Genomic DNA, 55,591 nt, shown 5'->3' on the forward strand with positions numbered 1-55,591 from the left:
ACACTTTGGAAAGATATAGGCTAGCTCACAAAATTGAGGTAAAGTTGGACCAGCTTTCATCAGCCTGATAACTTGAGTGTAAGCAAAAGAAATGGATTCTGGGTACATTAATTAGAAAAATATATATATACTGAAAGGATTAAAAGGATATACTAGAAAGAGGTTTGGAAGCAATGTGGCCAGGAATAATGCTCCAAATCATACTATAAAAAGTGGTAAAGTCGCCACTGCCGCTAGCATCTGGGCACACACACCAAAACTTGCATGGTAAATACCCTTCACTATGGACAATGCTGTGAATACCACTGCCATGACTGCCTCTGAAAACTAGATTGACTCATCAGTCACCATCCTCACAGAACCATTATTATGCTGCTCCTGGCTTCGTGTCACATTTCCAGTTCATAGCTTGAATGTATCTAATTAATGGATCCTTGTCATGTACACAGCTCTGGCAGCAAGGGATTATGGAAAAGCAAATATCTGGTATTTTCAGCTTCTTTGGGGGAATGTGGGCTTTGCTTCATAAGAAAGGGTACTAGTTAAAAATAAGAAAGTAGTTCGGGTACTGCATAGTCAAAAAGGACAAATTTAGGTAGGATGGTTGCAGGAAAAGTACTTGAACCAAAAAAGTTTTCTGTAACAGCATTTTAAAAGAATGCTTAATTTGTTCCTGCTATTGCAGTTGGAGATTAAGGAGGGAGGGCATGGGAGATTAAGGGGTATATAATAAGAATATATTCTCAAAACAAAGAATTCTGATCAATATATTATTTAATAATATTTTCTTATTTTGAATTAATATACCTCCATTTTCTCCAGACACAGGGAGCTGAGCCCTGCCAGGAAAAATCATACAACAGTACCTACTGGTCCCACAAGGCATCCAAGGCCCTTCTAATCACCATGCCCCGACACAGCCCAGTTATCCTGTGTTTCCCTGGTGATCTCTCTCTCATGTTCCCTATAGCCATTTCATACCTTCTCCAGTCTTTTCAACCTCTAATCCCAACACTTCTCCCTTCCTTCACTCTGATCTGAAGATCCTTTCCAACTTTGTAGAATAAATAGAAACTATCAGTAGAAAAATTCCTCGACTTCTCTCTACCATCTTTTCAGACTTTTCTCTCCATTTGTATTCCTTTTTTTTCCCCTCTACTCTTGAAATATAACAAGTCCAAATTTCTCACTCATTTTTTTAATGCAGGACAAATGGTTGTTTTGCCCCCACTATGCCACTAAAAAGTGCTCTTCCAATAACCTCCTGGTTGCTAAACCCACTGATATTTTTAGTTCTTTTCTTACTTAACCAAACAGCTAGATTTGGCCTAGTCAACAATTTACTAATTCTTGAAATATTGCCTTGCTGTATTAGTCAGGGCTATTTAGAGAAACAGAATCAACAAACATAGATAGATGATAGATAGATAGATAGATAGATAGATAGATAGATAGATAGATAGATAGACAGACAGACAATAAAGAATTGGCTCATGTGATTATAGTGGCTGACAAGACCCAAGACCTACGATCAACAGCTGGAGACCTGAGAGAGCCAATGATATAGCTCCAGTATGAAGGCCCAGAAAGAGCTAATGAAAGTCTAGAAACCCAGAAAGAGCTGATATTTCATTTGAGTCTGAAGACAAGAATAAAAATGTCCCAGATTAAGAAAGTCGAGCAGAAGGAAATTTCCTCTTTCACTAGAGGGTCAGACTTTTTTTTCTATTCATACCTTCAGCTGATTAGAGGAGGCCTGCCCACATTGGGGAGGGAAATCTGCTTTACTCAGTCGACTGGTTCAAATGTTAATCTCATCTAGAAACACCTGCACAGATATATCCAGAATAATGTTTGACCAAATGTCTGGGCACCTTGTGGCCATCGAGTTGACATAAAATTAACCATCATATTTGGCCTCTGAGATATACCACCACTTATTTCTCCTAATGCTTGTTCCTACTCTTTCTTGGTCTTTGCAGGCTATGCCCCTTGAATGTCAGCAAGTTTCAGGGTTCTGTCTTGGGTGATTGTCCCTTTAGCTTATTCTCTCTGAGGGATTTTACTTTCTCTTATGACACAATGAGTATCTGTACATGCACAACTCCCCCATTTGTATCCTCAGCCGAGATCTCACCTCTGAACTCTCAGCTCTATGTTGAGATGCCTCAAAATCCTTGTGCGTGACACCATGTCCTCTGTCCCAGAGTAGTAGTCACCTGATGACCTGGTGTAGGCAGCAATTTTATAAGATCGCTTGATGGGGAATTTCTTTTTGTCACATATGTCAACCACAATGCTTACTTGAGTATACTTCACACGTGGATTTTTCCACTACTGTGTGTGAGAAGTCTTGAATCAACAGCTCTTCTGCTCCAGCACTTATGCTTTCCCATTTAGTGAATATTTATCTCGACAACCAATTCGGCGTGTGTTGGAATGGATGTGTGTCTGATATCACGTGGCACGCTTAACATGTGACAATTTACCTTTGGGCATTGTGGAAGAGTAAATTCTCAAGTCCACCTAATGGCAGCTATCTAAAAGCAGCTATCTAAGACTACTTTAATGACTTGTGACCATTGCTGTGGAAGATGATGTCCAGAGAACTATGAGGAAAAATTAAAATTTGTGTGGACAGTGGAGGGCAGCATACCAATTAGCATGCATAGGGACTAAGTAGCCACTCCATGTCATTTTACTTTTGGCATTTTCAAACTCAGCAATCCCAAAATAGAATTCATGGTTGCCTACATCTTCCACAAAATGTTTTCTTCTTCCTAAGTTGTTTCAGTTAACACTATCAGTGAGATTATTGTCTTAGGCAGAAACCCGGCTGTCACCCCTTGACTCCAGGCTCTTCCTCATCCTCACATCCAACCAATCATGTCTTGCTCAATACACCTGCTAAATATCTGTGAAACCCTCCACTTCTCTCCACTCCCACTACCAGTGCCTTAATTCAGGTAATCTAACCTCTTGCATCAATTGCAATTGCTTAAGTGGTCTCCCTGTATCACCTTGTCCTCTCACGTCTAACCCACTTCCACACAGAACGATCTTCCCGAAATAGAGGAAGATGTCACTCCCCCCAATTATGACCTTCAATGGCTTTCCACTGTTCTACTATAAGACCCCAACTCCATAATAATAGGGCCTCATCGCTTCCTCAGCCTCATTTTCTCTACTTCCACCAATTTGTGTGGGCTTGGGCAAGCTACTTAATCTCTCATTGCCTATATTTTCTCATCTTTTAAAGGGATTTATAACAGGGACGGTACAAAAATTAATTCTTCTTCTAAAGTGCTGGTAACAATTATGAGATCAGGCCTCCAGCCCTATCTTGCGGACTTTGAGTCAAGGGACCTGGCAGCTCCTAGATCACAGTGCCTGGGAGGGACTATTTCCCCAATCAGAAGAATGCTACCCAGGACAACCTGTGCCTACGTTGGAAGATATCACAGCCAGGTCGCGTGGTAGGAACCTCGTATTCCAGGGGAGGGAGACCTAATATCCAGATTCATGTGGTTCAACGTGACATGTAGTTCACACAATCCAGCATTAAAGCTCCCTGGAGAAATGCCCTGTGCCCCAGCCACAGTGCCCGTTCCGACCTTCCATTAAAGGATTCTTGTAGGAAGACAGTTTGAGAAAAAAAGATGGAGCACACTGACAGATTGGCCATGCTGAGGACTAAGGCTCTGCTGCTGTTGGTTACATCCCTATCCTCCAGACCCTCTGCTAAGTACCTATCCACACTGATAGCATGAGAGCTCAGGTTACTGAAGAAGGAAATGGAAAATGCTGGGTGGCATGTCATCTGCCTTCTTCCCTGGGCCTCTGTGATTAGGTCTGGGCCCCAGCGGTTATGGGATTGATGGTCAGCAGGTATTTTGTTGAGAATTTGGGAATTCCAAAGGTGTTAGTGATTCCGAAGGTGATCAAGTGTGGCCTAGAGTTGTAGGGAGGGCTGTTCTGCCTCTGCAGTGACACCATTACCAGGAGTGACACCACTCCTGGGGACATTCTAGAGCACCAGGAAGGAGGTAGCACCGTTGGCCTGATTAGTGGCTTTCTCAGAACTGGGAAAACCTGGGGCAAGAAAGCCTCAGGAATCAATCATGTGGCAGGATGCCAGTGATGTTCCGGTATATGTTTAACTGGCTATGCAGGGGGGAAATCTCTGATTTGCCAATTTCTATGGTGTAAATATTCCCACCATGGCTGATTTCAAACTACCCAACATACCAACATAACCTCACTGAATGTAGAGTTGGGAAGAGATAAAATCAGCTCTTGGGAGTCAGTGTACCACTGGGAGAGGCCAGGTAAGGAGGTGAGGAACCAAGAAGAAAAGAACTGAGAAAGGGCCACGAAACTGGGGAGTCCTCTCATAGCTAGACATAAACTCACAGAGTCATATGTGAAAATCTGTCCAAACTCATCCATCCCCAGGTTAAGTTTGGTGTCAATAATCACTTCAGAAACACTTGGCTGTGCTTACCTGGGGTGAAGTAGTATCACCTGAGGCCCCCTCAGTGGTCTCCTGGGTGCGTGCCTGCATAGAACTATGGTGTTCTTATGTACTACTAAGGGGTTTTCAGGGCCTGTCTTCCATGCTAAGGACCCAAACTTGCCTCAGAGATGCCCTTGAAGGCCCTTGGTTAGAGCTGGGTAGGAGCCCAGGAGAGCTTGATTTCCAAAGAGCTGGTGCCTATATGCCAAGGGGGAGTAGAACTGGAAGCAAACTGAGAAGGCTCTGGCAACCCAGGTGGGCCAGGTATAGCCTACAAGCTGTCTGCCTGGGGTTTGGAAATGTGAGGACACACTGCTAAGCCCCTGCCACAGAATCTAATAAGACTTTTGTGGGAAGCTTTCGACTTTTTGACCCCTTATTAGAACGTAAGTTCGCAACACCTTGTTTTGTTCAGTGCCATACCCTAAACACCTAGAGCAGTGCCTAGTAAAAAAAAAAAAAAAAAAAAAATGGGTATCTAATAATGATTGTTGAATTGAATTTATTGGAAACATACAGAATTCAGAATTTGGCTGCTGTTTGAAAAAAAAAAGTCACACCAGATTAAATTATTCACAGACCCCCCAAAGGGAAGTGGGTCTGGAAACTAGATCTGAGGTGGAAATCTGGGTTAGGTTTTGATAAAGCAGCAGCAAGCAGGAAATATTACTTGGAGATTAAATTAATGAACTCAGAATACCCATAGTGGGTACTGTTTGGAGTGCTGCTGAAGGAATTACAGTATCTGAGTATTTATTGAGCAGCTACTATGGGTCCAGCCCTTTCCTAGGATCCATATGCTCTTCTAAACTGAATAATCAGCTGCACAAGACAGTTCATTATTTTCCATCAATACAAGGCCCCATCTTCTCCCCAGTAGCCCCTACATCTATTGCGTCCACTCCCATATATGGGAAAAGTAGGAAGAGTTGACCAGGTGGGAAGTTTTCTTTCTTTGAAAGAAGCTAACGTGTTCAGAAGAACAACCCAGTGGGCTACTGTAACCAACGACGGCATGCTGCTCAAGTCAGGCCCTGCACCTGTTAACAAGACTGCATTTCTGCGCAAGGAACAGCGATTCCAGGATTCTCCAAATTGTCTTAGGTTCTTCCTAGGTTAGGACTACAATGCAAGTTTCTTCTCTTAAACCTTGGGTGCCTCTGAACTCCCAGGTTATCCTTGGATAAGTGAGAAGATTCTCTTCAGTCAGGCTGCAAAAAGTCAACGAGCAGTTGGAGAGGGCTGCCCATCCCAGGCACTTCTGCAGCTGTGGTGACAGCCTGAATGATTGTTCACGGAGGAGGAAAAAGTGAGAGAGAAAGGCCGGAGATAGTGAGTGGATTCAGGTCTTTCTATAACAACAGCAGCTTCCAATCAGAGCAACAGAGGATGGGTATCCAGATTTCCAGCACACAAAGAGCAAAGTCCCCTACCCTGGGTACAGTCTGAAAGCTTGGATGAAGCATGCCTAGGGGCAAAGCGAGCGCTTTCTAGGTTAACATAATCAGATAGATATGGGACACCTGCCACTCACTCACTGCAAAGTGCCTCACAGAGCTAGCTGGCTGCATTCATCTGCTTAATAAAGCCAGAATCTGAAATAAACCCTCTGTACCCGATTTCTCAGAGCTCTGTTGTCGAGAACATGCCTTTAATTAGAGCCAGACTGCACGGTAGTGGGGCTCAGCTCTACTATGGTTTGGCGCTACAAGGCAGAAAAGTTACTCTGTATTTTTCTCAGTAAGCAAAATATAGATGTTTAATATCAGATATCTCACCAGGGAAAGAATATACTGTAGCTCAGAGAAATAATGCAAAAAAAAAAAAAAAAAGAGGGGGTTAACTTTTAGTTTGTGCCTTTAAAATAAAATAGAACGGTGAGGTTTTTGTTTGTGGGCAGTGCAGTAACTGGAATATTTAGGCCTCACAATAACATATCGGTATTTTAGCAGTGAAGAAACTAAGGTAGATAAGGGTAAAGGGGGTCAAATATGTGGTGATGAAAGGAGAAATGACTTTGGGTGGTAAACACACAAGGCAACATACAGATGATGTATTATTGAATTATACACTTGAGACCTATATAACTTTATTAACCAATGTCACCCCAATACATTTAATTTTAAAAGTTTAAAAAAAGAAACCGAGACTCAGAGAGATTGAATAACTTGCCTAATGTCACACAGTTACAAATGGCAGGGCTGGGATTCAAATTCAGCTAGTCGGACTTTTAAATGTTTTCTTTTTTGAAGTCTATATTTAAGAGCTCAGTTTCTTAACCTGTGTGGCACACTTGAGAGAAATGTGGTATTTTGCAGGGAGAGGTTGCAAGTCACTCTGTGTCCAGCAGCTGAGGGAGACGATAGTTAGTTTGTGAGATCAGTCTCTACAGATCACCTTCAGTCAAGATGTTTCTTCTTTGAGGATCTTTCCTCTAATGATGTATGTATAAGAGTGTTCACTGCAGCATTGTTTTATAAAAAGTGAGATGAATTGGTCCCCAATATATGTGTCCTGTAGCTTGTGTCAGTCATCATGGGACCTTGGGGAGTTGCTGCCACTACCACTGGGGGCAAGGAGAAGTAAGTGTGAGGACCTCAAAATGGGACAATATATTTGTAAGTATCCAAAAAAAAAAGAAAAAAGAAACAGTGTTAGACAAGAACCAGTTAACTACAAATACATAGCTGATGTTCTATGTTTTCTAGCACCCAAAATAACTTCTAAGGATTTCAGTGACAATGAAACATTTTACTGGAAATGAAGTTTATTTTCCCATGCCCATATCTTGTCAAAACATAAATGGCTGTTCATACAAAGTGGCGGCTGCACTGTCTTTTTCTTGGTTGGTTGGAAGCAGATCAATTTCAGCTTGGACCCTCTGCCTTGGGTTTATTGAAGTTTTGCACTGTAAGGTTTTGTGAAATTGGGAGCCTAATTGATTTCATTTTTATTTCAATGCAGATTGTTGGACCTTCAGATGGAAGTGGTTACATTATAGATTATTATGAAACCAGACTTATAAGACTATTACTAATGAAACATTTAAAAAAAACATTATCCATAAATATTTTTTAATAAAAGAACAGATTTGAGCCTCCTTGATTTTAATAAAGAACTCCCAGCATGTGCATTCCCAAATTTTCCTTTCTCTTTCTTCATGACTACTTTTTGGGTTCTATATAACTTTTTGTTGTTATTTTTGCTGTTTTAGTTAAAAGTATATATTCTGACATTTATTTAGTAGGACCTTCTTTGAGAGCTATATATTAAAAAAAAGAATAAAAGGTTTAAAGCAAACAAGGTCACAAACAGGCTGGAAAAACAAATTATGGTACAACGAACAGACTGGAAAAACAGATTATTGTACAGACATTCAATGGAATAATAGTCCACTGTAACGAAGAAAGAAGAAGTTCCTTATGTACCAACATGAAACTTCAGGGAAAGCAAGTTATAGAATAGTGTATAGTTTGTTACCATTTGTGCAAAAGAAGGGGAAAGACCACACACGTGCATCCCTGTATCCGCTTATATAGACAGAAGAGGCCTCTGGAAGGACACAGGGAATGGGTAACACTAACTGCCTCTGTGTGGGGAAGTGGTCACTGAGGACAAGGTTGACAGGATTTTCTCTTTGGGTCCTCCTGTACCTTTTGATTTCAAACCATGTGACCATATTACCTATTCGAAAAATGTTTATCTGTATTCTTCTAAAAGAATGAACTGAAGAGAAAACAAATAAAAATTTATAAATGTCGATGCAATCACATAAACAAAACACATGTATAGGAGAAACGGGATATTATTACATCAAGATGGTAATAATCTTTTCTCTATTTCTCCAGAATTTTTATAATGTGGTTATGAAAGATATTTTTAAAATGTTTAATTTACTTCTTCCTTTACCACACCAGTATTTCAACTGTTACTCATGGTGAGAAAGACGGAAATGAAGACTAGAGACTCCGGAATCCCAATTTCACAGTATATTCAACAAAAGAAAAAAAAGACCATCCCTAAAAAGTTGGCAAGTCAATAGTTTCCAATCTTTTATGAAAATACATGGGGTATAAATAAAGAATTACAAAGAATGGTTCTCCAGGTAGGCGGTAAAAAGGGAGAGGAAAATAAATACCTTTCCACCTGCTGGGAAATAGCTGACAGTTCACAATCCTACTAGAGACCTCCCCATTTCAAATGACAGCTCTTCAACTTCCCATATTGTCCCTCATTCTCATCACTGGTAACCTAAGATACCACAGGTTATCCTAAGCTTCTATCTCCCAAACATCAAACTAGTTTTCTTTCTGTTAAGGAGGCAGCAAAAGAGAGATGCCTTTAATTTAAAAAAAAAACAAAAACAAAAAAACCCCCAAAAAACCACACCCAAGTTCTCATAAAATCACTGCCTGTATTTTGACACTGGGTAAAATAAATTTGAAAACAATTTTAGAACTCCAGATGAAAGAAGGTAATTCACCCCATCCCGAAATTAGGTAAGCAGTGACCTACCTCTGGAGTAAACAACAACAACAACAACAACAACAACAACAACAACAAAACCACAACAGTCAGGGGCTTAACGGAGCCCATCTGCTATGGCCATGATCTTGGGCTTGGCTTCGCAGGCTGACATTCACTTGAGTCTATCATCTGATATAGTCACTTTCTTGGTTGCAATTTATGAGCTGCCAGTGTTTACTTGTGAGACTGTCTGGGAGCTGGAAGGGAAGAAAGATAAATACACTAAAGCCCAGCTGAGCAATTGATAGGTTTTACATTTTATTTCCAGGAAATGATATCTTGTTTTCACAAAGAGGTATGCCATCCTCTCAAATAGAGGCTGCTTTACCTTTCGGGGGCAGCCATAGGGGTACATCAACATCCAAGATGTCCAAAACAAATGCCAACAGAGGTGCTTCTGAGGTACCAAAACAATAACAAAAACAACAAATTTAAAAAGCAGAACAGAACTATATAACTATAATCAACATGTAGTGAAGCAGAGTCTATTAAGTACCCTGAAAGCAGGTGGTGCGGTGAGTTCCGGTGGTGCTTTAGATCATGGCGGCAGCAGCAGAGCTGGTCAACATGGAAGGCTCGTGACGGAGAACTTCCTAATTCAGTCTCTGTCCCACGTGGTTCTATCCCACGCTTTATCTCAGAGCAGTCCAAGACCAGTCCACGAAGAATCCTTCAGACCATCCTAAGCTCCCATTGCCTGGCAGTCTTTCAAATGCCCTTGGAGCATGGTCTTCAGGACAGTCTCTTTGCTTTGGAGAGAAAGAAAAGAGAAATAAAAGAGAAGCCTGCATGTCTCTTCTCTGGCCTCCCTACTGCCACCCTCAGTCTCTTCCCCACACAGTAGCCACAGTAAAGAGAAAGTAGCGGTCACATCAATCTGCTCAAAGCCCACTCCTCACTTCTCTCAGAGTAAGTGTTAAAGTCAAGGTCCTTCCAAAGCCCCAAGGTCCCACACAACCTGCCTCCCCCCAAACCTCCTGACCTCGCCTCCTACTCCTCTCCCTGTCGCTTACTCCACTCTAGCCACACTGGCCTCCTTGCTGTTCCTCCAACACCCCAAGCACGCTCCCCTCTTCCTATTCCCTCTCCATGGGACATTCTTTCTCCAGATGACAGCATGGTTACTGCCTTTAGAGCTTTCCTCAAATATTAACTTCTTGGTGACCCCTTCCTTGACTACCCTACCCAAAATCACCAATGCTCTTTCCATCACTCCCCGGTCCCATTCTTATTTTTCTCTATAGTTCTAATCACATCTAACTTATTAGATTTTCACTTCTTCTATTCCTCACACCTAGAACAGTGACTGGCACAAAGCTGGCCCTCAGAAACATCTGTTGAACAAAGGAGAAAATTACACAGCTACTGGCAGGGAGAGGTGGAAGTTCTTCCATTTTCAGAGAGGAAGTGGGTAGGAGGAGCTATTTACTGGCCTCCAGTCTTTTCCAATAGCTTCTCCTTCCTTGATCCTGGGAAAGCAGAGATCCTGGCTTACATACACTAAGGGCACAATAAAGCCCCCCAGGAAATTGTCCCCTTCCCTGAGACTGAGGTCTGGAATGCTTTAGTAGGAAGACTGAAAGGATTATAAAGGTTACTTCTCTCACTTCTGGGCTGCCTTTGAGGTGGGGGCCTTGGGGGTGGGCACAACTTCAGCTTTGGAAAGCTGAGAGAACCAAGTGAGGCTCCCTTTCTCTCTGCTAAAGGCCTTATCTAATAGCTCACAGAAAAACGCAGAAGCCTCAAGAAAAATTGTCTTGACTTCCCTCAAGTAAATTTCCTTGCCCACCTGCCCACATTATACTTTTCTCTATAAAACAGAGGACGTACCCTCTACTTATAAAGACTAATTCCTCCATCTGTGCTCTGCATCTCTCCTATCTTCGGCCTTCCTAAGACATGAGCTCTATTCACTATCTCAGCTTCCCAGCATCTCCTTCTGTACAGTTGTCGTCCAATCAGCAACTGAACATGCTCAAATTTCTTGTGTCTTTAAAAAACAACAAAAATCCTTTACCCCACTTCCTCCTCCAACTACAACTGTCTCTTAGTGCTGCTCCCTACCATCTTAATTGTAGCCAAATTTCTTGAAGAACATTCTTACTCTTCTCCACTCACTTCATACCAATTCCCCAATTCACTGCAAACTGGCTTCTGACCCCATTTGTCCCCCAAACTTATACTAAAGAAAGTCATCAATGTCCCACACACATGCTACATCAAAAGGGCAACTTTTTGTCCTTATCTTCTCAGCAGCATTTCTTACTGCTGACCCCTCATTTCGTAATCATTCATTACTGCGCATTTACTGAAGACCTATCAAACACTCTTCTAGGCCATGAGAATACCACACAGAGCAATATAAAACCTTGCCCTCAAATTTATAAATCAAGGGGCAAGAGCATAATAACGAATATAATTTCAATCTTGTCAGTGTTTGAAAGAAATAACAAGGAGCTGTCTAGACTGTAATGAGGGGGCTACTTCAAAGAAGGGTGTGGTCAAGAAGGCTCCAAGCACACCATTCTGATGTCTTCTGTTGCCTGTCCCACACTGCCCTCTTTTTCCTTCTCTCTTTGGCCACCCCTCATGCCGGGCATACTCCTCTTCTACTATCCATCCCTTCAATGTTGGTGTTTCTTGAGGATAGGGACTTGACCTTTGGCTCTTACCACCGACAGAGAGTATCCCCAAATCTAGTATCTTCTGGGCTCTAGTACAGGTCAAAGAAAGGCAGAGAAGTGGGCTCTGACCTACATTTTCAAATACCCATTAAACAGCTTCACTGATTCCTTCAGGTGCCCTCACCTTTAGTCTAAACAACTGCACCATCATCCACCCTGCTGCTCCTGACAGAAACCTGGGAGTGATATTCTACTCTGAGCTCCCTCATTCCTCACAGCAAAACAGTTCCACAAACCTGTAGATTCTACCCCTTGAACTACTGCTCAAGTCCATCCACTCTCTCCATCCCCACTGCTATTTCTCTAGCTCAGTCACTACCAGCCTTGACCAAGGTTACTACCTCTATTCTTGTTCCCATCACCATTTATCTTCACTGCAGCCACATTAGCCTGTCCAGAAAAATATAAACAGTCACATCTCCACTTAAAATTTTCAATAGTTTCACAACAGCCCCTAGGCTAAAGCTTTAACACAGTCTTGAAGACCCTTCATGATCTAGTCTTGCCTGCTTTTCCAGTCTCATTGCTCAACGCTCTCTCTAGCACTCTACAATCCAGCCACTCTGCCCTTGTTTCTGCCCTCAAAATCCCCTTGCTTTCTTGCTTTTGGCTCCTCTACCTATAATATGCACCCTCCTCCCTTTCACTTCCTTTCACTTCTCTGCCTTCTTTGACCTTTACTTACCACCTTTCATCTCTCTTATTGCAGCACTTTACTATAAGCAGCCTAGGCCCTGCATCTAGACCGGAAGTTCCATGAGGGCAGGGGCTGCATGTGCCCTGCTAACTTTTATTCCCAGCCCCTGGCTCTTAGTGGGTACTGAGAAGAAGGAAAGGCCTAGAGAAAGTTAGTAAAGAGGAGTTGTTTCTTTGGGGTTCATGGACCAAGGGTAAAAGAGGTCCAAGTTCTCCAGGGAGGGAAAACAGAAAATAATTTGAGCAGAAGCCCTAACCAGGAATAGGAACATGTCTGGTCTTATCAGATTTCTTAAGAATCATAGCAGCAGGCAGTTTAACAGGATACATATCTAGCTGATGAAGAGAAGCCTCAGTGGTTAGGTACCTAATTCTATGGTATTCTATGGGGGAGAAAAAAAGAGGCATAATCAGTGATACCCCAACCACTCTCCATGATTAGTTCACAGAAATCTAGAATACCAACTCATTTGAGCTTGCTCTAAAAATACTCTGTATACCTCTAGTGTTAAGTGTAGGAACCCAAGAAATTCTCAAGAAAAAGGTGATTTGGTTAATGATACTACTCTATATTTATCCAAGTGGTCTTCTATAATATCAAGTTCCTGGAAATATGTCTGAAAAGCAAATCATAAAGTTACACGTTAGTGGGAAGAGAGGATCCATTTTTTAGAGAGCCAAAATAACTGCTTTAAAATAAATGAATGGGACTACATCAAACTAAAAAGCTTCTGTTCAGCAAAAGGAACTGTCAACAAGGAAAAGAGACAACCATCTGAATGGGAAAATACATTTGCAAGCAATGCCTCTGATAAGGGCTGAATATCCAAAATATACAAAGAACTCATATGACTCAATAACAACAAAAAATAAACAATCCAATTAAAAAATGGGCGGAGACCTGAACAGACACTTCTCCCAAGAAAACACATTGGCCAACAAACAAATGCAAAGATGTTCAACATCGCTAGCTATTAGGGAAATGCAAATCAAATCCACAATGAGATACCATCTCACACCTGTTAGAATAGCTGTTATCAACAGGACATGTAATAACAAGTGTTGGAGAGGATGTGGAGAAAAAGGAACCCTCATACACTGCTGGTGGGACTGCAAATTGGTACAGCCACTATGGAAAACAGTATGGAGTTTCCTCAAAAAACGAAGAATTGATCTACCATATGATCCAGCAATTCTTCTACTGGGTATTTACCCCAAAGACTTGAAAACATATATCCAAAAAGCTATTTGCGCACCAATGTTCATAGCAGCATTATTCACAGTGGCCAGGACATGGAAGCAACCGAAGTGTCCTACGATAGATGACTGGATAAAGCAGCTGTGGGACATATATAAATGGAATATTACTCAGCCATAAGAGATGAAATATTGCCATTTGTGACAACATGGATGGACCCTGAGATAATCATGCTAAGTGACATAAGTCAGAAAGAAAAAATTGAAAACCACATGATATCACTTATATGTGGGATATAAACCTAAAAGCAACAAACAGGACAAACAGAGACTCGTGGACATGAACAGTAGGCTAATGGTTACTAAAAGGTAGGGAGAGAGTTGGGAGCGGGGAGGAGGATGGGGTAAAAGGGGTCAAATATGTGGTGACAGAAAGAAATCTAACTATTGGTGGTGAACACACAATGAAATATATACATGCCTTACTGTTGAATTGCACACCTGAAACTTACTGGATTTCATTAACCAATGTCACTATAATAATAAAAAATAAATAAATAACTGCTTTATCATTACCAAAAAAAAAAAAAAAAATAGCCAGGAAAAACTGCTGTGGAAAATAGCAACAAGTGATCTAAAGTACCTCCTACTGGACCCCCAGGATGGCCAGAGCTACTCACACTTACTTCTCTTGAAGCTCTAGCTTGTGCTCACGTTCCTCCTCCAGGCCCTTCTCTGCAGTCTGGTGGGCAAGCCTATGCCAGCAAATGCTGGTCTTTCTCCTCAGTATAACATGGTGGGGATGAAGGGCTCACCAGAGTTCCCAACTTGGTGGGCAGGTAATCAAAGGTCAGCCCTGGTCTCTTCACTCTGGCATGGCATGATTCCCTCAAACCCAGCCATCTATGCATTTGGGGTGCACTGAAGGGTCATTAATCACATCTAGAAAGGCCTATCTCCTAAAATGTAAATGCTTCTGCTGGTATCTGCAATGAGATGGTAGCTTTTGGTGAAGGAGAAAAGATACTCCACCACAGATCACTAGTCAGGAACATGTTTTGACCTCCAGATGGAAGGACCATTCAAAATCCCAAGGACTAGAGTCAACAAGAAATTCAAGGTTCTAGGACTTCCCAGGTGGCTACTCCACATATTCCAATTAGTATCTTAGAAGATGACTTCTAAGATCACAGTCCCTTCCTCCACTGGGTGAACAGTTCCTATGCTGTGATTCTGAGATGCCAATCAGGGTGACAAGGGAGACACAGATTAAGAGACAAGGAAAGGAAAAACAACTGGAGACAAAAGAAAAGAGAAGGAAAAAAGGAAGAGCAAAAAAATGGAGGGTGATTTTAGACTACTAAGAAAAAAGCTTCTAGTAAAAAGGTCTGCTAATTTTCTGTCCTATGATAATTTTGCAAAAGGGTAAATTTTTAAAAGTCAAAAATTTTAAAAAGTCCAGTGTTATACACTATTTGTATGCATGCATGTAGACACCTCCACCCATGCCACCCTTGCTGAGAGCCACTGTTCCTTAGATAAACGCTATCTTATGCCAGGCAGGCATGCTGACTTCATGCACATAACCCTCTTGATTCCCCAGGGGCAGGACTGGGTGGATTTAAAGTACTTACTAACAAGTATTCTCTCTAGATGAGGTTGACTTGCCAGACACTGTTATTGTTGACATTCTCCACATACTCCTTCACATCATTCTGTCTTTCAGCAAGGGACAATGGGCTTTACCAGGGAAGGCCTTCCAGGTGAACAGGCAGATACCCTCTTCAGAGACTGATAAGTTTCTCCTGTCCAGTGTCTGGATCACTCTCCTCCTAGCCTACAGGAAGCTGGCAAGAATCAAAGGCCATGTGGTCTGACCTGGGCAAATATTCCTAGAGACCCCTAACCTCTGGAAGGGCCTGTCTCAAGATTCAGGAGAGCTGTGGTTCATAAACCTTTCTCCCCACCTCAGCACACCTGAAGGTCATGGCACAGTCTCACTAGCAGCCTTGGTTCAATATTATAGTATTAAAGGATTTAACGAATACAGTTTTAAAAAGCCCCTGGATTGAAAATCACTGTTCTAAAGCAGTGGTCCTCAACCTTTTTGGTACCAGGGACTGGTGATCCTATGAGAATCTAATGCCTGATGATCTGAGGTGGAGTTGAGGTGGTGATGCTAGTGCTGGGGAGCAACTGCAAATACGGACGAAGCTTGCTTGCTTGCCCGCTGCTCATCTCCTGCTATGCAGCCCAGTTCCTAACAGGCCACAGACCAATACTTGTCAGTGGCGCAGGGGTTTGGGACCCCTGTTCTAAAGGACCAACAAGATTTTATTTCTAAGTAATTTGCTGTCTTCTTTTCTAAGCACAATCCAAAGAAACTGCTAGGTAAAGCTAAAAGTGAGAATATAAACACTCTTGTCAACCAACCAACATTTAATGAGAACAGAACAAACGGGGAAGGGGGAGCAGCTGACAAAACACTCTGCTCTAGTACCTTGCCAGCTCCTGAGGGAGAGCCTCTATAGGGGATAAATGTCTTCCCTTCAGAAAAATCTCATGTCAATATTGCAGAGAGTTACAATTACTCATGCGACAAGCACTTACTGGATGTTCCTTATCTGCCCCACCTCTAGAGCATCCTTTCTCCAACACAGGATCTGGCATCCTAACATTCTCCTCCTCTATATAATCAGGTCTCACAGAGTTTACAAGGGATCAATGGCTAATCAGTCATGAGGCATTACTCCTCCCACGATTTATGGAGCTTGAAGACAAACAACCAGCCAGGGAGACCTGGCGAGCGGCTGCTTTCGGTGGAATCAAAGCCCCATGCTGTCACAGACAGGCAAGTCTCCCTCTCTGAACTCATGATAAGAGCCACGCCTGCCCAAGAGGAAAAGAGCCTTGCTGCAGTGTTGGAACTTTGAAATTACAGGATTGCCCATCCCAATTCCCAGATCCTAAGTTTGGTCTTTTTTAAAATTCCCATGCACTGGGGATTAAACCAGCTTTCAATGGGCAAGGAAGGTTGCTATTTGAACTGAGAATTTTCTCTATACCCCACACTGCAGACCAGTGAAGCTGCTGATGGCTCTGGCACATGTTACCCTAAGTCGGGCCTCAGAACCTCTGTTTGTCTCTAGAGAAAACATCCAAGCTGCACTCACTGCGATAACTGCAGAAACTGAGACTGGTGCCAGAACTGCCCTCAGCCAATGACTGCAACAGGGAGACCGATTTGGCTTACTGTGTGAACACCCAGTGTTACCAAAAAGGCAGAGAGGCACCCTCTTTAGCCTTTGGAGAGAAAAAAGATGTGTGTGTGTGTGTGTGTGTGTGTGTGTGTGTGTGTGTGTGTGAGTGAGATATTATTTACTCTGCAGAATTAACACTTTAGCTCAAAGACTGACCTTGGTCAAATCTAGGCTGCCAGGTCACTGCTCTTCTCAGAAAGGAAAGAGGAAAGAAAACAGAAGGCATTCACAGTGTCCTCATGCTGCTCTGGCACCCATGTAGACATTGTATCTTGTGTGGACCACGAGGGGGCACTGCTAGGACAAGTCACTGCTTCTCACGCCTCTGAGCTTTGCTTATGCTGATTCCTCTGCTTGGAAAACTATCCCTTAGAGAACCTTTAAGATTCAGTTCAAATGGCTCTTCTTCTACCTCCTCAGGCCAAATTGAGTGTCCTCTTCTCTGGAGTTTCCTAGCACCCTGTTGTGGAACATGTCATACTACCTACTTCCCTTTGTATCTCCTCTGTAGACTGTCGGTGCTGTAAGAGCTGAGACAATGACTTACTTATCATTTTATCCTGGCACCTAATGTAGTGTTCCTATAAATGCTTACAGAGTGATGGGAGGTGGAGAGGAAGAGTGATGGGTTCTGCTAGTATCAAATGACTCTTGGAAGGTAAAAAATCCGTGGGGGCTTAAAACCGGGCACAGAATCCAATAGCACATAGCTATCAGACACTTTGATTCTAAACACTTTGATTCTAAAGAACCACCTGAGGGCCTCCTCACCCTCCCGCAGGTCAGAATATCTTCCTTGAGTATAACGGACTCAAGTACACTTCCTGTTCAGTACTTGCACCACCTGGCTCTGACAGGCTTGCTGCCTCTGCTCAGGGTGACGAACTGAGGGCCAGTTTCATACCACAGCTGCTTGCAAATCAGCATCAAATTCCTGGCCCTACTCAAAGTGGTTGATATCTGCTGAAGGGGTAGGAGAAAGGAGGCAGTGGACAGAAGATCCTATTGTTAGCAGCATGGCTGTTAAGCCTTTGGCTTCTCTGGACTTAAAGAAAGGTACATTCAAAGACACACATAAATATGGGTTATTAATGGCCAGGTGGTGGGAAACACCTGTAAGGGCTGCGAGTTTCTGGTTCTTCTCTGATAGGCCTTCATGTGCAGCCAATTGATATCACAGCACTTTGGCTCTGAAGCTTTCCCAGAAGGTAGTGCTATACTGGATTATAAAAGGGACTGAATGTGATAATCAAATCCATTCTGCTGTCTATGCACTCTCATCCTTGCCCAAGAAGCAGTCATTCCTATCCATTAGCTTCCTTGCACTTTGTCTCAGGACACATTCCTTTGCCACAAGGACATTCAAGTCTTAAGCAGAGTGGCTCTGCAACCCTCAAAACAACAGGGCCCAAGTGTGAGGATATCACTTGATTAAATGAGCAGATATTCACTCTGGAAACACAGTTCATTAGGGAAACTCACCCACCCCTTCCCCAATCTCTTTATCCGAACTCTCTCCAACTGGGAGACTTGTTGGTAAACATATTAGGATCCCTAAAAATGACATAGTAGGATTAAATTTCTCTCTTTGGTTTAACATTATGCCCAATTTGTGTAATTAAGCTGTGACTCTTATAAAGAGAACCTGTATGTGTGTTTTCTTCACACATTCTCCAAGTTGTGAATCTCTAACTCATACACATCAAGGATTTTGCAACACCTGGGCAACAACTAAACTGTCTTGAACAACAGCACCACCTAGTGATCAGTACAGTAAACTGTCTGACCATGTATTTTCTAATCTTTTTTTACCCCCTAAAAACAAGGGACATCTTTAGCCTCTCCCTTTACGGATGCTCAAGTAACTGAGTTAATTCTACTTTAACTCTCACACATTCATTATCTTTAACTCCTTTTACTTTTTCCTATTTCTTCCACCTCTTCTTTAGCTCAAGAATCTGACTCTATTCCCCAACCAAAAAAATCTGCCAGTTTAGAAGTCCTTCGTTGAGGGCACTCACCTTCTTGTTCATACCCACTCACCTTTTCGTTCCCTAATGAGGACAATTCGTCGTTCTTTTACTTCTGAACTTAGATTATCTACCATCTTACTAATGCAATTGTCCAGAACCAGGGAGTGGGTTTTGGACTTGATGTCCTTCCGACAAATAGGGCATTCTATCTTCCGCTTCATCCATTCATTGATACAAAAGGAGCAGAAACTATGTGCACAGTTCAAGGTGACAGCCTGCAATGTGAATGTGAACACACATCAGAAGTGTCACGTTTACTATCCCAGGATGGTTGTGATCTCAAAGATAGGAGAGCAGTTAAACCCCAAGGCCAAATGGAAATTTAACCATAATCCCACCCTACAAAGAGCTTACAAAAGCCATCAGAATTATTCTTGGGGATGGGAAATTTCAAGCTTCGAGTTATATGATTCATTTCTTTCTCAATTTAAATTCATAGCTTCAGGCCCCAGGTAGGTTGATTTGTCTGTTTTATTCCACCGACTTAGACCACTGCCAACATGGGATAGGTACCGTGCAAATAAATGTCACTGGGCACAAGTAGGACTAGTAAGTGTGTGAATGTTTGGTACAAATACATCACTAATTCTCTTATGAAAAACAAATGTATGTCCTGCTAATGGTGAACTAGAACCTCAATTTTAATATATGAAGGGGAGCACACACTGAATACTCAGTATATAGAATGGTAGGAAGCATCGTCTCTATTCAAAAGAAACCAAAAAAGTAAAATAAATGTAAATGACAACTGAAAAAGCTGAGGAAAAAAGAAAAAAATGGAAAAGTGTAATGGGTACACTGACAGTGCCTGAACCCCTAAGTAAATAAGCCTATGAGAAGAGAGAAAGCAGAAGGAAGCTTATTATTTGAGTAAACCCAGTGGTCAGATTTCTGCCAGGGCCCTTTTCATTCCCAAGAATATAAACCATTCTCTTCACACTCTTGTTTATGTATATCTCCTAAGATATAACTTTTTATGAGGCTTAAAGTCTTTGTTCATGCTTTTAGGACAGCAGTGTAAAATAACACAGAAACTGTCTATTTTTCAAATGCCAGGTTGAGCCCAGAAAGCCAACTAGGAGACAATCTGTTTACTGTATGAGGTAAATTCTCATAAACAGGACTAAAAACCTGTCTGATTAAAATGAAACATCTTGTCTATGAATAAAACATGGGCATCCTAAAAAAAAATAAATAAATCAATAAAACCTCTTTCCAACACTGATTTTAAGAGGAGACCAGTAGAAAAGGTCAGGCTACTGCTGTAAACAAAACACAGGTCAAGTTGTCTGTCTGTGCAGATGTTCCAGGTTGGCTAACTCATCACCCATTCCAAGCCCCCCTTCTTTGCCTTTCTCTAATAGAGTCCATAAGTCCTATCACAATAATACTGAGTTTCTCCTGAGTAGGGAATCAAATGACTAGAAACTAGGGGAAACTATGACCTGAAGTCAAAGTGGATTCAGGGCAAAAGAAAGAGGTCTGCCCAGGAGGAATTTTTCAGGCTAATAGACTCAACTTTCCTAAAGACCACCACAAAAAAGGAAGCAGTGTCTATATGCGTTTTCCTTTTTAAAGGAGTTTGAAAAGCACTGTCATTTAACAACTTTAATTTAAACTTGTGGTATAAAATGAACTGGTCACAAGTGACAGAATTTGTAAAAAAAAATAAAAGAGCGTCTGTGCAAAAATATTACAGGATAATATTTGGTAACCTAGGAGAGGTTTCATTTTCATAAGGAGCTTCAAAGTCCCTGAAATATATTCCACTTGGCTGCCAAATTCCCAAAGTGACCATACATCAATGACATTTACCTCTCTGTTTAAAGGCTGTGCTACGCGCCCACTCTCAGCACCATGCTCAGAGTAAAGAAAGAGTAGCTTTATTGAGCAGCTTTATTCTGATACTTCAAAAATCAAATGCCATGTGGCCCTGTTTTCTCCCCAACAACAAAGAGATAAAGGCTTTAATGCAGCTAAAAATATCGATTACATTAAATACTCAAGAACAAATGAAATTTAAAAAAAGGACAGTGAAGGTAAAGAAGACTACAAAAACAAATGAGAAGTGGCCACCTCTAGAGGTCACAATGAAGTCAAATAGCTACAAGAAGTTTCTGGAAGAAAAGCTCTTCAGAATGTTTTCCTATAGCAGAAGCAGTCTGTGTAGCCGAGCCTTGATTCAGAAATGAGAGAGTGACAAGGTGTGAGCCATTGCTCATAATTACCTCAATGAAGTATTCTGAGCAAATAATACACTGGAGCTCATTCTCTAGCACATCATTCATGTGGCTAAGAACTTCCTCTTTCTGTGCTTGCACCTTCTCCTTTTCTTCCTGCAAAGACACACAATCCCATCTGTCATTCTGGAGAACCAACAAGAATGTAAAACAGGACAGAGAGCAGAGTTAATCTTCTGGAATGGAATTCAGAAGGAGCCTAAATTAAAAATTCATCCTGGCGCAGCAACACAGAGAATAAAACACTTCCCCCAAGGGTTACTGTTTCTCAGAACTGTTTTCTAATATGGGGCACTGTCTTCCTTTCTTTCCTCTCTCTGCTTTTTCAGTATTTTCACTGTAGTTTCTCTCTCCTTAAAATTAACCAAACGAGAAAAACTGAAGGTAGCATACTAATCCCACCAACCACCCTAGATGGCATTAAGTATCTCATAGTGAACTGCAGTTCAGAGGTAATATAAAATTACCCCAAGAACCAAGAACTCACTGCACAAGAAGATATAAAGAATAGTCCCTAGAGGCAGGAAGCTTGAGTTAGTGTATAAGGTCCGGTGTGCTTTTCGTAGCTGCCCTTTTATAAAATATCTTCTCTAGAGGTGGCAGGCTGAAGAGGTGGCCTCTTGAAGGACGTTTAGGCCCCAAGATCATGATGCTTGCCACTTCCTACTCCTGCAGAGGTCCGCAATAGTTTCTCTAGGCTTTCCACAAGAGGTCAGACTGCTTGTGGATACTCTTTTTAGAGAGGATCCTAGGTGAGCTCTTTTGAAGCAGACATTTATTTAAGTTAGCACCTCATCTCCCAAACAGAAAGTATCGGGAGCCCCTGAGGGGGAGAGGAAAAGACAGTTATGGTATATTTGAGTGGTTGATTCATTTTTCATCTTTTATTTTTTCTAATCCAAGCAAAGGCTGTTAGACTGCTTATGGCAGTCAATAGGGTCTGGACCCATTTCTAACTAGTCAAGTTCCCTGAAAACTTATGAATTGCTGGGTTTAAAAAGATGTGGTGGTTTCTTGGAGGTTGGGGAAGAAGGTACTATGTGATTTAAACAGAGAATAAGGATATCAAACCAAGTGAAAAGAGTCTCCTTCTTTCTGTACTCTGTTCCAGGTCTACATGTGAGGAGGGGTGAGCTGAGAGATGCGGTCAGTCTCAAGCATTCATTTCAGGTTAAAGGTTGCAAACTGATGGTGGACTGGATCCAGCCTACAGATTTGTTTAGTTTGGCCCTCATGGTATTGAAAAACAAAACAAAAAACTGAATATGTTGCCAATATTTGAAAATTGGGATATTTCATGTAAACATTTGGATTTCCATCTTTTGTGGAAAACTCAGAAGATTTGAGAACACTAGGTTTGCATTTCTGGATGGCAACAACTGACTGGCTGCAGCAGAGGGGAGCTGCCTCTTGGGGTAGGGGTGGAAGGCGAAGGCCCTTCTCCTGTGCACCTCTGTTCTCACAGCTCCCTACTGTGTTCTTACACCCAAGCCACTTTACTCACTTCCATTACCAGGCTAACCCCAGTGGGCACTTGAGTTTATAGCCCCTAATTTAAGGGTTCCACTGATTTGATGTGGAAAATAATTACATAAATACATGAGGATGAACTATTTTTTATTTTGACTACACCACTCCTTAGCCATGTCAGTGAGACACACTGAAGGAGCAGCTGCAATAGACAATGAACTAGACTGCAGGATGCGAGTATCTTATTCCCAGCATTTCTCTTCTGAATGAGAAAAGGAAATAGATGTTGTTTTATAGGAAAACCTTCTATAGGCCTGAATAATTTTATGGATTATTTCCCCTGAGGCCAGGAACAACCATAATCTCGCTCTTCATTCACCATAGCAACCCTTGCACTGTTGAAAATGCTGAGTTGCATGTACTAACCAAATTCTAAACCTTCATCATCTTTCTAGTACCTTGGTCTGCTCCAATTCTTTGTTCTTGGCTTGAATGATTGCTTCAAAGTCCTTCTTGCTGCGATTTAGCTCTTCCATTAAAGCCCGATGCTGCAGAAACAGAGTAGATACATACTCAAGATGAGCTACACTGCATTGTTCCTTTTAGCCACACACGTGTCTGCTCCCTCTGTCAGTGGATTTGGTTCAAGGGATCAATAGACTGGCAATTTCAAAATAATGCCTTTGTTCCTTCTGGGCATCACACTTACCTGCTACTTTTTTTTCTAGAAAGGGGGCAGATAGGGAGGGAAGCCATCAAATCTATTAATCCTTCTGGAAATAAGCCAGCTGCAGTGGCCATCCAAATCAACTGAAGAATTTACACTGCCTTCTAGAGAGTTTGATTCTGTAGGTTTCGCTTGGGCCCCAGGAATGTGCATATTTTTTAAAAAGCCACCCGAGTGATTCTAGGAACCAATGTTCAAGAACTAATAAGTAACTCTGAGGCTGCCCCGCAATGGGAGTGGCTTTTAAGAAATAACCAGGGAGAAATGGGATTCAGAGGAACTAGATAATCATTTTCATTGAAATAAAAAAGACCTTTAACTTATTTATTCTACCAATCGCCCACTACATGCTCCTAAGAAAATGCTGCCTAAACCCTGCCTCTGTGTTCTGGAACCTGGCATACCCAAGAGCTAACAGCTCATTCACTGTGACCAACTGCCTATATTAAACATCAAGAGGTTCCACTTCTATGAAAGATAATCTCTGAGCTCCTTTGTGTTTAAGTATAGTTTACACTTTAAATCTCACTTGAAATCCCTTTTTAAAAGAGGATAGAGTAAAGGTAAGCATTTCTGAAAAGATTACTTAAGAATCAAACTTAAAAATGTGTGGTCTCCTAAGAAAAGCAGTTAAAGGAGACGGCCACTAATTCATCTTGACCATGAATTAGACGTGCATACCTTAACTTTCTCATCTATAAAATGGGAAAACAGGCACCTTTCCCACATCGGTGTTAATAAAAAAGTAACAGATATGAAATAATTCAGAAAAGTTTTTTAAGCTCTATGTAAATGGAAATTATAAAGGCCTGGTAAATGAAAAAGAAAAGCTTCAGAAGAACCAACAGAGTGGACCAAAATACAACCATGTTTTAGTTGAGAGAGAGGTATGCCCCCCAGACATGTTGTTATAGAACTGTGACCTAAAAATATCCATTTTAGGCTAATGAACAGAGACTAACCAAGTACCTCATACTAAATGATAGTGTGTTTTCCTGTCTCAGGAAAGGATGAGGAGTCATGGGTGCAGGGCACTCAATGATCCCTCGGGGATTTCTGAGCACCAGAAACTTACCCTTTTCCAGTCAATTTCAAAACAATACCTGAATATTAATTTAATAATGCTCTAAATGGGAAACATGCCTACCCTCCCACCCTAGAAAATAAACAAACTTAGAAAATAAAATTCCAAAAAGACTGAATTAATTTTCACCTAATTCTTTCCAAGGCTGTTTGTGCAACCCTCAATGATATCAAGGCAGGCACCTCCCAAGCTTATAATAATAAGTGACTGTTAGCACTGTTTAAGTTTGGGAGGTAGGTATGCAACAAATGTAAGGATATATATATTATCCTAAACAAATTCGAATGTTCATTTTTCTCAAGGAGACATGAAGCATCGCACTAACCTCCTGACTAAATTTGCATCAAACTAGTAATCGTAACATGTAAAGGATAGAAGACAAAGCAGGTTTTAAAGATGCAAAAAAAGCTTATAAAAAATAGAGATAAACAGTCAAGTTACATGAAATAAATTACAATCTTTTAGAATTTTATTACTGTGAGCCTTGCCCTTTCAGTAAATCAATGTTTTACTGACTGTTAAACTGTACATTCTTGACCTGATCTAAAGTGCTTCATTGAAACGTTCTCACATGGTTTCTCAATGGCTTCAGCTCAGGAACGGTGAGGTAATGGAGGCCCTTGCAGGCCTTGGTGGCCAAGTTGTAGCTCGCAATTCTCCTCTGCTGTCCTCACCTTTCTGGAAATGCAGCCACTTCCTCCAGAGAGCCTCCTAATTGCTATAAGCTCCATTCCATCTTCACTAGAGCAGCTCCTGCTCCGATGAAGATGTAAGTTTTCATGCTGAGGTCTGGCATGTCTGTGAGGCTCCAAATCTCCGACCTGATGGTGTGAGCAGATGCCACCTGCTCTGTCTACAGAATGGAGATGCCGCAGAGGTGTGTGCTACACAGCAGAGGCAGCCAGTGGCTACGTGCAGCCTGGCTGCCCCCGACTCTGCGGCCCACTATAATCTCAGTACAATGGCAAGAAATAAGTTACCTCCTGCAGAGCCTGGGCCAGCTGTTGCTTCAGGTCCTCCTCTCCTTGCTCTTTCTCCAAACCCTGCAAAGCCGAAAACAAAATGGAAGGTTTCCCAGTAAGAAGGAGAAAAGGAAACAAAATTGAGCAACAAACAGAGCAGACCAGCTAGCATGAGCATCTGGAAACAACAGGGGGCAAGAAGTGGAGGAGGTGGGGGGGATTTTCCCATTTTACTTCAAACTGTTGGCAGTAAGGGATTTAAGCAGAGTTAACTGCTCAATACTGCTCACCTCAGAGATATCACCTTCAATCATCACTCAGGCTGTTTTGGAGAAACTCTGGGCTAATACTCCAAGTCTCCTTCACTGGCAAATGCTGTGACTCCCAAAAGGATGTAAACTGAGAGGTTTTGAGCCACCAACTATATAAACTCAGATATAATCCCCCATGCTGGCACTCACGAGCTCTACCACATTTCTTCCCTTGATTCTGGGCACCCTCTATTTCTCATTCTGAGTCTCTTTACCACGTCCAGTCTATAAACTGCTTCTCCTCCCACCTCACCTGAGCTTATGCTATTTTTCCTCTATTGGTCCCCTCCAACGTGGATGCCTTCTACATCATCAAGTTCAGTCCTTCCACAAGAAACTCTGGACCCTTCCCTCCTTATTTTAAGAATTACCTACCCATTTAATATGCCAGCTTGAAGTTGTTCTCTAATTTAAATGTAATAACTTAAAACTGTTCTGATTATTTTATATGTATAATATACCTTTATTAGGCATCTTTATAATCACCCAAACCCAAGTATAGTGCCAGGCAATGTGGGTACTAAAAAAAAATCTCTGTGAAGCAGCAAGTGTTAAATGAGCTTCTGAATAAGTAGAGTAGTTGAGGTAGGCTAAATCCCTAGGGCTTGGCGGCAGAGAGAAATCCAGCTAATAAATAAAGAACTAGATATACTTCACTATGAACAATTTATATATGACTTTCGCACCTGGAAAAAATTTCTAAACCAGTCCTTTTTGCCTTTATCATTTTGGTATGGAAAAAGATTTTACAGCCATACCTTGAATAATTCCATATAGCAGCCACAACTATTAATTAACAGTAACTCTTGCTCCTGAACATATTAGCCTTTAAAGAGAGTTCTGCTCTGGGAAGGGTGGCAAACACTAAATATGTAAAGCTAACCTTCCTTCTATTAATTTCAAGAACTAGTCCAGGCTGGAAAGGGAAGCAAAAACATACACATAAGCAAGCAGTGTACACCCTCAGAAAGAACTATTTAATCCATGGCCTCTGCTAATACTACCAGTTCAAGAGGATAGCAGAGATTAGAATGAAATTTATAAATCGTTCAGAATTAAGCCAACACTACACGTTGTTCTTTATCTTGAACAAAGTAAATAAAAGCTTATTCACGTCAATCCTGGGCTCATTTTAGTTCTAAGTCAACAATGGGGAATTCTTGACATTCGGTTTTACCTGAGCAAGTAGGTGGGAGCAAAACATGTGGCTCTTGCCAGATGGGAACTGACATTTTGAACAGGGACCAGTATCAGCTCTAGCCTAGAAGCTTTGTGCAAGAGCTTGCCATTCACAAAAATGACTCAGGGACAGGGATACATTTGGTCTTACTTTGACACAGTTAAGACAGTCATTATTTTATCTTACCACTAAAGGCACTATGGAAGGTGGTTTATCACTCAAGCCAACAATGGAATCATGGTATACCTGTCCCCTTCCATGATGGCTGCTCACGACAGAAAGGAAAACATTTTCTGCCTTTGTAGCCTCCCACTTCCTAGGTTAGCTACAGAGCTAAAAAGTTGCCAGGTGCATCAAGGGCAGAGTAACTAGCTAACCAGTACCTGCTTTGGGGCTACCTGATTAGGCTTTGACAGAGCAAAGTAAAATAACTCATGAGGACATTATTGGTTTAATTGGAATGTAGTGTGGTTTCGTGGCATCTTGACCTTCATTCAACCTCTCTCTGAAATGACTTCAGTTCTGAGATGCCTCAACTTTATATCCTGAGATCAGTTACATCCTGGGGCTGGCTCTGCCAGTTACCTTACCCCATCTTGGTACCCCAATTTTGGTTCTTGATCTGATAATCATACTGAAGCCTTAACCATTGACTCAACCTCTTACATCAAAGCTTTCTGTTCCCATTCTGTCTCCTGTCCTTGGAACTCAGCATTTGGTTCCTGACCCAGAAATAGAGAGCTCTGGCCAGAGGCTCACAAAGAGCCTGCCCACCCCTGAGCACTCTTGTCCTTTTGTCCTGTGTGGTACCTGGAGAAACTGCTGCTCTTCCTTGAAAGTCTTCTCTAGCTGCTCCACTCTGGCCTGCTGCTGGGCCTGCTCTGCACAAAGCTGGAACTGTAAATCCTGTAATTCCTGCTCCATTTTCACAATTTTCTTTGAGTTCCCTTTTGGGGTCTGCTTTTTCACATTCAGAACAGCTTTCTGTTTTTCTTGCATCTGTGTTTTCAGCTTCAGAATCCTGGACATGGTCACCTTAAACAACTCTAAGCTGCTCTGAGATGCAAAAGGGTTTGATGCTTTCTCCTTCTTATGATGAAGCTTCACGGCTTTTGCGGGGCCAGAGTAAACGTGAGCCCCTGTAGTCTTCTCACTTGGCTCAAGAGAAGACAACTTAGGATCCAAATATTCAGAGTGTTGACTGGCCACTTCACCTTTCCCATGTGATTTCACTGGTTGACCACGTTCACAAGATACTCTATTTATTTTGGATTTCAACTTTGAGGGGCCTTCAGCTCCAGGATCCTCTAATTCATCCAAACTAAATTTCCTTTTAGTTCTCAAGCCCTTACTTTTTTCCATCATCTGGTCACTCTTTGGGGCAAGATAAGGAGATATCCTCTCCCAATCTTCTTCAGTAACTTCATATTCATATTCTGCATTCTCTTTATTTTCCAGGGGAACCCCAAGCTGGATGTGGTCTCCCTTATGGATAGAATAGACCTTTAAAGGTTCTAGACGTACTCTATTCAGCCAAACACCATTCAGACTCTGAGGAAAGGGAAAGAAAGACAAAATAAACTTCATGATTTTCTTCCTCTTAATAGAATTTCTCTCTTGCTGTTGCAAAACCTCTGCCTCTTCAGAAGGGAAGCCCTTGAGAACAAATAGAAAAGAGAGGTTCATAAACCACCATCATTAGAAACAGCATTCTTCAAACAGTGCTTTGGCTTTTTATCTATATTTCACATTCATGCTTCCACAGAGAACTGCCTGTATAACAGGCAGGAATCATGTTATTACTGGTGATGAACTACTCAAAAAAATGCAGTAGTATTGAAAGAAACTGAATTTAATAGCTCCTACCCACCTAAACTGGAGGCAATGGCCCAAGACTGAAAAAACTGCTATTAGTAAAGAAAGCATCATCTAATGATGAGGTTCAAAAGATCGGCTTGACCAGGAAAGTCACACAAGCACTATCCCAGGATATGCCCTTTGAACAGACCAGTGAATAAGCAAAGCACTTTCCAGTACACATAAACCAAAAAAGAGAGTACCAATACCTTTTCCCAAAGGTAGGCTCTGACCCAGTTAATAGCACCAGAGGTTCATGGGCAATATAGCAATAGTGGTTAAGAGCTGGAGCTCGGGACGGGACTCAGACAAACTTGGGTTCTTAACCTACTGCACCACCTTGGGCTTATTAGTTGCATGGCTTTCAGCAATTTACTTAAACTCAGTTTTGTCTGCAAAATAGGGGTAGTGTAGTACCTACCTCATACAGTACCTGTGAGGAATAAATGAAATAATACATGTAAAACAGCACGGTGACTCACATAAAATAAAAGTTCAATATTTACTTTATGGTTTTAATTAAATCATAGTGTAAAGGTTAAGAGCATGGACCCTGGAGTTGGACTGCCTGAGTTTAAAATCTGGCTCTATCACTTCATAGTTATGCGACTTTGGGCAAGTTTCTTAACCTCTCTATGCCCCAGTTACCACATCTATAAAATGGAGAAGAGTCTCTCTCTCATGGTGTTTGTGTGAATTTAATGAGATAACATATGTAATATACTTAGAAAAGTGCCTGGCACATGGTAAGCATTATATAAGTGCTCGCTACTATTATTATATTCTGGCTCAATTAATTTATTAACAATTACTTTGATTCTATGCTTAGTATCTTGCAAGGTAACTATTCCAAGTGCAAAAGTACAAGACATGAAAACCGTTTTTAGCAGCTGACTGTGGAAAGAAAATACAAGGGCACATATAAGTATGAGATTACATAGCAGAGCCCATAAATGCAATAAAATATCATGTGGAGCTGGGTTAGCTAAGAGATGCTAAATGGGGATGATAGATTCTAAAACAGACTTGAAACAAATGCAGATTTAGAGTTTAAAGAAACAAGTGGGCATTTTAACCTCTATCAAGGATTTAACTTTGGGGGACAGGCCAGGGATGAAACTCACAGCTAAACTGGGACTAAGACTTATGTTTATATTGGTAACTATAGGTACCAGCTAGAAAAATTAGTCAACCCAAATCTGAGGGACAAGGGCTTGACAAGGCACAGAGGATGAAGGTCAAATCTCGGCTGTGGTTTGGTATTAGGGCCCTGTTTCTGGTTTTATATTATTTGGCTAGAGTGGGGAGAGAGAGAGAGAAAGCCAAGCATAGATATATACAGAAAGACTGCCTTTAACCCACTGCCTTGGGCCTAACCTGGCTTATCTGACCAATCTCTTCCCAATCTTTCTATTCATATTTAGCCTGAGAAACTACAAGGAGTAATCAGTTTTCTGACAGTAGTGGGGAAATAACAAAGGTGGGGAATGGAGGTCAGAAGCATCTATTTGAGAACACTTTTATATCAGAACAGATTATACATAGGAAAAAGGTCTCAGGAAAAGTAATATGACAAAGAAGGCCATCTAATGTCAAAGTATAGACATTTAAGAAAAACCTCAAGGGCAAAAATAAGAGTAAATAAATAAAGAAGGTTACAGAAGCAGCCCAAGGCTAGAGAATGAGGAATCCCTAAAAAGCTGGGGCAAATTTTCAAGACATACTGCAACCCTCCACTAGATCTTCTGCATTAACTTGCCTCTTTCAGAGCCCTTCAGGCCTGGAAAATAAGCTCTCAAAAATTTCCCATCACATTTTATCCTTGGATTCATCTATTCATCATTCATCACTCCTTGGTGACACCTAGTGGTATAATTTAGACCATCGCCCTGAGTCAGGTCTGCTCACAAGGCGACTATAGAAAAGGATGAAACTACCATGGCTATGAGAGAACGATTGAGTACTACCCAGGGTATGATCTCAAATACAATGGATTAAATAAATCAAACTCTGTCATGCCTTTCTTGATGCTGGTTTTCATAATCACCAGTTTGAATAATGTCAGTAGCAGCAAAGTGATAACCAAAAAAAAGGCTACCTAATGTCTCTTATCCATCAATGGGAAAAAGTGAGATAATATGCACCCCCTAATACACTAATTACTTCACCTGATTTTCAATCTCTGTCTAGTGTTTTTAATCAGTTGTTGAAGACAGTAGAAACCCAAAGACAGAAGGCAACGTTTCCTTGGAGTTTTTCAGTTGATTTATGTAGCTCAGTGGTTCTCCACCCTAACTATACAGTGAAACCACCTGGAAATGTTTAAAATAAACAGTAATGCCTGCATCTCACCCTCAGACTGAGTTAATTGGTCTGAGAGGAGAACCAGGCATCAGGATTTTTAGTCAAGTTTATATACAAATATACACAGTGTGTAATTGTATCAAGACACAGTGTCCCTTTATAACCAACACTTCCCCCATTCCCAGGCAACAGCTCATCTGTTTTCTGCCCTACCAAACAGATTTACTTTTGCTAGAATGTTGCAGAAATGAAGTCATACCATATGTAGCCTTCTGAGTCTGGCTTCTTTCACTTAGCATAATGGCTGAGATCTGCACACGTTGTTGCCTAACAGTAGTTTGGTATTTTTTATTGCTAACTAGTATTCCAGGGTACAGGTGTACGAGTTTGTTTATTCCTTCCCTAGTTGTTTTTTTCCACTTTTTGGTAATTATAAATAAGGCCACTATAAACATTTACATACAAGTTTCTGTGAGAACATAAGTTTTCATTAATTCGGGATAAATACCTATGAATAGGATCACTGTGTAAGTGTATGTTTAACTGTAAGAAACTGTTTTACAGGGGCAATACCATTTTGTATTTACTCTTGCAATGTTTAAGAGTTCCACTACTCTGAAGGCTCACCAGCGCTTCGTACTATTTTATGTTAGCAATTCTAATAGATGTATATCAGTCAGTATTTTTTAATTCTTTACTAAAACATAACATACAAACATAAAAGTACACAAATCATAAATGTACAACCAGATGAATAACCATAATGTGAACATTTCAGTGTAACTACCACAAAGTTAAAAAACAAAACAAAACCTAACCCACATTTGTCAGCATCCTAGAAACCTTCTTTTGCCTCCTTCTAGTCATTAGGTCCCCTTTTCCTCCCTCACCCCAAAAAGGTGACTACTAGCCTGGTTTAACATCACACATTAGTTTTGCTTGGTTTTGACATTATATAAATGACATCATATGTATTCTTCGGTGTCTGACTTTTTTCACTCAATACTATGTTTGCAAAATGTATTTAGTGTGTTGTAGGATACAGTTGTTCATTCATATTCATTACAGTGGTTTTACTGTAAGAATATTCCAGTTTATTTCTCCATTATACTATTGATGGACATTTGAGCTGTTTCTCTGAGACTGAAAATATAGTCATGAGGTACATATGTGCATACTTTAATAAATAATGCCAAATAATTTCCCAAAATAATTGTACCAATTTATACTTCTACCCAAAGACAATTTTTGCTCCATATCCTTGCTAATACCTGGCATCTTCAATATTAATTTTAGCCACTCTGGTGGGTGTGTAGTGGTATTCCATCCTGGTTTTAATCTGCATTTCCCTGATCATTAATGAGGTTGAACAACTTTTCAGAGATGTTGAACATTTGGATACAACCTGTTGTGAAGTGCCTGACTCTTGCCCACTTTTAAAACTAGGTTATCTTTCTTTTTCTTACTAATTTAACGTTATGTATATATCTAACTATAAGTCCATCAATTATATGTAGCAAATATGAGTTTGCCTTTCACTCTCTTAATGGTGTCTTTTGGTGAATAGAAGTTCTTGATTTTAATGTGATACCATCAATATTTTTAAAAGTACCCCAAGGTAAGGGCAAAAACTGAAAACAGGGTTGAGAACCACTGCTCTAGCTGCTGGAAGACCAGAAGCTGACTTGTCCCAAGCAGCAAGGTTTGTTCACACAGAGTATAACTCACCAGACACTTTAAATGCCAGAGTCTACAGAGAAGGACAAAAGTAGTAATATAGGAAAGAGGCATGAGAACTACACAGACTGACTAAATATTAAACCAAGAATTCAGAGCCTGTTTCATGTTAGATGTTAGACATGGAATCTGGTTAATCGGCCATACGGCCAGACCATGAGGAACCTACAGAACAAAAGAAGATTTCTGCTGAGATTGCTAACAACTGCTTACCCATATCAGTACCCATATCAGTCAGTCAGGAAAACAAAGACTTTAAGCTGTACCTTGCACAAGTTAAACTCAACCATTCATTCCATACTTTATTCCCTATAATCAGTAATTTTTCACAGAAACTAAGAAACAGATATAAACCCAATTCCTCAAAAACTAAGGATCTCATTCTCTGACTCTGAGAGGAGACCACACTCTGTCTATGGAGCATTTTTCCTTCTCTGATAAACTCTCCTTTGTCTTTAACTCTGGATCGCTCTTGAATTCTGTTCTGCATGGAGCCAAAGACTCTCTCTCAGTTGGCATATGGCTTCAGCCCCATCTTGCATCAGTAGGAATTACCAGGTATCAAGTGAACAGCAATATGATAGGAGAGGAAGAATGGGAAAAGCTCAAATGATATGCCTGAGCCTCCAGGACTGGAGAGTACAAACCCACCAAAGCATTTCAGAATGTGACTTTGAAACAACTAACTTTCTGAAACAGTTGGACATCAATTCAGATGAACTATCTGAAGTACTATTCAATTAACTGAAATCTACACTACTATAATCATCCTCATATTTTGTATACAAAGTAAACAGTCCTCCAAGGTTGGGTTTTTTTTCCCTCAGCCATTTTTATTTTTATTTTTATTTTTTATCTTTTAAGTTTATTGGGGTAACATTGGTTAATACAATTATATAATTTTCAGGTGTACATTATAATTTCACTTCTATATAGTCTATTGTGTGATTACCACCCAAAGTCCAGTTTCCTTCAGCTACCATATTTTTGATCCCCTTTACCCACTTCACCCTCCCTCTATCCCCCTATATTGACCCCCTTTACCTCATGTACTTCTCCCTCCTCCCCCACCCCCTGCCCTCTGGCAACCACTAGTCCATTGTCCATGTCCCTGAGTCTGTTTGTTTATCCTGTTCATCTGTTGCTTTTAGGTTTATATCCCACATATAAGTGATGTCATGTGATTTTCAACTTTTTCTGTCTGGCTTATTTTGCTTAGCATAATTATCTCAAGTTCAATCCATGTTGTCGCAAATGGCAATATTTCATCTCTTCTTGGCTGAGTAATATTCCATTGTATATATATGTACCACAGATTCTTTAGCCAATCATTTATCATAGGATACTTTGGTTGCTTCCATGTCCTGGCCACTGTGAATAATGCTGCTATGAACATCGGCGTGCAAACATCCTTACAGATATGAGTTTTCAAGTCTTTGGGGTAAATATCCAGTAGAGAAATTGCTGGGTCATATGGCAGATCAATTCTTAGTTTTTTGAGGAACCTCCATATTGTTTTCCATAGTGGCTGTACCAATTTGCAGTCCCACCAGCAGAGTATGAGGGTTCCTTTTTCTCCGCATCCTCTCCAACATTTGTTATAACTTCTCTTGTTGATTATCGCCATTCTAACAGGTGTGAGATAGTATCTCATCGTGGTTTTGATTTGTATTTCCCTAATAGCTAGCGATGTTGAGCATCTTTTCATATCTTTGTAGGCCATTTGTATGCCCCCTACGGAGAAGTGTCTGTTCAGGTCCTCTGCCTATTTTTTGATTGGAAGTTTGTTTCTTTGTTGTTATTGAGTCGTATGAGTTCTTTGTATATTTCTAGATATTAGGCCCTTATCGGAGGTGTTGCTTGCAAATATATTTTCCCACCTGGGATGGTTGTCTCTTTACCTTGTTGACGGTTTCTTTTGCTGAGCAGAAACTTTTTAGTTTGATGTAATCCCATTAATTTATTTTAGCTTTTACTTCTCTTGCCTTTGAGGTCAAATTCATAAAATCTTCTTTAAGTCCAAGGTCCTTGAGTTTAGTTCCTATGTTTTCTTCTAGGCATTTTATTGTTTCAGGTCTCATATTCAGTTTCTTAATTCATTCTGAGTTAAATTTGGTGTGTGGTGATAGATAGCAGTTTAGTTTCATTCTTTTGCAGGTGGCTTTCCAGTTCTCCCAGCATCATTTATTGAAGAGGCTTTCCTTTCTCCACTGTATGTTTTTGGCTTTTTTGTCGAAAATTATTTGCCCATATAAATATAAGTTTACTTCTGGACTCTCAATTCTGTTCCACTGGTCCGTGTGTGTTTTTCTGCCAATATCATGCCGTTTTGATTATTGTTGCTTTGTAGTATAATTTTAAGTCAGGTAGAGTGATGCCTCCAGCCTCGTTCTTTTTTCTCAGGATGGCTTTGGCAATTTGGGGTCTTTTGTCCTTCCATACAAATATGATGATCTTTTTGCTCTATTTCTTTTAAAAAAATGCCGATGGGATTTTGATGGGGATTGCATTAAATCTGTATAATGCTTTAGGTAACATGGTCATTTTAACTATGTTGATTCTTCCAATCCAAGGACACGGAGTATCTTTCCATTTCTTTGTATCTTCTTTGATTTCTTTTAATAAACTCTTGTAGTTTTCATTATATAGGTCCTTCATATGTTTTGTTAAATTTATTCGCAATTGTAAAACGAATTATTTTTTCTTCTTTTTCTGATGCTTCATTATTAGAGTATAGGAACGCTATAGATTTTGAACGTTGATTTTGTATCCAGAGACTACTGTATTTGCTTATTGTTTCTAGTAGTGTTCTTGTGGAGTCTTTAGGGTTTTCTATACAGAGAATCATGTCATCTGCAAATAGTGACAGTTTGACTTCTTTGTTTCCTATCTGGATGCCTTTTATATCTTTCTCTTGCCTGACTGCACTTGCTAGAACCTCCAACGTTATATTGAAAGCAATGGTGATAGTGGACAGCCTTGCCTTGTTCCTGATCATAGAGGGAAGGTTTTTAGTTTTTCACCATTAAGTATAATGTTGGCTGAGGCCTTTATTATATTAAGGTATTTTCTTTCTATACCCATTTTGTTAAGTGTATTCATCATAAATGAATGCTGTATCTTGTTAAAGGCTTTTTCTGCATCTATTGATATGATCATATGATTCTTATTTTTTAATTTGCTTATGTGGTATATCACATTAATCAATTTGTGTATGTCAAACCATCCCTGTGCCCCTGGGATAAAGCCCACTTGATCGTGGTGTAAAATCTTTTTAATATGTTGCTGTATTTGGTTCGCTAGTATCTTATTTAGGACTTTTGCATGTGTTCATGAGAGATACTGGTCTGTAGTTTTCTTTTTTTGTGTTATCTTTACCAGGTTTGGTACCAGAGTAATACTGGCCTCATAAAATGAGTTGGAATGTATTGCCTCCTCTTCGATTTTTTGGAAGACTTTGAGGAGAATAGGTATTAAATTTTCTTTGAATGTTTGGTAGAATTCATTGGTGAAGCCATTTGGTCCTGGACTTTTACTTTTTGGTAGGTTTTTGATGATTGTCTCAGAGGATATGCGGGGAGGGGCCCTCTGGGTTGGGAGTTGGGGGCTGTGGCTCAGCTTCAGTTTTGTAACTGGGGGCTGGTAAAAATCAATTGTCGTTTCTCTGCAGTCCTATCCCGCTTCTCTGCTTCTGCCCTGATGACTAGGCCCTGCTGCCAGTTACACAGAAGTCCCAGCACTTCCAGGCAGGGCTGTTCAGGGGAGTCACCACACCTTTTCCCCTCACCCTCCTCCTGCAGGGAACTCCAGAGGCTGTAATAGCAGCCTTAGCAGCGTTTGTTCAGATTACCCTCGGACTCCGTGGTGTTCAGTCTCGGAGGGTATGGGGGGAGGGGCCCTTTGGGTGGGAGTTAGAAGGCAGCTCAGCCTCGGTTTTGCAACTGGGGCCGGTAAAAATCAACTGTTGTTTCTCTGCAGTCCCGTCCTGCTTCTCTGCTTTCTGCCCTGATGACTGGGCCCTGCTGCCGGCTGCGTAGAAGTCCCGGTATTTCCAGGCAGGGCTGTTCAGGGAAGTTGCTGCACCTTCACCTCTCTCCCTCCTCCTGCAAGGAGCTCTGGAGACTACGACAGGCAGCTTCTTTATTTCTTCAAGTCCACCACCTGACACCTGGGGTTCTGACCTGTGATAGTTCTTATGAGCAGATCCCATACTCAGACATGCTGGTGTGCAGTTTGGGTGTTTTTTGTTCAGTTTTAGATGTTCAGCTTATTGTTGTTTCAAGGGGAGAGATCTGGGGACGTTTCTCACTCGGCCATGTTTCCCAGAATCTCCCTCAGCCAATTTTAAACCAAAACTTCATTTGTTGTAATTTTTGTATCTGTACTTAAGCTTTCCCTTTCTGGCCATTCTGATAGGGTAGGCAAATAGGTTGATATGAGGAGGAGAAAGGACAATAAGGGGTTAGCGAGGCCCCAAGATGGGTCTAGAAATAAAATGTACATAACAAACACCAGGCAGCTTCAGGTGACTCCCTCATTTTCCTATGGTCAGAAGTCAGACAGAAAGCAAGACACCTGGCAGCTTCTGATGCCTACCTCATTCCCTCTGGTCAGTTAACTACAGATAATCATTAAATGACTTACTCTGGTGGTGCAACAGGTTTAGGCAAAAGTAGTTAGCTGAGCATACCCTCAAAATCCCCACGGTGCAGGCATATAACTTCCCATCTTCAGGAACACACTACATGTGCTTGGGCCAGGAGTGGGAGGTTCAAAGGAAGGTGCAGGGAATTCACATTATTCAAAATGGAAGGGAAAGAAGAAGAACAAAGAAACCCTATGGCCCATATAAACCCCTATCAACAACTTCTCAGGGGCCCTCAATCCTCTATCAAGATGTCTGCTTGGACTTTCTCCCAAGTGTACTTTGCTTAATACATCACTTCTGTTTGCTACTTTTTGCCTGCTGTCTTTCTTCTCTGAGCATCGGACCTCCACGCAAATCTTTCATGGGGGATCCAATGACTAAGCTCCAGAATCACACAACACAGATATCTGATTGCTGGTAACAATCCCAGCATAGAAGAGAGACCATTTTATGAAGAGAGAATGTAGTTCTGAGTTTTGAATTATTAAAAATATCTACTTCTTGAAAAGACTTGGCAAATGACTTCAGGTAGAACCATAACAATAATATGCTGTACCTGAAATTCAAATCCTTCATCAGAAGAGGGCTGCCAAGGCATTATGCCAGAAAGGAAAGGAGCATCTATTAAGAGGTGGGGGGAGGGGCTTACCTATAAGAATAGTTGCTCCATCAAAAGACCCCACTTATAACTTCTCTCAAAAGTCAGAGTTGCCTCACAAACCAAATAGAAGCTAAGTGGCTTGAACTAAGTGGCTTGGAAGAATCAGGTGCCTACCTTTCTTGTATATGATCTGTCTCAGACAATGGCCCTAAAAGAAAGGATACAAAACGAACACTGCAGAGCAATCTGGGGAGCACAGTCAAGACCTGTTGCTGGCAAAGGCTGCCTCTGTGTCCCTGAGGTTGCTGTTCAAGGAAATCAGTCAGCCAGTGGCTTCTCAACCTCTCAAAATCTGCTATCCCAACAATGGAACACATCTATATTGCATATAATCAAGGAAAGAAGCAGCAGACAACTCACCTCTATAATACTATAACTTCATTTCTCAGATAGCCAACTCCAATGAAGAAAACATCTTTTCCTAAGGTGTTATGATATAAGCTATTACAGGGGCTTTAAAGCATTGTTGCTTTATCTTAAATATGCATAATTAATTTTTTAAAATCATGCAGCCAGTATAGCAGCCAATTGCTTGTGTCCTGTACTGGTATTTGACAATGGAGCAGAGAAGAGAGACTTATTTGAGTTTGAGCCCTGGCTTATTCACTCACTCAACTAGTCAGTTATGTACAAGGCCCCTGGGCAAGTCAGTTTACCTCTCTGGGTCTCAGATTTATCTGTCCCCAAAAGAGGTTAAACTAGATCATCTCTAACGTCCTTTTTTCAGTGCCCATTTTTTTTCTCATACTATCTTGCCAAGAGTGCTGAACCAATTTACTTAGCATTTATACAGCCTCTCCTTCAACACAGTGCCAACGCAACTTAATCCTAGTGCAGGAAGGTACTTTCTCCAACAGCTTTAATAGTTTTATGCATGCAAAATGAGGCAGGACATTGTGAATTATAGTAAGAAATATGTATTTGGTTTTCATCCTCATTTCTAGCACAGAGCTTCTAAAACTCTTGGAATTTCCTAAGTGGTGAGTGAGATCAAGGTGTCTTTTGTTATGTTAAGTAGGTGACTTTGGGAATGTCCCAGGGTCACAGAAGGATGAGAGCTAGTTGCCTGGGGAACCAATCCTGTGATTGAAGGGCTGGAACTCTAAGTCCCACTCCCTGACCTCCTGGAGGTTAAATTGATCACCAATGGTCAATGAAGCCTATGTAATGAAGCCTCCATGAAAACCAAAAAAGGACAGGTTCCAGAGAACTTCTGGGTTGGTAAGTACATGGATGTGCTGGGAGAGTGACACACTCTGACAGGGCATGAAAGTTTCATGCCCTTTCCCACAAACCTTGCCCTATGCATCTCTTCCAACTGGATGTTCATTTGTATAGCCCTTATTATACCCTTTTATAATAAAGTGGTTAATGTAAATAAATGTTTCCCTGAGTTCTGTGAATCACTCTAGCTAATTAATTGAATCCAAAGTGGAAGGAGGTCAGAGAAACCTCTAATTTATAGCCAGCTGATCAGAAGTCCAGGTTAACAACCTGGACTTATGACTGGCATCTCAAGTCCAAGGAAGGGGTACTTGGAACCTCCACTTTATAACCATTTGGTCAGAAGCATGGTTCTGAAGTGGAGGGCAGTCTTGTGAGACTAAAATGTTTACCTGTGGGATCTGATGCTACCTCCAGGTAGATAGTGTCAGAATTGTAGGACACTCAGCTGGTGTCCCAAGCATTGCGTGGTGGTGTGGGTAACCCTCCCCACACATAGGAACCAAATGTTTCATCTCAGAACCCTTTTAATACACTTTCTTCTAACAGTTATCTTTAAAATCCTTCCAACCAGAACAGTATAAAATGGTGTCTGAAGACATTTTATACTTCTTAATCTTTAATTTCTACATTAGAATTTCTTTCACCTCATATTCTTTATTTTCACTGTATTCCTGCGTGCTTGCATATCTGCACTTTAGGTACTTCCTAATTGCTGAACTTTATACATTATTTCACCTCCCTTAGTATTCACAATTTTCAAATATTTAAAGCAGAAAAATTTTTATTCAAAGGAAATCTTCCTCAGAATACCAATACATAAAATAGGTTTAAAAAGGAGAGAGATGGTTTGCTCTGATTGAAAGGGGTGGAAAAAGGAAGGAGCTAGGTGCAGTCAGCTCAGCTCCTTCCTCCTCCCCATGCCCTGAACCACAGGTGTTCTCCAGAATCTTCACCAGATTCCCAAGGTTCCGGGATCTTCAAGTTACAAAGAGCCAATTCCTCTTGTAACTCAGCCTAGTTTCTGAAGTAGGACCTACTGCCGCAATTGAGGTGTTCCCTTCAAAGTAACTCACTTCAAGTCCTCAGAAATTATTTTGGCATAATCTAATCTTTGGCAGCATACAGAAGTGGTTGTCTCTAGGGAAGACAACTGAGTGGCTAGGGGAGAAGATATATTTTTGAATCTTTAACTTTTGTACCATATATTTACTACCTTTGACAAAAAAATTTTTTAAAATGAACAAAAATTCAATGAAAGTCATTAGGCATCTACAGATTACCATACCTCGTTGTCCATAATTGTCCATTGGCCATCAGCATTCTGCTTCAAAACACAGTGGTTTCGGGAAATCATCAGAGGGCAGAGTTTTGATACCAGTTGGTATGTGACACCAAATCCTCGCCCTATAGTCACCTAGGAAGACAACAACAATGTAAGAGACACCATCAACCATTGTGGTGAAAAGGGAGGTCCTTGACAATCTCACTGACCAGCAGTATACACATATCCTGATTTACAATACCAGACTCCTAAGAAACCCAAACAGCTCATCAGCTATGTCCTCCTTCAGCTGCCAGAGGAGCCACCAGGTAGAAAAAGGCAAAAAGACAGTTATTCATGGAATGTCAGAATTGGTAGGACCCTGAAAAGTCATGAGATGGAGGAATTCTTTCTACATACCTCATCAGCTAGTCTTAAATGCTGCCAGGAACAAAAGCCTCTATACCCAAGACGGTCTCTCCAATTTTTTAATGGCTCTGATTTGGCATCTTTCTCACTACAACTTCTATCCACTGGTCCTGGCTCTGTCCTGGGCACCATCAGAAAATCTCCAATTCCCCGCCCATGTGACAGCTGTAAGTGTCTACCAAGTCTTCTCTTTTTTTGGCCCTATGTTCCCAGTTACTTCAACCAACCTCTCATGGCATGTGTTTGAATCTCTTTGCTAACCTAATAGGTATGTCAAGAAATTCCTGGCTTATTTTTATTCCTAGATGTCATATTAAGAAAAATAAACTTAATTTCTATTACATGGTTGAATCCAAGTATCACTTTCCCATTTCTAAATATTATCACTGGAGCATATAAATTGCATTAGTTTTCATAGCAAGATCTATACACTGCCAAAGTATCCTCAGGCTTACAAATGATTAAATTTCTTGGTCTGACCTTCTCCCAAGAATTGCTACGCTAAGTCATGTCTCTTCTGTCCTATTCTTGACTAGTTGGTAAATTCGGATTCAAGTGTAGGACCTTACATTGACTTCTAGTAAAATTAATCGTGTTAGTTTAGCCTATCACATTAATTTGGCAATATCTTTATGAATGAATTTTTAATCTGCCATCACATTCTCAGTACCCCTTCCAGCTTTGAGTCAACCACCAAACTGATATGATGTCCTCTGTAACTTCATTCAAGACACAGGTAAAATACTGAGAGAAGACACAAAGGCAAAGCTCTCAGGAAAGCCTAGTATACATTCTACCACACAATCTGGGTACACCTCAACCAGTTGTAATTCAACCAAAAGTCTGCATCGAGTCCATATTTTCTGTCTTAATCACAGGACAACAAAAGAGGCCCTGGAAAAGGTTGCAAAGAAGCAATCTTTATCATACTTTCACATCTATCATACTTTCCTGATGGGCCAATCTAATTCATAATAACCTTGTCGGGAAGAAAATGAAATTCTTCTGAGATCCAGCTCTTACAATTCCCTGCTTGTTCTTGGTGCACAAGCCACCTCTTTGATGACCCATACCACAACCTTACTCAGGAACGTTAAGCCAAATGGTCAGTGGTTTTCTAAAAGCTGTCTTCTGTGCTCCTTTGAAAAATCTTTCAGAATCATGCCTGTCCTCCTCTGTCCTTCGAAGATCACCATGACTGTCCTTGCCCTGATCTATTCTTCCCCACAAACTTTCATCTCAGTAACTGACACTACCATCCACCATCTACTTATCCCAAAACTCAGGAGCCATTTTTAATTTTTCTGTCTCTCATGCCTACATTCAAATCATTAGCAAATTCTACTGGCTGTAATTTGATACGTTCTAAATCTGTTAAATTCTATCTCTATGGCTACTACCACAGTCCAAATAATTTGGCCCCCTCCAGTCATGCTGTTTTTGCTCCTATGCTAGCTCTCCTAAACTTAATTCTTTACGCAGCAATTGTAAATGTAAAAACTTTAAGTCAGATCATTTCCATTCTTTCCTTAAAATTCTCCAATGATCCAAACTCCCTCCCATAGCCTATAAGGCCCTGAATGTCCTAACTCTCTCCACCTCTTTAGACTAATCTCGTACTATGGTCAGAAACACTCCCTGCTACCTGAGGGTCTTTTCACCTGTCCCAGCTGCTTAAAACACTCTTCTCTAAGACATTTGCACAGGCTCCTTCTCATCTTTCAAGTTTCAGGTCCTCAGAGGCCTACCCAGATCGCTCCATCAAAAGTTGCTGCCTGCTCGCCACCCCTCTGTCCTACCCTACCACATTCCTTTATGTTATTAGGGTGCACTTATCACAATCCAAAATTAACTTGTTTGTTTTACTTATTTCTGTCCCCCCCTTACTAGAATATAAATTTCATGAGCAGGGACCTTATCTGTATTGTGTACCGCTGCATTTCTGTACCTGGCATGATGCTCAGTAGGTATCTGTGAATAATGGAATAAAAAGATCTTACTTACAAGTCCTCCCAGATTCTAGGATGGGTGTTTTTTTAGGTCAGAAGTTGGAAACTAGGTTATTACCACTGGAAACTACGGAGCCACAAGCTGCCAGGAACTCTTACAACCTGACTTGTTCTCTTTAAAATGTTGTGGTGCCCACCTCTACAAAAACCTTGAGTCTGAAGTTTTTCTGTTCTTTGACAGTTTGCCAGAAATTCCATTAACTGTGGAAATTCCTCTGAATAATAATATATCTTTTATAAATAAAATGTTTAAGGATTTATCTGTCATCCACATTCAGTAAGAATTATCATTTAGGTAGTTTTATTTCCAATAAAGGAAGTATTCCACATTCCATTTTAATACTTGAGGGGAGACAGTCAAAGTGCCATTGTGAGTAGCCTGGGGAAAGTATTATAGAAAAGGGAGATGAGTCCCTTTTTCTGAAATTGCTTCCTGCACACTCTGAATCTAAAAAAGGAGGACAATACTATTTTTCATCCTTTCCTTCACTGTCTGGTCCTAGAACTTACCTTAGTATACCATGGCTAAAGAGTCTGCAGTGAGCTTATCTGGATATTCCATCATCATTTGTAACACAAAACTGAATTTCCCATGGGAACTGAGTGCCAACTTATATGTTGGGGGTGTTCCCATTTGCTGTACAACAGTTTTGCAAGGCTTTGAGCCTACTGACATCATTGGTCTACAAGATCACCTTGTCCTTACTCACCTTCACTCATCCTATCCCTTTCCTCCTAGGAATGACTCCTACTGCTTCCCGGATGACCAGCAAATATTCTAGAATCACTCTGTCCCTTTTTCCAACCCTCTTAGGATAGAAAAGTTCATGAAAATCAAACACGAGAAGAAAATAGAGAAAATGAAGATATTATGGTTTTTCCCAAAGGCCTAGATGCCTATACTTCCAGGAAACTAGCTAATCTGCAATAAATCTCTATCTAATTTATTTCTCCAGCAAACTCTCTGGATTGGTTTAAGAAATTTCAAAATGCACATTCAGGCAAACAATTTACTATAGTATTTCCTTCAGAGAAATGAGAGGAACCTTGTTTTATTATTTTATCTGTGAAATCTGAGGCTGTGAGGGGAACTGGGAAGGCAGAAAACTTACTCTGCTATTATAACTAAATGATGTCAGCATACCTCCTAAAATCATATGCACGCAAGCTTGTGCTGTGGTTTGGGACCATTAGAATAACTAAGACTCCATTTCTTGGCTTTGACGCAGACCTCTCTTCATACTTACTGCAGGCTATGCTCCAACCACTTCCTAAGATTCAGTCTTGCATATAGCCTGGCAGGCTTCTCCTCCACGCAGGGTTATGAAGCAAGCCAGTCTTCCCATGTTTCTTCACCATTCGCTCTGGTTTCTATTGGTCTCTCCCCTGAGAGGTTGTCCCATACAATATTACTCAACAGTTTAAAATATGTCTAGGAATGCTTTTTAGTCCTTTTGTCCTTGTTGCAGGTGCTGTAATTCTTCCTGTCCTCCCCTCCCCACAACATTCCCAATGCTACCAAATTATTTAGAAGTAATAAATGAATCCATGGCAATTGAATCTGAAGAATGAGTTAACACTTGACCTCTAAGTACCTTATAGGGTACTTAGTACATGTGTAGGGCTTAGATTAAGTAATTATGTGAAAGCCCAAACCCTACACAAAATATAGTTACTATTATTCCGGTGTTAGTATCTTATTAAACTTCCCAAAGGTGTCTGATTTTGGAAAGAGTGACGCAGGGAAAGATCAATGCTTAAGCTAAAAGAAGGAATGCCTAACATGGACTTGCAGGCAATGACACCTGGAGAGATTAGAGATTTGGGGGCAGAGGTGTCTCCCTGGTGTTCTTCAAATCATAGCATACAAGTAATCCTTTATAACCTCCTAATCCACAAATATGTAAGGCTGGACCTGAATCCCTCCTCTGACTTGAGGAACCACTGCTCTAGGATAGTACTAACTACTCCACATCTTTGCACTTGATCATACAGCCTGCCTGGGTGTTCTCATACTGCTTCACTGTATAAAATCCTCTTTCCCCTATTCAAACCATAAACTCTTTGAGGGCAGAAGTCCTTATCTGGCTCTCTTATAGCACACTAAACAATTCAAGTACTCAGTAAATACCTAAGAAATGAAAATGAGACTATATAGTTTATAGGAAAAAAATCTAATTAAACATACATAGTACTCAAAGGACTTCTTTATTTTTCTTACAAATTATTTCCAAACTCCAAATGGTTCCCAGTCACCACAAGCTGGTCCCTGATCTAGCTCTCCTCATGACGACTACACTCTTTAACTCTCCTCCCTCTTCTGTCACACTCTCTAGTACCACCACTCCAGTCCTAGTGGCTCCCAAAAGAAACTATGCCTCAACTTCCCTCTTTAATTTTTTAAAATTTATGACCACATTAGAAAACAATATAAGCAGTCCTTGGAGACGAGAGTCTTTATATTTCTGAATTCCCATCCCCGACCCAGCTCAGGGGGTGCCACTCGGCAGTACCGAGACTCACAAGGATAAATGTGGCCCACCTCACAGCACCAATTTTCCTCAAGAGCTGGAAAGGAAGACATTTTTACATTAAAGTTTTGAGTATTTTAGGGGACATGACCCAAAATTCACAATCGTTTTCAAAATAAACTCGAAAAAGTTCACTCTCTCGGCTCAAGTTGGGACAGCTCCGCCTCACAGTTCCGCCGCCCGGGCTGAGCTCCGCAGGGCTCCAAGCGACCCAAATGGGGGCTGTCCCAGTCCCCTCCCCAAACCAATCGCCTCCTCCCTTCGAAACCCCAGCTGGTCCTCACATCTTCCACGCCCACCTCCCGCTGTGCCCCTGTACCCGGCTCCTTCCTGCAACCTGGGCTGCCGCCCCAAGTGGCGCCACAGGCCTAGGCCGCTGTCAAAAGGTCATCTTTTATCCCACACGGTCCCTACTTCCACGCACCCCCACCTCAGACCTCCCAACCGCTCGCACCAGAACCCCTCCTCCGTTCTCTCCCCCAGGACTTTCAACTCTCCCTCTTCTTCCCCGCGACCACCTCCTCTTTTCCATTTATCCCTCGGGCCCGGACGCCTTGGTTCCCTCAGCGCGGCCTCTAACTCCCTTCCCTCAAGAGGACTCCTCCCGCTCACCTCGTTTCCATCCTCCAGCAGCAGCCACTCGGCGTCCATCCCCACACGCCGCAAGCAGCAGCTCCGGCTACGGGCGCGGACCCCCATGACCAAGGACCCGGGCTCCCCCATAGCCCACTCGGCCCTGGGTCGCCGTCAGCACAGAGCTAGACCCTGACCTGGGTTCCCTCTGCCCCAGCGCTTCCTTGACAGCGCCATAACTAAACAACAGACAGAAGCAATCGCTATGCGCTCGCGAACCGCGCGAGGGTTCTGCGCCCAGCCCGCCCCGGCCTGCACGCCGGAGCCACTGCGCCTGCGCGAGAGGAAGGTGCATGTGGGCGGGGAGCAAGCCCTAGGTGGGAGGGGATCGGGGGAGGTACTCTAACTCTCGCGCCACGCCCTCCTCGCCTGCTGAAGAAGCACCCCAGTTCTAGCCGCCCCAAACTGGAACCTCTTCTCACATGTCTTTCTTTTCTTTTTCTTTTCTTTTTTACTTCATGACGATTTCCATGTTATTTAAAACCATAACTGACTTTTAAACAACTTTAAACTTGTGGTAATTTTTAAAGGGTAAGTCTGTTCTTAAATAGCACATATTTTGCATGACCTCCTTTTACTACTGGATTTAAAAAGAGAGAAAGAGAGAAAGAGAGAGAGAAAGAAACTTCTGCTAGGCAGACCTATCCAGGCGGAAATCAGTTACTTGAGGTAAGTGTACCAGGGGCATGGAATGCAAATAGACTTGAGAGAAGTTTAGAAGTTTGGAAGGTGATACGAATGTTCTAAAACTGGATTGTTGTGATGATTGCACAATTGTATACATTTACTAAAACATCTTTGAAGCATGTGGATGAATTTTATAGTATGTAAATTATCTTACAATAAAGCCATTAATGAAAAAAAATAAAAAATAAAACTCAAACTCCTTCCTTTGAGCCACCAATATAGCGTGGTAGCTGCTCCCTGCAACGAGTACCTTTGTGATAACTCAGTCCTGCCTTTTGTCTTTTCAATTTTCCAATACCTGGTTAACAATCTTCTTAAATTCTGTCAGGAGAAAATACATATACAAAATTCAAGAGTAAATGACTAACATTTATTGAGAGCTACAGGCTAAGTACTGGTCCAAGCTCCCTATGTACTTTATTTGCTCCTCACCAACGATATGATGATAGGGTCACAATAATATTCCTACTTTAGGAATGATGAGAAAAGAGGCACAGAACCATTTAGTAATCTTCTCAAAGTAACAAATTGGTGGAGTAGGATGCCAATTGAGGTCTGTTTCTAGAACTTAATTTCTTAACCATGGTTGCAACCTCAGCCCGGAGCACATAATCTGTGTGGCACTGTCAGATCAAGAATTTCGGCCTGTGATACACAAGGTCAGGAAAATCGGTGGGTGCCATAACTGCACCCTCATATAGATGCTTTGTATAGGTGTCTGTTGCTACCTACACCCCACCTTAGGGTTCTGAGGTGCACCCAGAAGTCATCCTGACATTTACCTGGCATGTCTCCTTAGGCTCTTCTTGGCTGTGATGGTTTCTCAGACTTTTCTTGTTTTTGATGACCTTGACAGTTTTGAGGAGTACTGGCCAGATATTTTGTAGAATGTCCCTCAACTGGGATGTCTCTGATGTTTTTCTCATGATTAGATTGGGGCTATCCATTTCGGGGAGGAAGACCACAGAGGTAAAATGCCATTCTCATCAGATTATATTAAGGGTAAAAGTTAGCAACACAAGTTGTCACTGTTGATGTTAATCTTGATCACATGGCTTAGGTAGTGATTTCCTAGTAACTTAGGAAAGTTACTCTTTCTCCCCTTTCTCATACTATGCTCTTTGGCAGGAAGTCATCATGCACAGCCCACACTTAAGGAGTGAGGAGTTATGCTCTACTTCTTTAAGGGCAGGTTATGCACATGAATTACTTGAAATTCTTTTGCACGGATTTGTCTCATGACCCCTTTATTTATTGAATTATTTATTTATATCAGTATGGACTCATGGATACTTATTTTGTACTTTGGGTTATAATCCAATACCACTTTCTTTATTTTGTTACTCATATTGTTCCTACTTTAGCTTTATTGTTCCTTTGACATATTCCCATCATTGTGTTTTATTGAGTATTTCCTTACTTTCTGGCACAGATGCTTTAGACCTAGAATCAGCCATTTCTCCAAGGATCCCTGGTTCCTCTTATTGTAAAGTGGTATTAGAAACCAAGGTTTGAGCACTAGGTGTGCTTGTTGCCACTGGGCTATTGTTGCTTCTAGGCTCTCTCAGCTGACAGAAGAAGGAAAAATATGTATAAATACTCTGCCCTCTATATTCACTTATCTATAAATATTTCTATATGTATTCATGTATATTGTATGTAATAACATATATATATACATATACATAAATGTACACAGCTATCTCTTTCAATCTGTAAGCTAAACGTATGCATACTGATGTCTTACAAATCTAATGCATTACCACCTGGTACCTGAATCATTGTAGTCACTTCCCCCTATCCCTTGCTTATCTGTAAACTTCCACTCCAAAAGTGAGAAACTTGGCTCCTACCGTTGCCTATCCACTTACTTAATAATCATTTCTAGTATACATGTACAGAGGCTTCAGAACAGTTGCCCATACACCTGTGAAAAACAACTTTATTGACTACAGTAGCCTACATTGTGCATGTCTTTTTACCTTTAGTCTTACAATTCACTCAATTTCAGAGTTACTTAGTTTAGCACCCTTTTCCCCCACCCTCTTCAGAGAGGTTGTTTCCTATGGTTGGATTCTTTTGTCAAAGTCTGCATTATATCTGGGATCCTTTGACTTCCTAAATGATATTTTTAAATTTATGTACAATAAAGTTCACTCTTTCTAAAGTAAAGTTCTATGAGTTTTGGAAAATGCATAGTGCCATACATTACACTGTCACAGAGAATAGTTTCAAGGCCCTGAAAAAATCCCTCGTGCTTCACCTATTCAACCCTCTCCCACCCCACTCCTTGTTTTATTTAACAATATATCCCAGAGATCACTCCATAGTAGTATACACATATATTCCTCCTCCTTCTTTACAGTTGTATACTACTCCATTGTGCAGATATACCATTGTTTATTCAACCAGTCCATTATTGATATACGGCTTGGTTCTTTCCAGTCTTTCACTTTCACAAATAGCTCTACAATGAATTAGTAGATACCTATTATATGCTTTTTATACATTAACTTACTTAATCCTCACTACCATCCTGCAAAAATCTCTGTTTACCTACGAGGAACCTGCGATTACTGGATTGCCCAAAGTCTCCTTACCATAAGCTTCTTGAGGGTTGTCTTGTTTTTCATTGCATTCCTGACATTTTTATTGAATTAATGACTGTAACTCAACTAGTAAATGGCAGTGTAGGGAACTAAAGCTAGGGCTATGAGCTTAGATCTATCTAGCCCCAAAGGCAGCACTCATTACAGTCTAGCAGTGGTCTCTCAGGTAGAATGGCCATACCCCAGGGAGTATAAAAGATGACCCATTTGCTTGTGGAAAGAATATATCAGGATGTCTTATTAGGTTTTTATCTTTTTAAATGTCATTTTTGTAAATATTTTATACTTACACAAAATAACAGGATATGTATAGACTTTATATGAATAAATAAATATACACCTAGTGGGCTATGTGCTCAGACTTTGTTTTGTTGCTAAGTGTGCATGATCAAAACAGTATGGAGACACTGCCTTCTAAGATCTGGGGATTTTATTAACTCCACCTTCCCTATAATGTTTCATTAAAATAGTGGTTCTCAACTGGAGACGATTTTGCCCCTCATAGGATATTTGGCAATGTCGGGGGATATTTTTGGTTGTTATGACACAAGTAAGAGCGCTACTAGCATCTATTGAGTAGAAACCAGGAATGCTGCAAAACATCCTACAAATCACAAGACTGCCCCACTATGAGGATTATTCAGCCCAAAATGTCAATAGTGGTAAGGTTGAGAAAACTTGCCTTATACCCATCTCAAGAAAAAAATGAAAGGGAAAGAGCAAGATGCAGAAAAGGAAGTAGGGTGTTCTTTATATATGTGGATCTGACATGTGTCTCATTACATATACTAAATTAGTGTTAATTGAACAGAGCTGAAGAATGTTAAAGTTGACAATGAAGAGGCCTGGAAAGTGGGAAAGGAAAAGACAAGAAGAGGAGGAAGCATGGGGCAAAAAGAAGAAAAGGAAAGGGGGAGAAAAATATGGAAAGAAAGTGTGGCAGATTATTTCCAAGATGATTACAATAAGATCACCCACCCCACATGCTTTGACAATGTGACATTGACACTCCTCATGTTGCAAGATGGTGTCTTGAATCTAGATGTTTTCCCCTCTTTAAATTGGTGAACAGGAGAAGTGATGTTATGCCATTAAAGATAACAAATACAGTTTCTACCTGGCCTTTGGGGGATGCTCTTGGAACCCAGTTACTGTGAGGAAGTGGAAAGAACACATGAAGAGGCCACATGTAGATGTTCTGGTCGACAGCTCCAACTGAGGTCCCAACTGACATCTAGCATCAACTGTCAGACATGGAAATGAAGGATGACCCCTAGATGATACCAGGCCCCTGACCATGAGCCACCCTAGCCTTCGAGTCTTTCCAGAGGAGGCCCCAGACACCACAGAGTAGATCCCAATCATTCTGGTTGTGCCCCATCCTAGTTCCTGACCCACAGAGTCTGTGAGCATAATATAATGCTGTGTTAAGCCATTGTTTGAGGATAGTTTGTTATGCAGCAATAAAGAACTGAAATAGGAAAAGGGGGAGGGGGTTTTGAAGAGTCATTAGTTTTCTGCTTTAGTATCAGGGTAATGCTAGCTGCTGTAACGTAAAACCCCCAAATTTCAGTGGTTTAACAAAAGTTTATTTCTTGCTCACATAGTTGTTCAGTGCACTACTTCTGGTCAGTGGACAGCCTTCCATTAAGTCATTCAGGAAGATGGACTACTGTCTTCCTGTGGCTTCTCCATTCTCCAGGGCTTGGAGTCCTTTGCATCTAAAAAGCAAAATGGGAAGAGAGAACAAAGGCACACCTACTTTTTAACCACCTTTCCCCAGAAGTGACATATATTCCTTCTGCTAACATTTTATTGGAGAAACTAGTCATATGACCACATCTAGATCCAAGGAATGTTGGAAATTGTAGTCTTTGGTTAGTCAGTCAGTTCTCAGAAAAACAGTATGAATTTTGGTGGACAGTTAGCTGTCTCTGGCAGACTTTAAAATTCAAGTTAAAGAATTAAAATGATCATGACAAAAGTTTCCCTTTCTCTCCCTCTCTCCCATTTCCTTTCTTTTTATCTTCCTGGAATAGAGGAGGGGAAAAGTACAAGTGATCATATTTTGTTCACTGTGTGGCTTTTGTGAGAGGCCAGCCTTTACTCAAGCCAGTGGTAAACTAGAGGCTACTGTATCATGATAGTGAGGTGCATGGAGTCTGGAGCCAGGTTACCTGGGCTCAAATCCTAGAGAAGATATGAGAGCTTGAGCAAGTTACTTGACCTCTCTAAGCCTGTTTCCCCATTTGTAAGATGAGAGTGGAAATATGGATAGCACTTAACTTATAAGATTGTTATGAGGACTAACTTGGTTAATTCTTGTAAGATAGTTATGCTTGGCACACAGTAAGTACCCAATAATTGTTAGCTATTGTTTTAGAAAAACAGGGTGTCAGCTTTTGCAGAAGCCACCTCTTGCAAGTATAAACTCTATCTCCCTATACCTTTTCTATGTTCTCTTATCTAAGAAGCATGAAAACAAGATGTTTTCCCCTCTTTAAATTGGTGAACAGCTATCAAGTAGAAATCCTTTCAATCAGTTTTAGATTCTTTTACTACCCATCTCCAAGCAATATGGGTTTTTAAAAAATGTCTAAACCAAATAGCTTCCATTGTGAGTAAGGGTCAATTCACTTTGGGGGCGTAGCTCTGCCAATTGATTTGAACTGTGATTCCCTGTGTGAAGTTCAGTAAGGGTGAGGTGGAACTTTTTCATTACATTTTCAAAAGATTGAGTAGAGAAGGAGTCTTGATGTAGCATCTCAAGCGAAGTCTTATTTCCCCTTAAGGACTCTCTAATCTTGACATCACAGGCCAACTCTTCAGTATAATAGTGCATTTAGTCATCTTGGGGGTAAGGTGGGCAGTGAGAGCACAGATGGGTTCCCCAAACTTGGAGGAATTTAGGGTGGCTGGGGGAGGTAAAATCATAGATTTTTACTCATCGTGGGGGTGATCTAGCGTGTGTGTGTGTGTGTGGCGGGGTGCAGGGGTGGGGAGGTGGGACTGATGGCTCCACATTTTCATTCACTCTAACTTCTCTTACTCATTTATTCTACCACTATCTCTTCACCCAAATTTAAGACTCTATGCTGAAGAAGTCAGGGAAAGATGTCCTTTATTTTTGAAAGGGAATGTTTTTGAAAAACGGAAGTATTGAGGGGAAAAAGCTACCATTTTCTTCAGATAGATTGTGTATTAAGTGCTATTTTATGTAAACATAGGGTTTCAAGTGTAGCGTCAGAAGATATTTCTGATCCCTTTAATCAAGTTTATTATATTTTGGAAGTACTTATAATGAGTCATCAAGTTCATTATATTCTGGAGGTTATCTGTAATCAGCAATTAAGGTGGATGTTTTAGAGGTACTTGAAATGAGTACTATAGGAAACCACCTCCTTTTTGGTTGGAGCCCTAGCTATTTCTTTAAGCACTCACATCCTTTTCCTTGCCCAAGGATCAGTATCCAGTTCAAATATTTATTACCCATCTGATTTTATTGAGGAGAGGGAGGAGGAAGGAGGGAAGGAGGTAGGCAAGAGGGAGAGAAAGGAGGCAATGGAAATCAGGCATGCATAATTACTACCTTGTTTTTCTCTCAATGCAGAGTTGGCTTCAGGCTGTTATTTTTGCAGGTAATACATGGTATCAAATGCCTAATATAAAATTAGCTTGGGGTGACTGACAATTGAATCACATCACTCTGAGTTGGCTATTTTTGGACTATAAAAATTATAAAGATCCCTAACTCGATTCACCTTTGTCCAGGGCTGGGGAAAGTGGGGAAGAGTGGGAGACACTTGAGTTCTACAATCCAAGATTATAATGCAATTCTCATCACATTTTTTTAACTCAAATTTACTGCATTGTCAGCTCTGGAATTCATTATTTAGGATTTGTTGAAATGTGCTTAAGTTTATTTCAGCTAGTAGCAGGCTGCTCTCCTTTTCAGTAATAATATTTAGAGCTGTGTTTTTCAAACTCAGGTTATGATTTATTGAGTCTTGACCAGCATTTTTGAAAAAAATGGAATATAATACAACAGGTCAGAGGCCATCACACATAGGTTAAGTATTATTTGTGAAATGTTTATATTTGTGTGTTTTTCTGTTTGTGTACTGAGCCCAATGTAAAATGTTTTTTACTGTAGGTTGTGGTCAAAAGTGTTTGGTGGATTTCTGGTGCTAGACAAGATGGAATGAGCCCACTGTAGACACTCTCTGATACTAAATACGATGAAAAATTCTGGACAAAATAAATAGTATGTGAGACTCTGGGTCTTATTAAAACCCTATAGAGCAAGGATCAGCAAACTATGGTCTTTGGGCCAAATCCAACCTTCCTCCTGTTTTTATAAATAAAGATTTATTGTCCTGAGAACTCTGAGAAGTAAACAAGCAGGCAGATGTGAATGGGGAAGTCAAAGCTGGAAGAAGCTAACTTTATGAGATGAGTTTCTCAAAATTTTTTTTCCCTCTCACAGCCTTGACAGAAAGTAGGCTTCACTTGGGGAGCTTCACACAGTAGAGGCAGCCAAAACTGAGAGAAAAACCTCAAAGAAAATAACTCGTTTCTTCTACTCTACTCACATTTCTGATACCAAACGTGTGTGGGTTTTTCCCATACCAACCAATTCCCTAACTCTCTAGGGTCCTACAATTTAATTCTGATACTAAAAACCTAGAGTTAGTGCAGATCCCACAGGTCAGTCCCACAAGACTGACCCCCTTTTAGATGCCAGTCGAAAGTCATAGAATGTCACCCATAATTCTAACACTGGAGGTTCCCATAACCTCTTGCTCAGGTTGGATAATTTGCCACAACAGCTCACAGGGAAACATTTACTAACAATTACTGGTTTATATAAACAGCCAGATAAAGAGGTACATAGGGAGAGGTCTGAAAGGTCCTGAGCGCAGGAGTTTCTGTCCTTGTGGAATTGGCAAGCACCACTCTCCTGGCACACGGATGCGTTCACCAATCTGGAATCTCTCTGAATCTTTTGGTAAGAGTTTTTTTCTGAAGGTTTCATCATGTAGGCATAATTGGAGTTTTTTCTGAAGGTTTCATCATGTAGGCATAATTGGAGTTTTTTCTGAAGGCTTCGTCATGTAGGCATAATTGATTATTAACTCAATCCCAGGGGTAAAGCTGATAGTTCTAATCATGGCTTGGTCTTTCTGGTCACCAGCCCCCATCCTGAAGCTATCCAGGAGCTCACCAAGAGTCGTCTCATTAGAGCAAAAGCTGCTCCTATCACTCAGGAAATTCCAAGGGTTTTAGGAGCTCTGTGTCAGGAACCGGGGGCAGAGATCAAGTATATATTTATTATGTCACAAAATCTCTTTCTCTGAGCAATGGACTTGGAAAAAGGATCCCTGCAAGACAGAGAGTTTGGGAGACGAGAGAAACTACAATTAATTTTTTTTTCTCTCTACCAAACCTGTCGCAAGGGGAGGCCTCAATTATGGAGCAGTGGTAGCAGCAGTATGGGCAGAGATTTCAATTGACAAAGGCTGTCATTCTAGTTAGTTGACAAGGAAACAGCACCTGTGAGCCAGAGTGCAGGAGGAACCTAAGAGAGAAGCAAGCTAGAGAAGCGATCCCCTAATTCTCTGTATGAAATGGCACAAGTTTTGCATGGTCAAAAAAAACCCCAAAGCAGCATAGCAACGCCTCTGAAAAACTGATGACTTTGGAACATGGCCCACAGAAGATGAGACAAGACTTGCAGTATGAACAGGATTGCTAAAAACAAAACAAAACAAAACAAAAAACAAAACCAACACTTACTAGACCAGGGGTCAGCAAACAAACTTCATAAAGGGCCAGACAGTAAACATTTTAGGCTTTGTGGGCCATACAGCCTATCACAACTAGTCAATTCTGCTGTTACAGTGCCAAAGCAGCCACAGACAATATGTAGATGAATAGGCTGTGTTCCAATAAAACTGTTTTGGATGCCAAAACCCAGGGCAATAAATCTTTATTTATAAAAACAGGAGGAAGGTTGGATTTGGCCCGAAGGCCATAGTTTGCTGACCCTTGCTCTAGAGGGTTTTAATAAGACCCAGAGTCTCACACGCCATATTCAAAATGTCCAGGATA

General features: G+C 41.0%; 1 protein-coding gene and 1 pseudogene across 10 annotated transcripts; one reads left to right on the forward strand and one right to left on the reverse strand.

Moving 5' to 3' along the window:
• Positions 1–4,121: 4,121 nt before the first annotated feature.
• Positions 4,122–7,563, forward strand: LOC120597593 (TM2 domain-containing protein 1-like; annotated as a pseudogene).
• A 927-nt stretch (positions 7,564–8,490) lies between these two features.
• RNF8 (ring finger protein 8) lies at positions 8,491–46,577 on the reverse strand. 10 transcript variants are annotated; one of them, XR_005651409.1, is made up of 11 exons: positions 46,164–46,476; positions 40,607–40,735; positions 27,698–28,543; positions 25,415–25,477; positions 25,109–25,255; positions 23,082–23,171; positions 21,142–21,249; positions 18,924–19,128; positions 9,540–9,792; positions 9,372–9,440; positions 8,491–9,240 (listed from the first exon to the last, which is right to left on the reverse strand). XR_005651409.1 is itself a non-coding variant. In XM_039856079.1 (9 exons), the coding sequence occupies exons 1-9, from the start codon at positions 46,272–46,274 to the stop codon at positions 9,776–9,778; spliced, it is 1,716 nt and encodes a 571-aa protein (XP_039712013.1). In that variant the 5' UTR covers positions 46,275–46,476; the 3' UTR covers positions 9,282–9,775. The 10 variants fall into 10 exon arrangements, 6 of the variants coding, with proteins under 6 accessions (XP_039712016.1, XP_039712017.1, XP_039712013.1 ...); XR_005651407.1 differs by having other exon boundaries at positions 9,372–9,792; XR_005651408.1 differs by lacking the exon at positions 8,491–9,240 and having other exon boundaries at positions 9,282–9,440.
• Between the last annotated feature and the right edge of the window lie 9,014 nt (positions 46,578–55,591).

The sequence above is a fragment of the Pteropus medius genome, unplaced genomic scaffold (assembly GCF_902729225.1).
Source record: "Pteropus medius unplaced genomic scaffold, Ma_sr-lr_union100, whole genome shotgun sequence".
NCBI classification, from domain to species: Eukaryota; Metazoa; Chordata; class Mammalia; order Chiroptera; family Pteropodidae; genus Pteropus; species Pteropus medius.

Excerpts from the sequence above, each read along its gene's own strand:
- RNF8 (XM_039856079.1), bottom strand. The coding sequence starts at position 46,274 with ATGGGGGAGCCCGGGTCCTTGGTCATGGGGGTCCGCGCCCGTAGCCGG. Across the intron at positions 40,736-46,163 it reads TGCTGGAGGATGGAAACGAG|GTGACTATAGGGCGAGGATT; the intron begins GTGAGCGGGAGG and ends TTGTCTTCCTAG. Across the intron at positions 23,172-25,108 it reads GTGGCTGCATTTCCAGAAAG|CATCGGGCTTTAATGGAAGA; the intron begins GTGAGGACAGCA and ends CTGTTTCTGCAG.